At 42.2% G+C, this 72,089-nt stretch overlaps 1 protein-coding gene across 1 annotated transcript; it reads right to left on the bottom strand.

Moving 5' to 3' along the window:
* Positions 1 to 24,036: 24,036 nt before the first annotated feature.
* On the bottom strand, positions 24,037 to 48,666 carry LOC147440743 (uncharacterized). The gene is made up of 3 exons (XM_086483581.1): positions 48,216 to 48,666; positions 45,969 to 46,125; positions 24,037 to 24,500 (listed from the first exon to the last, which is right to left on the bottom strand). Exons 1-3 carry the CDS (start codon positions 48,451 to 48,453, stop codon positions 24,332 to 24,334), a joined length of 564 nt encoding a protein of 187 aa, XP_086339707.1. The 5' UTR covers positions 48,454 to 48,666; the 3' UTR covers positions 24,037 to 24,331.
* Between the last annotated feature and the right edge of the window lie 23,423 nt (positions 48,667 to 72,089).

A 72,089-nucleotide genomic window follows, 5' to 3' on the forward strand; every position in this document is an offset into this window, starting at 1 on the left:
GATCACATCGGTTAGTGCTCTGTCCAAAAGAAGAATCTGAAAATGCATTCCAAATTTTAGTAAAGGTGTTTGAAGATGTTGCATCATCCAATCAAGAAGGCAAGAAGCACAAGGATCTATTGGTCAAGGAAATGGGATGCACAAATTTTACATCCTTCCTTAAAAATCATCTAACCACCTACATCATACACAATTTTATTGCCAAGTGGAAATCTCAACATTTCAAAGACTACATTCTAGAGACGTGGTAGTCTTTGTTATAGACTTTGCTAAGAATTAATCTTTCAAGGAGCAAAATGGAATCCAATCAATGCATTGGTACTTTTCACAAGTCACAATCTTGGTGCACATCACCCATGTTCGAAACAAGGCAGATAGGGTGTTGAATTATAAGTTTTTAACATCTCTCATGACAAAGAGCATGACACATTGTTTGTGCAGCATTGCATGCACTTGCATAGTGTGTGGCTACAAGAGCAAGGATTCAACTCCTTGAAGAAGCAATGGGTCTGGTCAAATAGATGAGCTGCTCAATTCAAGGCACCCATGCCATTTTTCTTCATGTCAAGGTATTCTAGCTTCTCTGATCTCTTGAACATGATATCAAGTTTCTTGTTTTCTCCTAGACTTTGAGACGTGTCATTGATCTAGGTACTACTCTTTGACTAGCATTGAGGTGCTATGGAGTTTCTTTGCATTGAGCAATGACAAAGGAGAGCATGATGGGGTCAATGCAATTGTCAAAAAGGCTCTAACACATGAAAAATTAAAACCTGATGCATGGCACATGAAGTGTGCCAAGGATGTGGCTAGTTTCTTGAAACATAAATTTCATGGATGAAAACACCCGGTCATAGGTGACTCAAATTTTTTGGGACGTCGAAGCGGCCGATGTGACGAGGGAGAGGAAATGGAATTGCAAGTGAGTGGAAGGGTCGCGCTCTTTGCATTGTGTGAATGGACACTCTAGGAATGATAAGTGTGCACTTTTCTACAAAGCTCTCTCATGTTTTTGTCGGTTTTGTATGTCACAAGCTGGAGGTGATGCCTTAACAACACACGTATCAAAAATTGGTAGTATATCTCCATCAAACCCCTGGACAACGGTGATGAAGAAAGTGACCAGCCAAGTGATGATGAAGGATCAGATTTGCCTATGTATTGTCGACATCATGATGCCATTAGTGATGCTCTCCGTGTAGGTGACAATTTTTCCATGAATACAAACAAAGACAGAGCATATTTCTACCTCTTGAGGTGCTCAAAGGAGAACTACAAAACAATACAAGCTCTAAGACATTCTTGGGACAACTGCATTTTTCTAAATTCCTATTTGGTTTAGGGCTACTACTATGTTCTAGTTGATGGTACTGAGGATGTTTATTACATACCTCTTGACGAGCCAAAAGTATTGTTGGCATCACACTTGGTTCGATCCATCAAGATACCTTTGTAACCCTTGCATAGAGAGCCACATAAGTTCAGATTATCCCCAGAGTTTTACAAAAATGTGTACAATAGCATGCCAACGGTGTTGTAGGTCTTTGTATCTTTGAGCCTAATTAAAAGTTTTTTTGCTGCAATTATTGTTTGTTGTAATTGAGTTCTCCCAAAACACCTAATCACAAATGTAGCCTCTTGATTCACTTTTCTCTTTCTACAGTCCATGTGTGGTGTGTTTCTCTCTCTCCCACAGCCACTTCTCACATGATATCAGAGTGCTGACAAAACAAAATGTCTATCTCCCATTTACTATATCAACACGTGTACTTCAAAGTAATCTTAAACTTACTACAGTTCAAGTTTCAAGCATCTAACTGCTTGTTTAGGTACTTAAAGGGGGTATCCAAGTAGTTTCAAAGTACCACAATGGTAGGTTTTTACTGCATGCTCTACAATGTAGAAGTGTGCATATTAGGTACTTAAAGTACCATGCATGAAACATATCTGTAAATTAGTTACTTTAAGTACCATTGTTGTTAGTCTCCCAACATTCTTCACATGTATCTGTCTGCAAATAGGGTACCCTAAACTACCATTGTGGGTGTTTTGAAAGTCCCCTTTTAAAATACCTGGTTGCACAACAAGTACACCAAGTACCTTGGTAGGTACCTGTATTGTTACTTTCTAGTGCTAGAATGCTAAAACACAACATGATTCTAATGAAAAGAGGCCTCTAATGACTACAGGGTGAAAGCATATTAAGGTGTCGTGCTTTTTGTGCTAGTTAACATATGCCAACAAGCACATCTTGTAAGCACAACACATGGATAGGACAGTCATGTTTTTTCAAGTGTGTGGGCCACCATCATGAACTATACAAAGTGTAATACTTGGACTTCAAAAAAATGAATTGTAATATTTTTAAAATCTCTAACAGTTAAGCTTAGTCGTTACGTTTTCAATGAGATAGTGGTGTAGTCATAAAGCCTGGAGGGAAGCACAGCGCAGAAGCTAAGGTCAGAGAGAGGGAGGAAAGTGATTGCGAGCTGCAAGCAAGTCTGCAGTCACCACTAGAGCCAGCCACCTCCGACAGCAATCTTGATAGTACTTCACCGAGAAGGAAGTCAAGGGGCAAAGGTTCTGTTGCTTCTCCTCCGCCCTGCAAAAGATTGAATGCTTCTAATTCCCAAGGATCACCAATTTCAAAGTAAATGCATGCAGGGAAGGGGAAGCACGACTCAGGTACTCTCCCTCCCTCCCTCTCTCTCTCTCTCTCTCTCTCTCTCTCTCTCTCTCTCTCTCTCTCTCTCTCTCTCTCTCTCTCTCTCTCTTCAATGAGGGGGCCACATTTGGAAGTTGTAAATCAAGCAAAGCATGACACATTTCTCCAGCATACCCCAACTACTAATCTGTTAGTGAATCCTCTCACCCATGAGAAAATTGTGTTGCTAAGCATATGCTATATGCTTGTAGTTGCAGTAGTCCCTGGCTACAATCTAGTTGTGGATTCTCTCATACTGATCAGGTGCTTTTGCATTGCCTTAGGCATTCAAGGTGCATGCTTAGATGATTGCATCTAAGGAGAGCCCGTGCAATTGCCTATGTAGAAATTACTTGACAGCCCTATTCTAGTGGGGTTTTGTAACGTTTTAATCTTATAATCCTGTGTGGTGTGCTGGCCAATGGAAAGCTCCCAAGCTGAGCATCCCATTGTAGGAAAAGTTTTGTGTAACAGCAGAAGAGTTTAATGTTGTCCATGGCCTCTCCATGGATGGTGACGACCCCAAATTGGTGAAGTGGGATTGGAGTGGTTCAGTGTATTCTGAGAGGCGAAGGATTGCAACAAATATCACTTCAAATGCAGTAGCATTCGTAGCGACATGTACGACCAAGTACTTTAGCTACACTACAGGGTGTACCAAAAGCCCCCCACCAACATGGAAATTAATTTGGCTTTTGCGAAGGGTTTTGTATAACAATTCAGTCCAGTGGCAATTGCAAGTGGCTCAATCATGCAGTTCAATTAGGTTGAGTTTTCTGTCCAGCATTTGTAGGACCTTCGAGAAAAAGAATACTACGATTCCCATGTTGAAAAGTGGAGGGTGCGTAATACCCACCCCTCTAGTCAAAAAATAGATGAGGGCTCCGCAGAAACAAAGGACGATTTCACTGGCCAAGTAGCTCTGAACGTTGTTTCTGCTGCCAGGGCAACACCCCTCTCTATTAACATATCTCACAAAGTGACAGCAGGCCTGTCATATTTCGGGCTCTCTAATTTGCAGCACATCATGAGTGCAAATGACCATTTTAGAAATTGACTACAAGATGATAAACAACAGCTCAAGAATGCGGGTCAGAAGCTTGAAGCTGCGAGGTTTCTGAAAGCAAGCCATGATATGGTCAGCCCTGTAGTACTTGCTATGAGACATAAGCTTCATGATGCTGAGAATCAATTGCGAGGTTTAGGCCTCACTAACAGTGTGGATGCAAGGAGAGAAATAGAGCTCAAGGTAAAGATCAAGACACTGAAGGAGACACTGGATGGTTTGGGGTTTCCTCACAGTGAGGACACCCCCACTGCTGTTGATATTGGCATAACCTGTCTTCATGTAAATGCTGGTTTGTAGATTAATGTGGAGGTGCAGGAAGCGAAAGTGCACGCCTGTGATAGTCAATTGCAGATGCTCATGCAGATAATTAGGATGATACAAGGCTCCTTCATCCCCACTGCCCTATGCAAGATAGCTATGGACACTTTTACAGAGTGTATAGGAGGGGTACGCGATGGGACAACAAGCAACGTGTGTACTGGCTGTGGTCTGCCACTAGAAGTACATGGAATCAGTGCAATGGTCAAAATTCCATGTGAGCATACCTATCACCTCATCTTCTTTGTTGTTGCATGCTCCCTAGGGACCGAATGTAGAGCTTCCACCTGCCAGTAGAGGATACCAGTTGAATGGTGTGGCAAGGTCACAGGGCAAGGACCTCCAATCACACAGAGTTCTGGTAAGATAATGTTAAGGAATAGTTATCCAGCCTTGATTCCTACACTAGCCATGTGTATGCTAGTTAGCATAGAAGGTATTATAGTTAGCTTAGTGGGTATGGTGTCTAGCATGTTGTGTATGGTAGTTGTCAAACCTAGTTCGCCTAGTTAGCATAGAAGGTATGCTAGTTAGCTTAGTGGGTATGGTGTCTAGCATATTGTGTATGGTAGTTGTCAAACCTAGTTATGCTAGTTAGCATACTATGAGATATAGCTAGCATACATTGTCATGGTGATAAGCATACTATGTATGCTAGTTATCACAGGTAGTTATCCTAGCTAACACATTGTGAATACTAGTTGGGATTTTTTGTATTCTAGTTAGCATACTGTGTATGCTAGTTAGCATACTATGTATGCTAATAAGCATACCTTCTATGCTAGTTAACAAACTATGCATGCTAACTAGCATAGAGAGTTTCTCAGTTAGACACAAAGTATGCTAATCAGCATGTTAAATAAGCTAATTAGTGCACATTGTGCTAACTAGCAAACAAGGTATGCTAATTAGCATATTTAATATGTTAATTAGCATGCTTTTTATGCTAATTAGAACATTGTATGATAGCTAGCATGCAAGTATGCTAATTAGGAAAAAGGTATGCTTCCTTAGCCATGTGTGCTAACTAGCTAACAAGGTATGCTAATTAGCATACTTTTTATGCTAATTAGAACATTGTGTATGATGGATAGCATGCAAGTATGATAACTATAAAAAAAGGTATGATAATTAGCATACTCAGTATGCTAACTAGCATACCTTGAATGCTGCTAGCATTTGGTGCATGCTAACAAGCATTCAAAGTTTAGTTAGCATACCTTCTTTGCTAGCTAGCATAATGTGTATGCTTGTTAGCATACCTCTATGCTATTAGCATACATTTTGAGCTAGCTAGCATAATCTGTATGCTAGTTAGCATACCTATTTATCGTAATGTGTATTTTAGTTAGCATGCACAATATGCTAACCAGAAAAAATGGTATGCTAATTAGCAGAGATGTTATGTTTATTAGCATAACTTATCCTCTAGTTAGCATACCATCTATGCTAGCATACATTGTATGCTAATTAGCATACAACTATGTATGCTAATGAGCATACCATTTATGCTAATTAACATAGCATGTATGCTAATTAGCACACCATCAATAATAAGCATACCATTAACATACACACAATTTTGCCTATTAACATTTTATGTATGCTAATTAGCATACATTCTCTTTTAGTTAGCATTCCCACTATATTCACACTTCCTTGTTAGCATATTTTTTATGCTAGTTAGCATATTGATCATGGTGGTTAGCACACTTTGTATACTAGTTAGCATAGTTAGCATAGATAATATGAATGTCTACAAGATATAGATGCCTACCATGCATGGAATTCTACTTGTCACACTATGCATACAAGCAATCATAATGGTATCTATGAAAATTAACGGGTGAATGGAATACACAGGTATCAATGATGCAGGATGCGAACCTGACAAGACACCTGTAAATCACAGGAAAGAAGAGAAACTCTGTAATGATGAATCTGATGAGCTGGATAGACAGCATGACAAGGAAGATGTAATGCCACAGCATGCGACAGCGCATGAGGCTACTGTAGATGGTAAAGAAACAGATAATGATGATGAAGATTTTATCACGATTACTCATCTCAAACCCAAGCCCCCTATAAATGATCAAACAAGCGTCTCAGAGGAAACAGTTAGGAGTGTGTAAGAGGAAGGTAGGAGTGCTCAAGAGGAAGGTTTTGAGACTGACAGTGGGCTGGCTGCGCAAGACGCCGGTGATGACAGCCCCCTACATGGTTTTGTAAACAAAGTGAAATTAAAGAGAAAAGGTGGCCTGGAACAGATTCTAGAAGAACCTAGGGACGAGAAATGTGTTGCCCCTCCGAGCACCCTGGATGACATAAATGAACGCAGCAGAGGTGAAAAGAAATCCATTCACTCACGTGCTTGCAAGAAATTATGATGAATCTGTTCTCTATTGTGTCCAAGCTATGTAGTGTTAGCAAGCTCCACACCCTGTGGCATGTATCTCTCTAGATATTTATAATGGAAAAACTCTTTTCAATATTATTTTAATGTGAAACAGTTCAATAGTTTTTGCTTGTCCTTTATGATTTCTTTATTCGATACCATTTATGTGTCACAGGGCAAGAGAAATTGCAGCTAGTTGCCCTGCATGATTTGAATTATGCCATTGCATGCAAAACCATACAAAAGCGGCATATTCCCAAGGCTAGACAGCTACAAAAAGAAAAAGCCGAGATTGAGAAGCACCTGGCTAGCTATCTTAAATGCTTAACGAAAATTAATGAGTACTTCAATTATGTTCATCCCTCGGGGGAAGTTATTTTTGCTGAGTGGTATGCACTGCTAGACCCAATATATGTGCCAAAACCATTGCCAGATGAGGGGCACGCTTTGGTTCTTGATTTAAATGGACTGCTTGTTCAAGTTGTAGAGCCAATGCACGATGATATTCCCCCTAAACATGCAGGGGAAATGATAAAGTACATTGTACAAGATAGGAGGTTGGTATTTTGTCCCAAAGACAACCACAAATTTTTGGATTGGTGCCTCCATTTTTTCCATGTGTATATATGGAGCACCAGCATGGTACCTAAAATGAATGCAATATTAGAAACATTATTCAAAGAGCAGCGGGATAAGTTGAGAGATGTTTTTACATAGAGTCATTGTAATGGCCAGCCTTGGCAGATCAATAATAAGCCTGTATTCTTGAAGGATTTGAGATTGTTTTGGAAGAACTGCAACTTTGGGCCCCAAAACAGTCTAATTATTGATGATAGTATGTACAAAGTGTGCCTGAACCCTGAAGGAAGTTGTCTTGTTACTCCTAAGATAGAGGACCAGACCAAATAACAGCGGCAAAACTTTCTGATAGATACTTTGAACGGCTGGCTGTTCCTATGGCTGCAATCAGAGGATCGTGCAGCATATACAACTGAAAATGCGTTTGATACTACCCCAGATTTTTTTTCACATCAAGTGATCAGGAAGCTAGAATTAGAAATGCACCGGCGCAACCTGGCCTAGAGTAATGAATCCATGCGTAGGAGACAAAGGGAGGCTGATGAAGAAGCTGAAACACATAAGAGAGAGAGGCTACATAGGGAAAAATTAGAGAAGCAACAGCAAGAAGAAGAAGAAAGAGAGTTGCAAGAACCAAAAGCTCAGCAAGAAGAAGAAAGAGAGCAAGACCCAAAAGCTAAGCAAACAAAGAAGCAAACGGACACTGGGCAAAAGCAAGCGTACAAGCACGCTAAACCACGACCTTATCTAGAGTAGGAGGCTCTTTTGCAGTTTTGTAACATTATGGGGGAAATTTGTAAATTGCCTTTCCAATGTTTGTAACTATTCAGATCTTGTACTTTTCTTGTTTTGAAGATAATACTATGTGTACTATTTCCATCTTGTAAACATTGAATTTTTATACATTCTCGTTGGACATCAGCAAAGATATGCTAATTAGCATAATGTTCATGCTAGTTAGCAGACTGTTTATGCTAACACAACCAAAACAATATGCTAATTAGCATACCATGTATACTAATTAGCATACCATGTATGCTAATTAGCATACCATGTATGCTAATTAGCATACTCACAGTAGCTAATTAGAATACATTCTAATTAGCATACTGAGCATTTTTTTTTGTGCTAACTTCCACTCACAGCATACCATAGTATGCTAATTAGCATATACAGTATACAAGAAGCTGCCATGTTCTCTCCTTAAAACCAGCAATGGTATGCTAATGAGCATACTGTCTATGCCAACTAGCATAAAGAATATGCTAATTAGCATGCATGGTATACTAATTAGCATTTCTTCGATTAGCATAATGTGGATTTTTTTTTTTGCTAACTTCCACTCACAGCATAGTATGCTAATTAGCATACACAGTATATAGAAAGCTGCCATTCCTTCTTGAAACCAACATACAATATGCTAATACATGATATGCTTATTGGCAAACACAGTATACAAAGAGCTGTTATCTCTTCTCCTTGAAACCATCGAGCCTATGCTAATTAGCATACTGTTTATGCCAGTTATGTATGCTAATTAGCATACACAGGATGCAGAAACATGTCATCTCTTCTCCTTAAAACCATCAAAGATATGCTTATTAGCATACTGTTTATGCCAACTGGCAAAAATATTATGCTTATTAGCATACATAGTATGCTAATTAGCATACTGTGCATTTTTGTTTGTGCTAACTTTCACTCACAGCATATTATGCTAATTAGACCACATAGTATACAGAAAGTTGTCATCTCTTCTCCTTAAAACCAGCAAAGGTATGCCAATTAGCACACTGTTTATGCCAACTTGCATAAACAGTATGCTAAGTAGAATACACAGAGAACTGAAAGCTGCCATCTCTTCTCCTTGAAACCAACAAAGGTTTAACATACACAATATACAGAAAGTTGCCATCTCTTCTTCCTTAAACTAGACAAGGTATGCCAACTGGCATAAACTGTATGCTAATTAGCATATTGTTTATTCCAGTTGGCATAAACAGTATGCTAATTAGCATTCCACTCACAACATAGTATACTAATCATCATACATAGTATACAGAAAGCTTCCATCTCTTCTCCTTGAAAGCCAGAAAAGTTATGCTAATTAGCATACTGTTTATGCTAACTAGCATATATAAGTTTATGCTAATCAGCATAAACAGTATGCTAATTAGCATTAGCATACATAGTATACAAGAAGTTGCCATCTCTTTTCCTTGAAAACCAGTAAAAGGTATGCTAATTAGAACATTTTGTATGCTAACTAGCATTAACAGTATGCTAATTAGCATACCCACAGAACACAATTACAACACAATGAGACAAGTTGTACAGATAATCTCTCTTAAACTGAGACCCTCTATGATAGACACCAAAGCCATGTATACACAAAGCACACAAGAGACAGAAGATACCTAAGTCTTTTATAAAACTGCATTATCTCCGAGCAAGAAGTATATTGAAGATGGTGTGATTACAACTTAAAAGTTGAAGGGCATGCTATTATAGATTGCTTCATAGCTTTTTGGGTTGATTGTGTACACCTGTCGTCTCCTTTGGATGTGCTCCATGGGTATTTTGATACATCATACTAGATGTGAAAGTACGTTGACAATGGGCTGCTAGTGGTCTAGCTTGAAGGTGTATGCATCCAATTGCTCGTAATATAGACCTTGCACAACATATGAGCCTCTATCAATTGCATTGCCCCACTCATTGAGGCACCCCTTCTCCACCTTCTCCTTTGCTGCAACACACTTCACCAGGTAGAAATCCACATCCTCGACGTTGGTCAAAGCATCTGGATTTACAGCAAATGTGTCGCCAGCACATAGAGCGCTACTCGACACATCATGATGACCTTCATATGTGAAGTCATCGTATGTGGCTACTTCATCTTCCAAATCTGACACAGCCTCATCAGGTAGTGGCAATAGAGTATGATAATCCTAAGGCTGCACGTGAGCTTTATTGATGTAGTGATTCCATCTTCTGTGCATGCATGCATCACAGAAGCATGCCAAGGCTCTTGTTGCAAGGGTAGTTGGATCCCCAGGGTTGTGGCCACAAAAAGCATGCAGAGAGCGATTTTTTGCCACAGTAGCATAATTCCAATTCACCTCCCTGCTTACTTCCCCCTCCCAGAACACACGGGCACATTCCCTTTCTTTTGAAGGATAGTGTGAAGGTGCTCCCTGCGAACGACAGGTTGGCTTGGCAATAATAAACCACATCAATTGCACACTGCAAAATAGCTCCATTAGGTTTTAGTTGTTCATGGGTCAAGGTTCTTTTCACAACTGCTCCTACACCATCATGATCTCCCTTTTTGTGCCCTCATCCAAAGAAGAACCAGGTCATCCCCATCTATGTGAGTCCACCATATCTTGCACAAAGTAAAAAGGCCTGGCTCCCTTGAACTGTGAGGTTGCACCATCAGACCACACCCAATGTCGCTTAAGAGTGACACCCTCTTGTTGTAACCAATTACGGTGTAGCATGAAGTAGTGTTGCACGAACAACGTGTCATGCACCTTGTCATTTGATATGAAGAAGTGGATGGTTTTGACTACCTCCCTTGCCCTGCGGTAGGATGTTATGTGTACAAAAATGGTTACTTGACTAGAGTGCCAATGCATTGACTGAATCTCATTTTGTTCCTTGAAGGCATAATTCTCTGCAAATCAACAACTGACATGACGACATCGTCCAAAAACCGAAGAAGGCAATCCTTGAATTGTTGTCCTTGCCATCGAGCCACATAGTTATGAGTGATAAAGAGCTCCAACTTGGTCTTCAAGAGTTCAAGAAACTCCCAGCACTGCATTTCTTTATGCAAAAGATCTTTTCTTTTGTTACTATTTCCATGCTTGTCTTGAGCTTGTACATATGCAAATACTTTCACATTAATACTATTACCTAGATTTGATGTCTCCAAGCAGCATAATTCCAACATATTCACTCGACATGTCAAACACTCTCCCATCAGGCATTCCCTTCTATGGAAAATTGCATCTACGGGCTTTTGACAGAGAATAGACTCCCACATATGTGTGACACCTTTGAACGTGTGATGTGAAGCCAAGAAACCCTTGCTAATGTTCTCACCTTGGGCACAGATACTGCATATACAGTCACAACCTTCTTTATGCACCCAAAAGCACGAGAGCACATGTGGTTTAGTGTGTCCTTCAAAAAAGACATTTGCACATAGTATTTGCAATAGCATGTGTATCTATCCTTCAGCCGCCTACAAAAGAATGGCTTCAACATCTCAAACATTCTCATGCCAATCTTGCAATCTAGATGTTTTTCCTTGAATCTACAAAAGAACTCAACCTGCAACATCCAAATGATGATCAGTATTCAGATTGCTAACTAGGACATCTAGCAATTTCATGAAAACAAATCATAGTGACAATCAACATCCTAATGTGCATGCAACAGCGTATGTTAACTAGCATAAAGAGTGTTAGCTAGCATATATCTTGTGTTTACCAAGGTAAATTGGTATGCTAGGTAGAGCACAAGGCATGCTAACTAGCACAGACCATATGCTAACTAGCATACTCATTAGGGCACCCATCATGTTGTTGAGCATACTAGGTGTTAACTAGCAGAAATTATGTTAATTAGCATACATCTTGTGCTGACTAGCTAGCTCTGTCTGCTAGGTAGAACACAAGGCATGCTAACTAGCATACCCAGCCCAGTTGCTAGTTCTAACTAGCATAACCCTTGTCTTAAATAGCATACCCATCATGCTAGTGAGCATACTAGTTGTTAACTAGCATACCCAACCCAGTTGCTAGTTCTAACTAGCATAACCCTTTTCTTAAATAGCATACCCATCATGCTAGTGAGCATACTAGTTGTTAACTAGCATAAGTGGTGTTAACTTGCATACTTTTTGTGTTGACCAACTAACTGTGTATGCTAGGTAGAGCACAAGGCATTCTAACTAGCATACTCCATATGCTCACTAGCATACCCAGCCCAGCTGCTAGTTCTAACTAGCATAACCCTTGTCTTAAATAGCATACCCATCATGCTAGTGAGCATACTAGTTGTTAACTAGCATAAGTGGTGTTAACTTGCATACTTTTTGTGTTGACCAACTAACTATGTATGCTATTTAGAACTCAAGGCCTGGTAACTAGCATACTCCATATGCTATCTAGAAAACTCCATGTGCTAGCTAGCATATTCACTTTCTGTTAGATAGCGTACTTATCAAGCAATTGAGAATACTAGGTATGTTAACCAGCATACCACGTATGTTAATTAGCATACATATTGTGTTAACCAACTAGCTCTGTATGCTATTTAGGACCCAAGGCATGCTAACTAGCATACTCCATATGCTAACTAGCACAGTCCATATGGTAACTAGCAGAATCCATATGCTAACTAGCACATTCTATATGCTAACTATTATACTCACTATGCTAACTAGTATACGCATTAGGACACCCATCATGCTATTGAGCATAGTAGGTGCTAACTAGCATAAATGATGTTAATTAGCATACATGTTGTGCTGACTACCTAACTTTATATGCTAGGTAGAACTCAAGGCATGCTAACTAGCATACTCCTTATGCCAACCAGCATACTCCATATGCTTACTAGCATACCCAGCCCAACTGCTAGTTCTAACTAGCATAACCCTTGTCTTAAATAGCATACCCATCATGCTAGTGAGCATACTAGGTGTTAACTAGCATAAGTGGTGTTAACTTGCATACCTTTTGTGTTGACCAACTAACTATGTATGCTATTTAGAATTGAAGGTCTGCTAACTAGCATACTCCGTATGCTACCTAGAAAACTCCATATGCTAACTAGCATAATCACTTTCTATTAGATAACGTACTTATCATGCAATTGAGCATACTATGTATGTAACTAGCATACCAGGTATGTTAATTAGCATACAAATTGTGTTAAACAACTAGCTTTGTATGCTATTCAGCACCCAAGACATGCTAACTAGCATACTAGCATAGTCAATATGCTAACCAACACAGCCCATATGCTAACTAGCAAAAGTCTACACATGAGTATGCTATTGATCAGCATATACAAGTTACTAAGCACTAGAGATGCAATGCATAAAATGCATAAGTTATGGTCCAAGTATTTGATTGATCACATGAGGCTCATCTAGGAGGTGCACTGGGTGTTCTATGTACCTTTTCCTGCCCATCCTCTTTTGACAAACATCCTTCTTGTTAGTGAAACACGAGTCTCCACTTTCCAAAATGTGTAGACCAATTCCTTAATTTCATCTGTGATAGGGCTATGACAGTGTTGCTTTGACATGCAACCAATAAAAACAATCGACCATCAACATCGGGCTTCGCATGTCGTGATCTTGCCTTGTGCAAGGTACGACGATTGACATTTAGGACCCTGGCAATTTTTGCAATAGGCATATTTTCCTTTGAATTCAACATTATCTGCAATGCTACATTCTTCAAAAACAACTCCTCATTCGAACCTGGCTGCTTGACGCTAGCCAGTGTGCTGCGGACATTGGAGGCAATTGCGGTACATCAGCCTCCTCCTCAAAAGACTCATCATGGATCACCTGAACATGCGGATGTTGAGCAACAAGATTCCAGATTTCCCACTTTGCTTCTGTACTAAAACCTTCAGTCCTACTCTTGAAATCTCTCACAATCTTGGAGGATATTTTCTTTTTCTCCTCATTGTTGAGGGCATGATGTTGTCGCTCAAATTTCATTGTTTCTGCTCCCGTTGTTTCCTCTTTCTTACTCTCTAATATTCCCTGATTACAGAAGGCTCTTGGGAGTTGTAATTCATTTCCTGTAGTAGATCTCTTCTGCTTTTTCGTGAGAATTGTAGACGTGCATAATATGTTACTTACTTAAAATCACTTGAATGTACAGTTGTCAACACTTGATGTTGTAATACACACATACTATGAACAAATGCCCTCACAAAACTATAGATGTGGCCAAAAAAACCAATGACTTCATTTGGAGTGGGTGGGCTATACATAAAATTTTCTTACCATCAGATTACAGTATGGCTCCATTTCCAGCATTGGAGCTAGTGACAATAATATTGGCTGCTGGTTCTCCATTTCTGTAGGTCTGTGTCAGAACAAGAGAAAGAGCTCAGCTTTGACAACTAATCTCTCAATCAGGATTCGCGACGCAAGGAATGAGAGAAAGAGAGAGAGAGAGAGAGAGAGAGAGAGAGAGAGAGAGAGAGAGAGAGAGAGAGAGAGAGAGAGAGAGAGAGAGAGAGCAAGACTCAGCAAACCGCCTTCTAGTCTGAGAGAGAGAGAGAGAGAGAGAGAGAGCAAGACTCAGCAAACCGCCTTCTAGTCTGAGAGAGAGAGAGAGAGAGAGAGAGAGAGAGAGAGAGAGAGAGAGAGAGACTCCCCACATCGTCTTCAGTAATTGAAAACAGAAGCACATGAGGAGGGAAAATAATTTTTTTATGGAACATTTGAAATTCAAAGGACTTGCCCATCCGTTTACAGTATATGCTAACAAGCACGAGTAACTAGCACTGTCAGGGACAACATATTGAGTGACACATTAACATGCTTCTACCCTACACAACATGGTCTTAGAAGCCTTAACTTACGTCTCCAGTACCATCCACAACCACAACCAAACACACACTACCCACAACATAAATTGAGTTCAAAGCACAAAAACTAGAGTCCAAAGCATGTTAAATTGACATAATGGAATAACTATAAATTCAACTTTCTGTTGCCGATAAGTTACATGTTAATCACTCAGTACAGAGGTATTCAAAATGTTGTCCAAATAACCATCCCTCATGGGAAGTAGGCATATACATGGGTTAGTAGATAGCGTTAAGCTGTAATGACAAAACTAGTAGTACAAGGGTTAGCTACAAAGATTGGCTTCCTAAAATTACATGAGCTTTTTAAGGATGAAATACTAGGGCTAAAAGACCATTGGCATCAAATGTGGCCCCATCAAGTATCCTTCATAACTGATCATCTTTCCACCTCATTTGAGTGCAGCTTTAACATAGTTGTCCTCCGATGTAGGCTTCACATTGAAGGTGAAAGCTTTGGCTGACTGATCCGTAGCATCACGCCACTTGGCAAGAACCTCTTGCAAATCCCTAGATAATAATTCACTACTCCAATCCTCTAGGCCAAGTACTATGATGTAGAAACCAGACGAGTTATAATGGCATTTATAAAGATTGTTGTCGATCAATAGCACATTTCTCGTACCATATTGCGAAACCATCTAAAACCATTATTCCCTATATAGATGCCAAACTCAACACATCATTAAACATAAAATCCCATGGTTACAATCATTTTTTTCAGCAAGGGAATATTTATTTATACATTATTATTGTCTATGCTCTATTATCCTATCTTCTTTATCTCAACATGGGCGGCTTTCTTTCAAGGCACGATTAGCTATCCATGCTAAGGTCAAAGTGAGTACTTGAAAGTTTTGTTCAAGGTGCACCACCTATCCAAGCTACAATCCATTGAGAATATCACTTTAGATTAAAAAATGGTGTCCGCCACTACTCTACATTGCATTTCTTTAAGGCAGATGGAATACAAGTAAGTTCGGCATCTAAACTAGAACCTCTTACTTTGAGGCATATGGTAATCATACAAGGTCTAGTTTATGCATTGTCACATCACAAGAAGGGTGGTTTCAAAGTGCATTTCTTGAGGATAGGCTCCTTTTATATTGAGAGATGCAACGTCCACCACTTGTCCAAAATACAATAAAGTGATTTCTTAAAGTAATTTAAAGTGAGTACCTATGGCAATGTTCAAGTAATATTCTATTTTAAGATAGCACGTTTATTTTAAAGGACAATTACTTGTCCTATGGTTGAAAATGTGTGCATTGATAAAATTTTGACTTGGTCAAAGGAGACCTACAAGAAATAGGTGTGAATTTTGCTATTTTGTACCAACATTGAGAAGGTAAATGTCAAAGAATTCTAGCTTTTCCCTTTGTCTCATCTTAATCCTAATTGTTTCAAAGTCTTCAAGCTCAATCAAACTCTTTCACATGAAGGATGTAGTGAAATAGTTCTTGAAACAAACATTCAATTAAACCTAAGAAGAAAATGAACTTTCTTTTAAGGTATCATCAACACATAGAGTCCACTAAAGAAAAACCAGCCCTCGTAGAATAGGGTGCACTCTTCTAGTAATACATTGAAGTCTCTTTTGAATATGATGCACTCCAGTAACACATTGGAGGTCCCTTAATGTAAAGTACACTCATTCAATTATTCATCACATTGATAGATTCTTGTTTGAAAGATAACTTGTATATTATTCCAAATTAATTACAAGGGTGAAAGGATGAAAAGGTGGTTAGATTTTGGGGAAAAATTGATGGATCACTTTGGTACTTTCATATTGTGTGAGGGTCAAGTCTATGTCGATTAAGGGGGTACCAAGATTTGAAACATCGCTTCAAGATTTTATCATTTTTTTGAAATGCAAGCATGTGAAAGGTAATTTGCTCAGTGCTGGCACGCGCCAAGGTCGCTTAGCATGGATTGCTCCTGCTTGCAACTCTTTCAGAGCTCACTCTCTGTTGTGTTGTGCCACTAGTGCCACAAGACTACTGACAACCATTTCTTCCTCGAGGTAGTGAGAGCTGTGTGTGTGTGTGTGTGTGTGTGTGTGTGTGTGTGTGTGTGTGTGTGTGTGTGTGTGTGTGTGTGTGTGTGTGTGTGTTGAGGGCATTGCATTCATTGTTGGATGAGATTTGATGGTTTTTTTATTAAGACACTAGAAATGAAGACGTCACCGCATAAGTGCATCTTACCAAAAAAATCACCAGTTGAGGTGTCATCCACCAGCTTGCATTCTAGCAATAGAAAACGGTCCAAGAGTGGTGCAAGTTTGTCGTCAAAGGACACCTTTCTTGCCTCTGATAAGAGCAATGGTAATCACCTATTTCCTTCTCATGAATGGATGAATATGTTAAATTAGTACTTTTTTGTAGAAAAATTAGATGTTAAAGGTTTGCCACTGTTTTTCCCATGTCCACATTTCATTAGTATTATTACATTGAATGCATAGTTTTACATGGCTGTGGAAGTTTTTGACTAATCCCCTTCCCTTTGAATTTTTGTGCTCAACATAGCATCTCGCAAGGCTCGATACCCCAAGCAGACTAGATTTTGCTTTACCCGACATGATCTACACAAGGAGTACGGTCTAAGTTTGGAAGGCAAGTTGTACCAACATTTGTCTCATGAGGATGTGACAGATGAGGATTGGCCGGCAGTATTCACAAAGAAAAGGGAGAAGGGTTCCAGGTCTTCTTGCATATGGTGCGGCCTGAATATGTAGAAGAATGTAGGTTATTGTTCACAAAGTATATCAAGCCATACCAACAAACAAAGAAATCACGCACAAGTTTTCAACCTTGTTTGTCTGTTAATCTTCAAATCGTGGCGAAAGTGGAGCAGATGTTGGCTGAAAGAAAGAGTACAAGCAGATGTTGGCTGAAAGAAAGAGTACAATGGAGAGTGTGAAAAGCACACTAAACGCATCCCAAGTGCAACTACAAGAGAAAAGTCAAAGCATGTGGAAGATAGAGGGAACATCTTCAGTTGCAGCAGTGCTGCAGTATCAATTGACTGAGATTCAAACACTGAAAGACAGCATGGAGGGAGGAGCATGTGGTGCATCTGATTCTGAGATGATGGTAATTGATGCAAAGATCATTTCTCTCTCAAGTGCATTGATAGCTCTAGGGGTTGATGCAAGAAACTCAAAGACTAGAGACGACATTGATCGTATAGAGATATGCATCAAGATCGATACATTATGTATTAAAAGTAAACCTTGCATTTCGGTTTTTAAGTGCAAACATGTGAACTTTCTAAGTGGTTCATAGAGTCTTGGGATATTACCTAACAAGTACAACTCTCAAGATTCAACACTTGACTCTGATTATGTTTTACATGGTACTTTCCACAAGTTCCAATGGAGTCTTTCTGGTACTTAAAAAGGCACAAATAGATAGGACTACACAAACTCCGCCATTTAACAAGGATTAAATATCTCATGGTACTTTATATAAGTACCAATGGAGCCATATGGGTGCTTCACAAAGTCTAAGGGATGGTAGAAACAAGGTAGAACTCTCAGATTCCACCATGTGATTGTGATTGTATACACCATGGTACTTTTTGTAGTTACCAATGAGGCATTTTTGGTGCTTCATAGAGCTTATAAATGGTAGCAAATAGGTACTCCAAATCAAAGAGTACATATGGTAGAGCTTATATGGTAGTTCAAATTCAAGGTACAACCAAGAGTACCCACGTAGGCACTTTGTACATATTGTTGTATTACTTGGTAGAGTTTATAGTACCTATCATAGGTATATCGACAAAATATATGCCTTTATCTTTCAAAGTACTTTTCATAGGTCGATACTTTGAAAGTACATATGCCTTGTTTCCAAAGTACCATGCATGTGTTTGTACCATGGGAAAGTACATACGCCTTTGTTGCAAAGTGCCTTTCATATGTGCTTGGTAAGTTCTTGTGATTGGTATTCTTAGCTTGTCCTTGGTAGTCTCATAGGTACTGTATCCTTGGTACTTTTTGACATGGACTAATATTTGCTTGTCAAGTGTGGTGCAGAAAGAAGTAATTGAGATGGCAGCATCAAAATCTACATGTGCTGCTCTAGTCACATTTTGTGAGAGCTTGTTGGATCAAGTGAAGAGAGGTGACTCTGAATGTTAATGCAACTCCGAACGCCCACACCATAGACACACACATGCAATTTAATGATCAATCAACTCCACGTGGCAGGAAAGGCTCATCCTTGGCAAGTGACAAAACTGTGGCTTGCGAGGAAGGCTTGCATGTGGCAATTGACAATTCCCCACTTGCTAAGGTGGAGCCCTCTCAACAGGCAGTAGGTGAACCAGAACCAAAGTAAACCAAGAACCAATGGAAGATGTTGATGTTAAGATGATAGATTTTGCAGCACAAGAGGGGGTGGAAGTGGTGCAACGCATGGTTCATGGTGATGCAGATCCAAATTCCCCTGTCTTCCTTAGTGATATGGTGAAGAAGTCAAGGAAGGGAAAGAAACATGTTGATGGTAAGTTGTTTTGGCTATAGGACTTGGCTCCCTACAGGCATTGAATGATTTTTATTGATGGGTCTCTTTATGGTGCAGCTGGAGAGTCCAAAAAGATGCGAGCATCAGAGATGAACCGCTCAAAGCTTTAATCTAACAAGGCTGAGGAAGAGAATGTTGGTGAGACCTCTTCTACTCATGGCTTGTTCAAGAAAAACATCTCAGCACGTAAAGGAAGTTTTTAGGGTCAACCTCATTGATAGTTTTATCTATATAGCTCATGTTCATGCTAATCAACGTGTAAGTTGCTTGGGTTTTGGTTTTAGGCGGAGATGGAAAATCGATGAGCGAGGAAGCTTTGAAGTCACCGCCTCCTGCGAAGAAGTCCCCCCAAAAAAATACTCCCCTCCAACATCCCAGTATTATTTCCCACCCCCCAAAGCTTGTGTTTGCAAGAAACTGTGACATTGAAGACCTCTTCACTCTCTTGTAATGACAGAATCTTTGATTCTTGCTTTTTGAATAGAAATGAGAATTTTTTGTTGGCCTCCATTTCTCTGTCTCTCAATTTATTGCAACTGTCACTCTCTTGTTTTGGTTAAAAAGTGCTTAGTCTATTCTTTTTCAATGTAAAACTCATGTCTTTTATAGAGATACCAAAATAAAAGGGGACTCTCAAATTGCCTGTTGAAGAAATAATAATTATGAGACATGCACCCCCCTGTATTGCAAAAACCATCACATCGCTACCATTTGATATCCCCACTAGCATTAGTGATTGATCTTAACGGTGTCCTCTGTACTTCATGGATTGAAGATCCTGATATCCCGGATGCTCAGCCACCTCATCTTGAAACTATTCGATTCAACCTCATCAACAAAAAGGATGAGAGGTTTGTTGACTGAGGCTTTGAAGTATTTTTGTTGTATGTATGATTTTTGCATGCCCACAGAGCGAGAATTGTTGTTCTTCAGGTACCTCTATGTTCCCAAGGATGCAAAACATTTCTTAGCTTGGGCTGTGGGCTGGATAAATATTTACATCTGGAGTTCAGCAATGCTAAACAAAGTGGACGAAATAATCAAGGCAGCTTTTGGGGGGCTTTGTGACTACTTCAGCGGATGGGCTGGGTGTGTGATGTAGCCAAATTCAAAATGGTAGGTGGAAAATTAGTATTTTTCAAGAATCTACAAAATTTTGTAAAATTGATTGAAACCATGGGATTTTATGTTTAATGATGTGTTGAGTTTGGCATCTATATTAATTGGAATGAGACCTTCAAAAAGTGAATTTTAGACAAATTTATAGTATTTTCTACATGATATCTAGAAGTTGTCCAACGTGGGGATTATGATTTTTTTCTTAGGTTTGATTGAGATTTTTTGTCAAGAAGTATTTCACTATGTCCTTCGTGAGTTTGAAACAATTAGAATCAAGATTAGAGAAAGGGAGTATTTCAAAAAGTGAATTTTAGACAAACTTATAGTATTTTCTACATGATATCTAGAAGTTGTCCAACGTGGGGATTATGATTTTTTTCTTAGGTTTGATTGAGATTTTTTGTCAAGAAGTATTTCACTATGTCCTTGATTGAACTTAAAGACTTTGAAACAATTAGAATCAAGATTAGAGAAAGGGAGAAGGTAAAATTCTTGGAACTTGGTATGAAATAGGAAAATTCACTCTTATTTCTTGTGGGGTCTCCTTGGACCAAGTGGAAATTTTATCAATGTACACATTTTGAACCTACATGGAAAGTGACCAGCCTTTAAACTAAACCTTATGTTGAAAGAGAGAATTCCTTGAACATAGCCATAGGGTCTCACTTTAAATTAAGTTAAGTAATCACTTTAGTGTACCTTGGGCAAGCTAGATATATAGTAACAAGAGAAATGTAAAAGCAAAGAGGCTATGAAGTCTCGTTCAAAGCATGCATTGACATGCATGTATAAAAGTATGAAATCCAACAAATATGGAAGTCATGTTAGCATGATGTGCACCAAAGACATGTGATGTGTTTAAAACGAGGCCATGAACAATCCCAAAGATGGTTTGGATGGTCCACAATAAGTGTGGAGACTAATGTTGAGGAGATGGCTAAGGCGGAAACTCCTCCTCTCAAGCGTTATTGGAACAACTAGTTCAACCCACACCCTATATTGACTTACCAAAGGGGTCCTCTTCGTAACATAAGGGATGTTGACTTCCACTTAGCACACTTATAGACCACCAAAAAGGGAAAAATGGAATGAACATTGCATACCTCATTTTGAACACTAATTTTTACATTGATTAAATATTGGACTTTGATTTCTTTTCCTTGGTTGGTGTCATGATGATTATGTACGCTTAGGTATTGAAAACCACCACTCATGTGCATTATGATTCTTTCAGGGTCCAAAGGAAATGGAAATACATTATAAGGTGAAGGGGCCTATGGAAGTAGAATTTCACTACTATCTAGAGGGGAGCAAGCAGATGGGTAGTCCGACAATCCTTAAGTGGTCAGGGTTTCCTTATTTGAGTTGATACAGTATGCTTATAATTTTTATTGTGCCAAAATGATTTTACTTTTGGATTAAAATTACCTCTCTCTCTCTCTCTCTCTCTCTCTCTCTCTCTCTCTCTCTCAACTCAAACATACAATCAAACGTTGGGTATCCTTCAATCATTCATTAAAGCTAGACACCTAGCTAGTTCTCAACAAACATAGAGAATTTCCTCTAGCATGTAGATTCTTGTGGAAAGTGTAAAGTCATAATTTAGTTTTGCGTATACGTGGAAGCATCACTTTTTTATAGACCCCTTGGGATAGGATCACTTATCCAATATGTGTATAAAAACACAAGTCCTAGGGAAAATATTAGTCCATTAATACACCCATGAATCCAAGGTTCAAGTCCAAATGGAACACAGAAAGAACCACCATTTCATATTCCATGACAAGTGTAACATTTATACCACAACGACCATTTGAGGAGTTTTCTAAACTATTTTTTGCAACTGCAATGCATCCAAGTATGAATGTAGCGAGCAAAGGGTATCTATAAGAGATTCATGGTCATTCCCCTTAGCATCAATAGGAAGATAGTTTTTGAACTTTACAAGATACCACCTCAATATTTCATCTTGCCCCTTTGCATTAGATACAGAATACAATTCTTGATCTCCACTTCAAATCAATCTCCCTTACTTGGCTTTGTGGCTTATGGTCTAGCATAGTTGAGCAAACAAGACTTACATAGTAGAAAAATTTATTGAAATCCACTTTGCTTGATCTTTCCAAATCACATGAAAAAGATTATGTTACCTAGTAGCAAGCTTAGAATATATCCCTTCACACCGAGAACTCTTTCTGTTTATGTAAAAATTTAATTTATCATCTCTCAGCTTCCTTCTGAGTAGATATTTTTTCACAACTTACTAATGCTCAATTATTTTTGTTGGTACTATTTTCCTTCTATGTTTATCAAGAGCCTTCTTATGCTTTTCTTATGAACTTGCACAAATCATCCTTACTTGAGAGAAAGAGTTATGCAAGCTTGGCTCTCATGTATCATCGACAACACGTGTTCCATCCTTAGTGCATTAAATAGGTGGCAATGTCACATAACTTTGATACCAATGATTCCATGCAAGATAGAAAGAAGACAATAATTTATTATCTGAAGGAAATATTGAAAAAGTCTACCCCCTCCCACAAAACTTCTCTTTATTCAAGGGATAATTGTAAATAGAATCACGAGAATTACACCGCCAGACCTCAATACCGAATTGGCAACAAGTGAATTTTGATGATGATCCTCCGAGCACTAGTACTTCAAGTTCACATTTTCTTCCGTCTGCTTGCAATTTCCTTCCGAACAAGGAATCTATAATATCCACAAGCATATAGGACAAGAGAGCACTACACAAAGGCGTATCGAACAAAGTTGTTGTGATGAACCTTCTTGGCAACGAACATCTTCAATTTTGATATAATTTTTCATGGCAAAAACTTTCTTGCATTGGAAGAATAAACTGGAGAAAGGGCTTTTCAATGTTCTAAATCAAAGAGTAATGGCTAGAATTGAGAGAAAATCATAATGCAATCACCATAACTTGATCATATACTCAAGACACTTATGAAAGCAAACCAACATGAAAGAAAAATGATGTTCTTAACTCAAAAGTTAAAAGATGTGTTCTCTATCCATTTGAGACTCTTATTAAAGAGTTGGGTTACCTAGGTTCCAATTGATGTAGGATGCCACGTGTCATAGGAAAGAAAACCCCAAGAGAGTAATGAGTGTAATTACTGCCACATTTTATTCTACAAAAAGTAAATTTGTGCACTTGCAAAAAAAAAAAAAATTTGTGAGAGCAAATGACACTTCAAAACTGGCTATGAACCCTTCAAGAATGCGAGGAAATGAACAGAATCTTTTCTATTTTTAAAAAGCATGAAGCCAAAAGAATAATTGCTTTCTATCCGAGCTTTGTTGCATTGTGATGCCAACTCTAGCAATTTCATACTCTAGCAACTCTAGACATTAAAGCCCTGATGAGTGTGAGTGCTGTCTGACTCTCATGTTAGGACCTAGCTTGACAAGGTGGTGATCATCGGACATAGCTCGCTTAGTATCTAATGAGAGCTAAACTACGACCACATGTCTTGAACACATAATGAAGGACAAACTACATTATGCTCACTAAGTAAATATTATGTAGTGAAGTTCCACTGCACTCATTGGCCACATTCTCTGAGGATTTTTCTTACCTCAATTCCATCGCAATCGCACCATTGAAACAATATATGCAAATACCACGAGGCAATTGAATGGAGTTGGTGGCACCACTGAAACAATGTCTCACCAACTCTGCCAGAAAGTGTGCCAGGCTTATTTTGATCATTCATACAATCGTCAAAGTACATCTTGCGAGTATTAAGGGACTACCACTAGTATTTAGGGACGACTACTAAAGATCCATTCCTTAGAACAAGAGAATCAGTTGTTCTAAAGTATGGGTCTGAATGAATTTCTTAATCATAAACAACCTACCCATCCAAGCGTCGAACTTTTACACAGCTATCAAGGGCAGTCCATTCAAGTATAGTACAATGAATGAATAGAATGCACGCTATAGTACAACACAGGCTTCTTCAACTCTGCTTCTTCGTCTTGTAGCTTTTCTCGACCGAATCAAAAGCAAGTTTCGAATTGTGGAGAAATTGGTCCCACATAGCTCCACCTTCCTCTTTGTTGGAAGTAGGAATGTCATTGTGATTTGCGGGATAAAGCTGGTCCCATGATCCAGAAGATCTTTTGTCTCTGCAAAAAGTAGTTAGAAGCTCAATTTCAATCAAGAAACACCAAGGTTTCCAATATATTCAACAAGGTGAGAATTCACAATGGCCTACATGTAAAGAGGATCCCATAGTGGCCTACATATACATAAGAAGATGCCTAGTTAATGCCCCTCTTACAACAAAAGAAAAAAAAAAAGGTCTTCCGTCATTCGCTTGCCGTGTGGCACTAATCGACAAGTTTGATCCAACCGTCATCAATTGCTCTCAAGAGTTTCATGCTTTACTAAGGCCTTATGTAGGCCAAAGAGGAGATATGTAGTATGTGATTTGACACAGAGACACACATGCCCACTGATACTGATGCTCACACACAAGATGCAAAAGCTTCGAAGTTAATGTAGCCTGCTACAGTGTCACTTTCACAGGACACAGTTAGTACAGTTGGTCTAGGCTGGTTCACACTGGACGGACTCTCTGGCCTAGGGAGTGACACGTGGCAAGGTACCGACGGTGGTCTAGTGGACCTCGTGGCCAGGTCACCACATGGCTGACATTTATGAGCCGTTGGTGGCTCTTCATGGTGGTGCATATGAGTAGTAGCAGTTGGTGATCGTTATCATCTTCTTCACCTTTGGTTCACCATCGTCGTCGAGAGCAGTGAGTCTATACTTCAGAGCACGTCTTCACCATCCCTGCACATCTGAGCCTCGACACCCCCATTGTACCTGTGAGTCCTGGGCTGGAACTAAGTGTGCCACGCCATAGTTGTATCAGTCTTTGAGATAGTCGAGTCATATGTTCTGGTCTGCTGTTGTGTCTTTGTGAGCTCTGTTGATGTCTATTGTTTCCTTTCTGTTCAGTCTGTTTGAGTGAGATTGTCACGCACATTGCACTCAGTACAACCCACTGTAGAGAGCACGACACATTATCCACGCTAAAGGTGCTCTCATTTTGGCGATCACGGTGGGACCTCAACTGAAATCTCACTCTGTGAGGTGCAAATCTTGAAGCTAGTTGGGTCTATCCAGCTTCGCCTACCTTGCCTAGCTTTGCCGACCTTGCCTTGCATTGTTCTCCTCTCGCCTGGTCCAATTGGTCTAGTCCTCTCTCGCCTTGGTCCAACCTGCCCTCGTCTCTGGTCTAGACCTCCTCGACCCTGGTCTAGTCCTCCTCGTCCCTGGTCCAGCCTGGTCTAGTCACTTGCCTGGTCTAGACCCTGGTCTAGTCCTCCTCGTCCTTGGTTCAGCCTGGTCTAGTCACTTGCCTGGTCTAGTAGAGTCTAGACCAGTCTTCAGCCAGTTCAAGGTTTTCTTGCCCAAAGCTTGGTTGGTTTGGTGGTCGCTGCATGACCCATACAAGGCAGTCAGTCAAGCGTCAAAGCGCACTCCTGAGTCCTCTGAAGTACTACAATAGAAGACGACCCTTGGAACCTGTTAGAAGTCCATCAACCTCATCACCCATACCTCCACATACGGCATCACCCATTCCTCCCTCCGGTTCCACATCTTCCAGATCACCTTCTCCAGTGAAGCTCTCTCCTATTTTGCTACAGCACGCTACTGAGTAACAGGCTCAGCAAGGGGCCATGGAGCCATTGGCTAGCGTTTTGGCTAAGGTAAACATAAGTTCCCTACATTCAAAGGTCTCTCTTCAGAAGATGCTGACGACCATGCAAGGAGGTTTGTATCTCTTTGTAGGGGTCGTGGTCTTAACAGGGAAGATGCTTATTTGGTACTCTTTCCATCCACCTTGGATGGCTTAGCAGACAAATGGTACAACCAGTTTGCAGAGAACCATTTTGCAACTTGGGCAGCCTTAAGACAGCAGTTCTGTGCAGCTTTCAGGGCAGGTGACTACCAGGAGAAGGTGTTGGATGAGTTGGCCAACATGGTGCTCCAGCCAGAGGAGACTTTTGTAGAACTTATGACGAAAACCAAGTCTCTGGTTGCCAAGCTTCCCCAACAACCAAATGAATTTATGGTTAAGTGGGTAGAGAAGGCGCTTCCCAAAAGTTCTCAGCAAAAACTACGAGAGAATCTCCGACCCGACGCCACTCTCGAAGAGTTCATCGCAGCTGCTATGAGGATAGAGGGGGCTAGGAAGCTGTTCACCAACCCCCCTCACATAGAGACCCCCTCTGTGTTTTTGGAAAGTCCTTCTGATCCTTTAACTTCTTTACGCAGGGAACCGGAAGCCCTAAAGTTACAGCGAGCTCTTCAAGAGGAGAGGTCCTTCTCTCTTAGACAAGAGAAGCCTCCACATCACGAGGCATTGGAACAGATTAAGCGCGAGCTAGAAGAGCTCAAGTGTCGGCAAGAGACTAAGGCTACGGTTTGGTGTAGCTCATGCCGCTCTCCAGGGCACCCTCCACAGGAATGCCCCCTTCGGGTTTACTGCCACTTCTGTGAAAAATCTGGACATGAGGATAAGGATTGTTACTACCTCAAGGGATTGCGACAAATACAGCAAAATCTTGGTCCTTCTCTTCAGCAAGGGCCAACACCTGCATCCAACATGGTTTCTACCTGTGGCCATCCACACCATATGCCACCTTTGCTGACAGCCCCTCCTATGCAAGGTATGCAGAGCACTTTTCCCTCTCAGAGCTTTTATAATACCCATGCTCCCTCATCTCCTCAAAGCTTCTATGTGTCCACCTCCAACTCAATGCACCAGGAGCAAGGACCACCTCGCACTTCGACTCGCCCCTTGAATCGGCCCGTATTGTGCTACAGATGCGGGGAATATGGGCATTACCAAAGCAAATGCCCCCTGCCAGAAGGGTCTTCTCCCTGCCGTCATTGCCCCGAAACGAAGGATCACTACAGTAAGGATTGCCATAAAATTCGTGCATCCACGGCTTCAAACCCAAGTCAAAGCCAGAATGAGTTTGCCTTTCCCAAGCTCAATTTGATAGCAGTTAGCACTGTTTCTCAGCCGCCCCCTTCTACCCACATGGTTACCCCTCAAAATAAGCCGCCGCAGTTGGCAGAGGAGCCATTGGGCGTCCTCACCCGGGCCCAGAGAGCCGATCTCAGTCTTAGCATTCCATCAAGTTCAACTCCCCCACACATTCTCACACCAGTGAATGCCCTGTCTGCAGCAGCTGTTAACAAGCAATCCCCCAGTGCCATGAAAGAATCCAAATCTTTGCTCTCCGATATTGATGAAGCTTTCTTGGAAGCAGTTTCCGATCTGCAGAAGATTAAGATACCAAAGGAACAACAGGTAGAAAAAGAGAAGCTTATAGCAGAGACAGTCTTGAAGAACACTTTCCAACAAGTGTCCCTTTAAGACATGTTGCGGCTAGATGCAAATTTTAGAAGTGACACCCTTGCTGTTATTCAGTCACTTTATCCTGGAGCAGGTCCTAGTGGCGGGCACCTCCCACTGCGACCATCAAAGTCCTATATGATATCTAATCCCGCTGCTCCACTCACTGATTATAGAAGCCCTCGCCTGACAGTGTCTGTTTTAGGTCGGCAATTCTCAGGAGTGATAGTGGATGGTGAATCTCGCATCAACCTGATGCCCGAGTTCACTATGTTAGCTCTAGGTCTACAGCCTACTCGCCCTGCTCCCTTCACAGTTACATTGGCCGATCAACGAACAGTATACCTAGTGGGCATCGTGGACAATGTGCCTCTGCAGGTACAAAACTTTACTTTTAACTTGGATTTTGTGGTGGTTCGTCTTTGTAATAGACTTGGACACTCCAAGTCAAGAGTCAACCACGACAACACCAAATAACCACTTCAAAACAATTCACAGATCACAATAGAGTTGCACTGGCCCGGCGGAGTTCTGTGCCTAGAGATATTGGCCCCAAAGACTGGCGTCCCTTTCAGTATTTCTTTTTGTATTAATCAATCATCAAAGTACAAGAGAGCGGTTAGGGTTTCACTCTCAGACTCTGCGTCCAGATGCTCTGAGAAGTAAGGCTCTCACCACTAATTTAAAGATTACAAGGGATGCCCAAAAGCAGAGCCCCAAAAGCTTCAAATCAAAAGCAATTGCTCTCTCTCTCTCTCACAGAGAGTCAAAACTTGAAAGCAAAAGCATTCTCTCTCTTTCTCATATTGTAGAGAAAAAGCAAAATTTGCGTCGCTCATCATTTTTCTTTTTTTCTTTTTTCTTTTTTTTTTAATAGCCTCCGTGATTTCCGGAAATTAGGGTTTTTGGCAGAAATTAGGGTTTCTGTTGTCCGCCACGTCATCACTTCGTGACATACCCCCCTCTTGAAAGCATTGTAATCGACCGCGATTACGCCTGCAAAACCGACAAAAGCCATAAACCGTCTTAGCAGACACTGACTGTTAGTACCTACGTACTAGGAACACACATCTAGCACATGTACAAAATCGACAGTCACATCACACGACATCACAGGACATCACCAGACATCGCAGGACACCACATGACATTCAACATTCATTCGGATCTTAGACCATGATTTATCGGCAATGTAGCTAGCAATCACATCTAGGTCCAATCGGGACCTCATCGATGTCCGATTGACTAACCCCTATTGCAACCATGTCTATTCGAGATCAATCAGACCTAAAATGCTGCAGTCATTTCGGCTATCAGTTCCTGCACTCACAAGAAGTCAATCAGTATCATTATCAGGAATTCCATTTCATAAAGTCATCCAACAGAATACTATCACCTCTCAGTATCCCTGAAGCTCAAAGAGACATCAGTGACTTTAGTATCAAAATCAAGGCATCTGTTGACAAGGGAGCAGAGTGACTCCCCTCTTGTGCATCCCACTGCACCAGATCTCCGGCCAAGCTGAATTCTCGGTTCCGTTTGGAGTAGACTATGCTAAACCAAAACATCAAGGTAAAGTTTCACAATCCGAGGAGTATCTGCTAGGTCCTCCTCCTCCATCCACTTCGCATCAAATGCAGGAAAGTTCTTGAACTTAACCAAGAACCGCCTTCGGACTTTACCTTTCTTCGTATCGTTATGTGCCAAAATCTGTTCAGGAACAAGGATCTCCTCGTTTTCTTCCACTTCGGGTTGCTCATCAGGCTCCCCATCATCAGGCACATCACCCTTAACAGGTTTCAAGAGACTCACATGCAATGCATTGTGAATCCTCCAAGTATCTGGGAGTTTCAATCTGAAGGAGGAATCATTTATCTTGTCAGTGATCTGGAAAGATCCGTAGTATCGCATACTAAGCTTTGGAAAAAGACTCTCCTTTCCCTTTTTCTTTTGTAGGCATGCCTTCTCAAAACATAAGAGCACCCAATCAACCTCCTTCAATTTCAAGTCGCGACGATGGCAATCCGCTGCCTTTATCCATCGTTCTTGAGACTCCTACAAAGTCTCGCAAACCTTGGCAAAAGCCGTATCTAAATCTCGCGAATATTCATCCGCTTCAAATATCTAATCTTTCGTGCTCAGGAAGGATGGAACCTTCGCAACACTTTCAACAATCTCACATGGCGTCTTCCCCGTCGAAGAGTGTATCGTGTTATTGTAGGCAAATTCCACCAAAGGTAAGTTCTTTTCCCATTGAGTCTTCTAATCCCAGATACAAGACTTCAATAAATCTAAAACCACTGAATGGGCAATCTCAGATTGCCCGTCAGTCTGCAAGTGGAACGCTGACGAGAACTGCAACCGCGTGCCAATGTTCTCCCAAATTGCCTTCCAAAACAAACTCATAAATCCGGGGTCTCTGTCGGAGACAATCGTCTCAGACGTGCCATGTAATCGGAAAATCATCGTAATCATTCTGTGTAATCGGGAGATCAAAAATGAAATCCATTTCAATACTTTCCTAGGGGCGGGTGGGTATGGGTAAAAGGGTGTAACAATCTCTGTGTCTTATGCCTGTCAAACTTGACCTTCTGACATATTGCGCACAACTCTTCCACGTCCTTTTTTTGAGTCACGGCCAAAAGAAGTATCTCTCTACCCCTTTCATGGTGGTAGCAATGCCGCAGTGACCCGTAAAAGGTGGCCACTGGCATTCAGTCATAACCTTTTTCTCTCAACGGCTGTGTAACGCACAACATAGTCTTTTTCATCAAGTAGCCTTCCCGAAGGGAGTATCCAGCTACTGTCTCCCCATCCCGTATCCGTGTGAAAATATCTGCAAAATTTGTATCTGTGGCATACTAATCGACCATATCCTCGAAGCTCCTATGATGTATCGCGGAAACAGCCAGGATCAACGGTTTCTGAGACAAAGCATCTGCCACCACATTCTTCTATCTCTGCACATGGACAATCTGGAAGTGGAACTGTGACAAGATGTTCGCCCACCGCATCTACTTTTCCGAAAGCTACTTCTGTGACAAGAAGTAGCGCAAAATCTGATGGTCTGTAAAGACAGTAAAATCCGCTCTGAGTAGGTAATGCTTCCACTGAGTAAGAGCATGGATAACCGCCAAAAGCTATTTCTCATACATCTGTGCTGTCATCTCCGGCCTAGAGAACAAACGGCTCTCGTAAGCTATGACATGGCCTTCTTGCATCAAGACCGTACCCAGTCTACGACCACAAGCATCACAATATACTTCAAATGACTTCTGCAAGTCCGGCAAAGTCAAAATAGGTCCCGTAGTCAATTTCTCTTTCAATGTCCGAAAGGCAGTCACCTCTGTGGGTCCCCACGAAAAAGGTACTCCTTTCTGTGTCAAGGTATGCAAAGGGGAAGCAACCTCTGCAAACTTTCGTATGAACCGCTTGTAGTACAAACACAGTCCCAAGAAGCTTCTAACTTCATGGACATTCCTCAAATCGGGCCAATCACGGATAGTCTCTATCTTGGCCGAGTCCATTTGCACTCCTGCTGCTGCTGACACAATGTGTCCCAAAAAGTGTATCTCTGGTAGGAAAAATTCACTTTTCTTTGCATTAATCACTATAGTGTGATCTCGTAATGCCTGAAAGACATGAAGCAGATGATCTCTGTGTTCTGCCTCATTCTTGGAGAAAACAATGATGTCATCAAAGAAAGTGCCAACAAATAGCCTGTATTCTCGAAAAATCCTGTCCATCATCCGGTTAAATGTCGCAGGAGCATTGGTTAAGCCAAAAGGCATCACCAAAAACTCATTTAAATAACCCAAAAGTCGTCCGAAAAGCTGTCTTGTAGACATCTCCTGGCGCTATCCTGATCTGATGATATCCACTCTTCAAGTCAATCCTGCTAAAGCACGAGGATCCCTGTAACCTGTCGAGTATATCATCGATCCTAGGAGTCGGAAATCTGTTCTTGATGGTGATTTCGTTGAGAGTGCTATAATCGATGCACGTTCTCTAAGATCCGTCTTTCTTCAAAACCAACAACACTGGAGAGCAATACGGTGAAGTACTAGGCTGGACAAGATCCTTTTCCAAGAGGTCTTTCACTTGGTTCATAATCTTTTCATTCTGTACTCGACTCACACGGTAAGGTGGCCGATTCGGTGGCGTGCTTCTAGGTATCAGATCAATGGTTTGATCTTCAGGCCCTCTGAAAAGCAATCGGTATGAGTGTGGAGAAAAATCTTGGCGTTCTTTTGATCAGGTCAAAACATATTCAACCTTTATCCATCGTTCAGTTCTCTCCCAAAAGAATGAGTAAGAAACTGAAGTTGATCAAGTACAATCTCTAAGCCCTTCATTTATCAAAGTCGCTTTCTCGGCACGGTAGTCAACCACGGCGTAGTTCTTGTGGTACCAAGAAATCCTTAGTAGAACGTCACTCGCGTGCCCTGAACACCCTTGTCATTGCAAACGAAGTTTTCCAATGCTCGGTGTAATGGCAACATCCCATCCGGGTGCCAGTCGAACTACCTCCGCCTGTGGCGTCAGTCTGTCGGCGGGCGTAATTCCAAATCGAGCCGGCAATTCCAAGTGAAAAGAAGTTGGCCTTGGCTCCTTCAAAAGAGCTTCCTGATCCTTCACTTTGCCCCAAAAGAAGCAAAGTTTGTACTTTCATTCATTAGATTCGGTGCAGGTCCCACGCCATGTGGTACCAGTTCTGCTTTTCTATCTGCCTTTTCTGCCACACTTCTCAGCTGCTCTCGAACTCTCAAGCCTGTCGTCGTCTTTATCATTCTGTTCTTTCTGTGCCTTTTTAGGGCACTTCGCGGAGATATGTCCATGTTCCCCGCATCCAAAGCACTTTCCCTCTCTGATGAAGCGAGCTCTCTCCTCAGGAGTAAGCTTGGGTCGTGCATCCTTTTTCTCTCGGTTGCTCTTTTTTCTTTCTACTTTCATTCCCAGAAGTCTGTTCCGCTCGTTGTGTCATGGCTTTAGCTGTGGGGTAGGTCAAACTGCCAGAGTCAATGGCAAAGCCTCGCTTCGCATGACTCATCAACTCCTAAATAGAAGCTGACTTCTATTCCAAGCAGTGATCTCGGATCTCTGTAGGTAAACCCAAGGTAAACCGTTCAATATGTTCTCTGAACAAGATCTTCTTGAATGAAGAGGCGGGTAGAAAAGAGCTCCAGAATCTTCAATGATTGTATCTTTCTTGGTCATCCGAAGATGGTTCTTGCGTCAACCAAGAAGAAATAAAAAGCTTTTCAAATTTCAGCCATTTAACTCGCGCACTCTTGTTTAAAAGAAGCGTGGACCACCAAGTACGAGCATTCCCCTTAAGGTAAGAGGTAGCTCTCTGAATCTTGGAGTGCTCTGAATAGCGTCCTCCCGCGAAAGCAATGTCAAACTGCTGTATAAAAGACAAAGCCTTCGAAGCATCTGAGTATCCTGAAAAGTATCAAACTTGATCGAGTGGCCACCTTCCTTAAACTCTCGGACTTTCTTGCTTTCATCTTCAAGAAAGTCATATTGATTGGCTTTGTAAAAATTCTTCTTGTTCGCATAAAAGTTTCCATGATCAGAATCTGAGATGTCTGTAGACAAGTCCTCAGTAGAACTATCAGTCTCTGGGCGAGATGTAGCCTTCTTCTTGCCCTTTCCGAAGCTTTGTTTCTTGCTTCTCTTTTTACCTTTTCTGTCTTCTTCGCTCGAATCTGAAGAGCTAGAAGAACTGTCAGAAGAAGAAGACGAAGAAGAACTGGGTACCCTTCAAATCGAACACGCTTCTTCTGTTTCTTTGCCTTGTCAAAAGTCGACTGACGACCCAAATAACCTGGAAAGTCAGTGCTTTTCTTCTACTTTTGGCCGTGCTTTTTGGCTTTCTTTTGCGCGTCAAAAAGCTGAGCAATCCGTGCATCAACCACATTCTCCAGTTCCTTCTCCGTATATTTTCTTGGAGGCAGAAGGTTTCTTGAGAGCGGGTTTCGGGAGTGGTGTTGTGGTTCTCTGCCACTCCATCTGTACCTCTTCCAAAGAGGTCTGGTTCATATATTTTGCCATCTTCGGGTCCTTGGCAAAATTGAGCATCATCTTTGTTGCATCGCCGATCAACTAGCGACGCTCCATCTCTCGCCGCTCCGCCTAAGTAGGCCAAGACGGGCCATACTCTCTGCCGGAATCTACATTGTGATCCTTGCCCGCATCTCCAGATGCAGAGGGAGTCGATTGATCATTGCCTGAAGCCATAGGTGCCGCGGAGAAAAAATTCGGGGATCGGATTCCCCGTGGAAGAGAAATCGGCCGTGCTCTGATACCACTATAACAGACTTGGACACTCCAAGTCAAGAATCAACCGCAACAGCACCAAATAACCACTTCAAAACAATTCACGAATCACAATAGATTTGCATTGACCCGGCGGAGTTCCGTGCCTAGAGATATTGGCCCTAAAGACTGGCGCCCCTTTCGGTATTTCTTTTTATATTAATCAATCATCAAAGTACAAGAGAGCGGTTAGGGTTTCACTCTCAGACTCTGCGTCCAGATGCTTTGAAAAGTGAGGCCCTCACCACTAATTTAAAGATTACAAGGGATGCCCAAAAGCAGAGCCCCAAAAGTTTCAAATCAAAAGCAATTGCTCTCTCTCTCTCTCACAGAGAGTAAAAACTTGAAAGCAAAAGCATTCTCTCTCTCTTTCTCATATTGTAGAGAAAAAGCAAAATTTGCGTCGCTCATCATTTTCCTTTTTTTTTTTTTTTGCCTCCGCGATTTTCGAAAATTAGGGTTTCTGGCAGAAATTAGGATTTGCAAGAATTTTAGGATTTCTGGCAAAAATTAGGGTTTTTGCTATCCGCCACGTCATCACTTTGTGACAGTCTTCCCCAGGTTGAGGGCGGATTTTCCTTGCTTATTGGAAGACCATGGCTGTGACACACTAAAGCACTCCACGATTGGGGAAACGATGCAATGTGGATACATACTTCTGGCTCCCCGATGCAACTGATTCTCTTAGAAGGAGGTATGGATCCAGTGGTGCAGCAAGTTTCTTTGTCAATGGAAACCAACCCTGAACATGAACAACCTACTCCACCTGACGGGTCGGATGAGGATCTGTTGGAATGGTTGGATGCTACCAAGTCTATGCCTTGTTATGGAGTCTCTATTCACTGTTTGCCTGAAGGTAAACCCTTTTCAAATGTTTCCATAGTTACGAAACTTAATGAGCCACCTGAGCCTTTGAAGAAGCAGAGAAGCAGGAAGAAATCTCCTCTACAGGAGTTCAGTCCCCCTCAAACATCAACCCCTTTGGTGTCTCTTTCTTCTTCGACCAGAAGAAAGCTCTCCTCTGTGTCTAGCAAACTCCTTTCTCAGAGCCCGTCCTGTAAGATGATTTCCAAGATCTTGATAGCTGTCTTGCTCATGATAGCGGTCTGCTCCTTACTTGTACCTATCTACCCTTACCCCCTCGACCTTACCCACAATCAGAATGCCCACATCCTTCGGGTTCACAGTTGTGGCAAAGAGATCATCAAGAGCGCCTAACATTGTTGTTCCCATCATCTACATGAGAGTCACCAAAACAATAGAGAGCGGGCACTAATGTTCTCCCCTGCTGCTGTAGGCTCCTGGCAGCAGGCCCTCCATTGGTGCTGGCTCCTACAGAATCCTCCCTTGGTGCCGGTTCCTGCATTCTGTTGTTCAGCAGATGAAATTGTCGCTTTCCACAGGGACAAGCATGATGATCGCTTGTCTATCCCCCTCGCCACCTACCCACTCGCTCTCGCCCCCTCACCTACCCACTTGCCCTAGTCCCTCCCCCTCGCCCCTAGTCCCTCCACCTCACCCCCTACCCCTCGCCCTACCCTCCCCCTCGACGCCCGCACTACCCCTAGCCATAGTCCTACTCCCTTGCCTCCTACCCCCTTTCCCCCTCGCCTCGCCCTAGTCCCTCCCCCTCACCCCCTCGCCCTCGCCCTCGCCCTCGCCCTCGCCCTAGTTCCTTTCCCCTCTCCCCCTCGCCCTAGTCTCTTCCCCTCACCCCCTCGCCCCTACCCTCCCTTGCCCAACCCCTCAACTTCCCCTCACCCCTACCCTCCCCCTCGCCCCTACCCACCCTCTCCCTTCCCCTCGCCCCTACCCACCCCCTCTCCCCTACCCACCGCCTCGCCCCTACCCTCCCCCTCACTCCCTCTCGCCCCTACCCACCCCCTCTCGCCCCTACCTACCCTCTCCCTTCCCCTCGCCCCTACCCACCCCCTCTCGCCCCTACCCTCCCCCTCGCCCCTACCCACCCTCTCCCTTCCCCTCGCCCTTACCCTCCCCCTACTCGCCCCTACCCACCCCCTCTCTACCCTCGCCCCTATCTAGCCCCCCAACCACCCCTTTCCCCCTCGCCCCTACCTAGTCTCTCCTCCCCCTCCCTCACCCCTACCTAGCTACCTAGTGAGCATATCACTTTGCTGTCGTGGAGCCTCATCTTGTTCTAGTTGGGATTCTTGGACTATGCAATCATATTGGGTTCTTGCCTATTCAAAGGCTTAAGGCGTTGCAAGCAGGACAATGTTTTACTCCACTTTTGAGGCATGTAAGGTCATGGTTGGGCCTAGCACCTGCTTCAAGAAATGTACGGATGCAACACCTAGTGGTTTTCTTTCACAATTTTTTCAGTATTCCTCTCACCGAGAGGGTGAGCGGTCTTGTGGCGGGCAACCTGTAGCCTGCTGTAACCGGCCCGTAGGGCGGTAGGCGTTGGCTTTCACCCGAAATTCTTTACTTTAGACACACACACACAGAGCACTTTGCAAAGAGAACCTGCGACGAGAATTAACACTTAATCACACACACGGCTCGAAAGCTAGAATGCTCCGAGTAGACGCCGACAACCTGTAGGCCCCAAAATTGGCGCCCCTTTCGGTATTTCTTTATTCTTTAGGAGGGTAAATTACAAGGTAAGGTCCTGAGAATCCTTCACGTGTATCCACCTAGATACCATTTGATTTGACCAAATTTCGGCAACATAACAGCCCCAAAACTTGCGCGAAACCAATTCCCCTGCTGGAACTCGCTTGCACTGTCGTATACCCTCTGATTCCTGTCCAAAAACAGTAAATTCAGCACGCTGTATTTACTGGTTTTTGCCCTGTTTTCAGCCCCAAACAGTCCCCTAACTGTCCTCTGCCAGTGGGGCACGATTCCCAATGGTCCTGGCGTCCGTATCGCTGAAAAACAGTGAATTTACAGCACATACACAGCGCTGATTTTGCACCTGTACGGTGAGGTTATGACCCTCACCAGTGCCTGCTTTGGAGCAGCAGCTAGCTACCCCTGTTCCTGCTCAAGGAGGCTCTTGCCTCAGCACAAAAGCATGAACCCACACAACTGTACATCAGTCAAATGAGGAGCCCTCTTGTGGGGCATCACATAACTGCACGTAGGGGAGAGAGAGAGCAGTGTGTAGTGTGCAGGGCATCACTCCTAGTACCACACTGTACATGAGAGGGAAAGGAAGCACTCCATAGCTCTTAACCTGTGACAAAAGCTGAAATGAGGCCTCTCCCACCATAAAAATCAGCGCCCATTTTTCTGCAAGAGGAAAGTTCACGAAAATGTGACACTTGGCGCATTTTCAAGCATTTTCCCGTTTCGGGTTCGCCGCTTAAAAATATCCCAACCGACGAGTCAGTTGACTTCACGGCAGAGTTATCAAGAGTTCCCCTAGTCATACCGGAGATAATGACGCGAACACATTTCACGGCCCAAAATAGCAGTTCCCTAAATTTTAGGAGATGCTTCCGTTGGGCTCCCACTGGTCTTCTGACCATCTATCCTCATTGGGACCGCATCCAAAAGTGCAATGTGGCCCAATTGTCGGATACTTTTTGTTGGTAGTCCCACCTTGACTTTACGCCTTAATTGAGTTCACTTCCTAATATCCACCAACTTGCTAAGTGCGACGGGGGGACCTATATGATCTTGCTCTGAGCCTAGACATCCTCTTACCATACGAATTCCAGTGCCGACCACTTCCCGTCTGCGGGTGAATCTACCGTTCACATTGGCCATACAATGTCCGACCGTTTGCTACTTCAAAAAGAGGGTCTTAAACAAATAAAATAAACCCCATTGGAAAGAAACCAACAACCAAGGTTAGCAGTTGCCACATCTCTGTGACATGGTTAATAACTGCCACGTCCTCATGACATACCCCTCTCTTGAAATCGCAAACGTCCTCGATTGCATACCATAAATACACGCCACTGATGATCTTGTGCTATTAACACTCTTTTATCATCGCATGTATCCGCAAGAAAGGTCGTAACATACATAGATACAAATGACTTAATGAGGCCTTCATACTTTTGCCATTTCCATCTATGGCACTGAATTCATATGTACATTTGATGTACTAGCTTTATCATTACCCCTCCTTTGCACACGTTGGGTTGGGACATAAGTAGGCTGTAACCCAAAGGCTTCAAGGTAAAGCTGCAATACATTTGGTGACTCTAACAGTTCATGCTCTTCCATCCACTTTGCATCCATAGGCGGATAGTTCTTGAACTTCACCAAATAACGTCTTGCAACTTGTCCTTTAACTTTTCTGTCCTTATGTGCCAAAACTTGCTCAGGTACCAGGATCTCATCAAGTTCCTCAACTTCTGGCTGATCCTCAACTGGCATATCTTCTGGCACATCACCCACGAAGGGTCTTAGAAGACTCACGTGAAATGCATTATGAATCTTCCACGCATCAGGCAATTTCAGCCTGTAAGCCACATCGCTGATCTTGTCAAGCACTTGAAAAGGCCCATAGTATCGCATGCTGATCTTAGGAAACAGCCGTTCCTTGCCCTTCATCTTCTTTAACCTTGCCTTTTCGAACCTTAAGAGAACCCAATCACCAGGTGATAGTAACAATTCACGACGGTGACGATCAGCAGCCTTTTTTTGTTTTGCTTGAGTCTTCTCCAAGGCAACTTTAATCTTCTTATACATCTCATCCATGTTCTCAACATATCGATCTGCCTCGAAGATCTTGTCCTTTGTGTGCAAAATGGGAGAAACCTTTTTGACGCCTTCAACAATTTCAAAAGGTGCTTTGCCAGTAGATGAATGCAACGTATTATTGTACGCATACTCAAGCATAGGCAAATACTGTTCCCACTTGCCCTTATTATCTGACACATAGCATTTCAACAGATCTAAGACAGTAGAATTGGCCTCTTCTGACTGTCCATCAGTTTGTGGATGAAACGAAGACGAGAACTTGAGCGTAATACCCATGTTCTCAAACAATCCTCTCCTGAACAAACTGGTCATGCGAGGATCACGATCACTGATAATCGATTGTGGCATACCATGGTACTTAAACACATTGTACATGAACAAGCGTGCCATCTGATCAGATTTTATCTTCTTCCTGACAGGGATAAAATGGGCTTGCTTGCTGAACCTGCAGATAATGGTCCATATACCATCATTCCCTGTTGGCGTCCTTGGAAGATCAAAGATAAAGTCCATAGCAATGCTTTCCCATGGCTTATCCGGAATCGGCAGTGTTTGTAACAACCCTGGTGCCTTTTGCCTGTCAAACTTGACCTTTTGGCAAACTATGCATGCTCGCACAAAGGCATCCACATCTCTCCTCAAGGTAGGCCAATAGAAGAACGTCTCTACCGCTTTAACTGTTGCATCAATGCCACGATGCCCTGCATACGGTGGGACATGACTCTCTTCCATGACCTTATGTCACAGTGGCCTAGTGACACAAAGTCTGCCATGCATCATCATAAAACCATCTCTGAGGAGGTAGTGCTCATGATGTTGCCCCTCTTGTAACTGTTCAAAGATCCTAGCAAAATCTTCATCAACAGTATACTGTTCCTTCATGTCATCTAACTCATGATAATAAGGAATTGACACAGCTGAAATTTGTGGCTTTCTTGATAACGCATCAGCCACAACATTCTTCTTGCCTTCCACATGCATAATCTGGAAGTGGAACATGGAAAGAATGTTTGCCTATCTCATATGCTTTTCGGATAACTTTGACTGTGTCAAGAAGTATCGCAAGGTCTGATGATCTGTTTGGACAACAAAATCAGCACCTAAGAGGTAGTGCTTCCAGCTAGAAAGCGCATGAATCACGGCCAAGAGCTCTTTCTCATAGACTTGCATAGTCCTCTCTGGCCCTTGCAAAATTCGGCTTTCATAGGCTACTACCCGTCCATCTTGCATTAGCACTGCTCCGATGCTACTGCCACACGCGTCACACTGGACCACAAATGACTTCCTAAGATCTGGCAAAACAATAACTGGATCTGAAGTCAACTTTTCCTTTTAAGAGACTAAAAGCTGAAATCTCTTTTTGGGTCCATCTGAAAGTGACCTCTTTCTTTTGCAATGCGTGAAGAGGCGATGCTATCTCTGCAAAATTTCTGATAAACCTTCTATAGTAAGAACACAATCCTAAGAAGCTCCTGACATCGTGCACAGTCTTCAAGTCTGGCCATGTCTTGATAGCTTCGACCTTTGCGGGATCCATTCTAACACCATCCTTTGAGACTATGTGGCCCAGAAAGTGGATCTCTTCGAGGAAGAATTCACTTTTCTTAGGATTGACAAGTAACCTGTGACTGCGCAGCTCTTCGAACACAATGGTCAAGTGACGCCTATGCTCCTCTTCATTCTTCGAATACACAATCATGTCATCGAAGAATGTTCCAACAAACTGTTGATGCGAGCGGAAAATCCGGTCCATCATTCTGTTGAACGTGGCAAGAGCATTTGTTAGCCCAAACGGCATCACTAGAAACTCATAAAGACCAAATGTAGTTCTAAACGCAGTCTTGTGCACATCCTCTGGGCTTATACGAATCTGATGGTACCCACTCTTAAGGTCTTTCCTGCTGAAAATTGCAGCACCCTCTAAACGATCGAGAATATCATCAATGCGAGGAATAGGAAACCTATTCTTGATGGTATTCTTATTCAACGCACGGTAATCAATACACATGCGCCATGAGCCATCCTTCTTCTGCACTAGGAGCACTGGGGAGCAAAAAGGTGAAGAACTAGGCTGAATCAGCCCCTTCTCTAATAACTCCTCAACCTAGCCCATAATCTCTTTCTGCTACGCCGCACTAACCCTGTAGGGAGGTCTATTTGGTGGGCTACACCCTGGCACCAAATCTATCCGATGGTCCTCAGGTCTCTCTGGCGGCAATTGCGACGGTAATGAATCAGAAAAACAGTCACTAAACTTTTGCAAAAATGCTGACCTTTCTTTATCTAACACAGATAAATTTGACTGATCATTATCTGAGACATCACGTGCAAAAATCAGGTACACAGAAAGATGATTCTTTATTACAGAAGTGATAGCAGAAGGAGATACAATAGGGACTGACTCTCCTTTAAGCTTTACATCCAAGATGTGAGTTTTGCCCCTATGCTGTACAGTGATCTTTTTGTTGTAGGCATCCAAGACTCCATGCACTCGGAACATCCACGGGATCCCCAACAAGGCGTCACAACCTTCCAGCGGCATGATGTAAAACTCTTCAGTGTCCACATACGACTGAATATGCAGACGCAGTTTTCCAATGATGGGAGTAACACACTCTGAGTGGCCAGGACATGCCAACCCTGCCTCTGCGGTGTACCCCATCTCTTCAGCTCTGATGCCCAGCTTCATAGCTAACTCTGGTGAGATAAAGTTGGCTTTGGCACCTGGATCAAAGAAGATGAGTGCCGTCTGATCCCTAACTTTACCCCATGCCCTGCATAACTCACTGGCATCTGTGCTGGGCCTGTCACCCACCATGTCTGGCACTAAACCTGCCGTGGGTTTAGGCTTCTTGCCTTTCTGGTCTTCTTTATCCTCTGAGTCAGCTGGCCTTTTCCTTTGTGGACAATTTATAGAAATATGACCAGGCTGCTCGCATATAAAGCATTTGTTCTCAGCCATTAGGACCTTCTTTTCCCCGAGCGACTTGCGCACAAAAGGCTTCCTTTTCTGTTTCTTTGCCTGCGCTCTAAAAGTCCCAACTGAATCCTTGTCTTTGGTGGCCTGTTCTGACCCCTGTGACGCATCAGGAGCCGTTTTCACAAAGGGCTTCTTCGCTGAATTTTTATTTTGCTGCCCTCCTTTATCACTGCTCGGAAATCCACTGTCCTCTCCTTTCAACAGGACAAGACCAGTGTTCGCAACTTCCATAAGCTGAGTAAGGGTAGCCACTCTGTTCTTTGTACAGTAATCACGAAGCCCTTTAGGCAACCCACAACAATACTTCTCTATCTGCTCTGTCAGTGGCACAAATCTGTAGGAGGTCACTGAGAGTAACGCTTTACAAAACCTCCTATTGTACTCCAGCAAGCTCTTGCACGAAGCTGAAGTAAGCTGGTGCCAATCTGTCAGGACATCGGCTTCAAATTCATTTGATAGCCAAGCAGATGCAAACATTTGCTTGAAGTAAACCCAAGTGGCGGGTGCCTGTCCTTGCATTAACAATGTCGTCCACCATGTAAGCGCATTGTCCTTTAAGAAAGTGGCAGCTTTCTTGACCTTCGAGGCCTGTGTAAAATTCCCTCCCGCATAAGCTGTATCAAACTGCTGGAGGAAAGTGAGTGCCTTTGTCTTGTCCTCGAAACCACTGAAGGTACTGAACTTTACTGCTGCACCACCTTCTTTGTAAGCCTTCGGCTTCTCTAGTGCCCCCAAGTTGTCATACGGAATGGTTTGCAACATGGGCACTGTACTAGGCATGATCGGCACGTCTTGGCCATTCACATTTTGCGTCAGAGGTGCAATATCTGGCTGCTGTCCAGAAAAACCAGCCATGCCAAAATGACCCTGTGGCACCCCAAACTGGCCCTGGTTGCCGTGGAAATCTTGCTGCATGCCGATAGTACCATACATGGGGTTTGGCATGATGCCTTGCATACCCCCGAACACTGTTCCTGGCATGTACGGCTGACTTCCAGACGCATAACCAGCCATACTTTGGAACACTGATCCACCCCCGAAATACCCAGGATGTACCGTGGGTGGTGGAAAAACTGAGTGCATAGCCTGGTATCCAGCTCCCTGTCCATTCAAGACAGCATGCTGGCTCTGAAAGGTGGCGGGCTGAACTGGCATAACCTGTGGAATAGGCGTTCTAGCCACCTGTTCAAGCACGGGAGGAACCTGCTTTGGAGCCCCCGACTCCGCAACATGCGAGTGTTCCCTTTCCTCCTGCGCCTCATGAAGTACCTAGGCTTGAGCTTCAACAAGCTCCGTACGCGGCGTAGGTTGCCTATTTTGCTGTTGCACTGGTGGCGCTTGCAAGAATTCCATAAACCTCGGATTTTGCACCAGCTGCGAAAAGACATTCACCACGGCAACTAACTGAGTCTTAAACGCATCATCCTCAAGTTGCCCTGTCACAAAGCCCTGTACTACTGGAGGGACATTCACGTTGACGGGAGGTACAGACTGACATGGCCGTGAGCTCTCGCCAATCTCAAAAACCATAGGAATCTCCTGCCTGACCTTTGAAGAGGAACCCTCTTCCATAATTCCCTTCCCCTTGTCGGCCATAGTGTAATCCCCGCGTTCTTGCACTGTGTGTCTTTACCCTGAACAATCCAGGCTCACTCTTCGAGGAGAAAGTGATTGATGTCCCGGCAACGGAACCATGTAACCGGCCCGTAGGGCGGTAGGCGTTGGCTTTCACCCGAAATTCTTTACTTTAGACACACACACAGAGCACTTTGCAAAGAGAACCTGCGACGAGAATTAACACTTAATCACACACACGGCTCGAAAGCTAGAATGCTCCGAGTAGACGCCGGCAACCTGTAGGCCCCAAAATTGGCGCCCCTTTCGGTATTTCTTTATTCTTTAGGAGGGTAAATTACAAGGTAAGGTCCTGGGAATCCTTCACGTGTATCCACCTAGATACCATTTGATTTGGCCAAATTTCGGCAGCATAACAGCCCCAAAACTTGCGCGAAACCAATTCCCCTGCTGGAACTCGCTTGCACTGTCGTATACCCTCTGATTCCTGTCCAAAAACAGTAAATTCAGCACGCTGTATTTACTGGTTTTTGCCCTGTTTTCAGCCCCAAACAGTCCCCTAATTGTCCTCTGCCAGTGGGGCACGATTCCCAATGGTCCTGGCGTTCGAATGGCTGAAAAACAGTGAATTTACAGCGCATACACAACGCTGATTTTGCACCTGTACGGTGAGGTTATGACCCTTACCAGTGCCTGCTTTGGAGCAGCAGCTAGCTACCCCTGTTCCTGCTCAAGGAGGCTCTTGCCTCAGCACAAAAGCATGAACCACACAACTGTACATCAGTCAAATGAGGAGCCCTCTTGTGGGGCATCACATAACTGCACGTAGGGGAGAGAGAGAGCAGTGTGTAGTGTGCAGGGCATCACTCCTAGCACCACACTGTACATGAGAGGGAAAGGAAGCACTCCATAGCTCTTAACCTGTGACAAAAGCTGAAATGAGGCCTCTCCCACCATAAAAATCAGCGCCCATTTTTCTGCAAGAGGAAAGTTCACGAAAATGTGACACTTGGCGCATTTTCAAGCATTTTCCCGTTTCGGGTTCGCCGCTTAAAAATATCCCAACCGACGCGTCAGTTGACTTCGCGGCAGAGTTATAAAGTGTTCCCCTAGTCATACCGGAGGTAATGACGCGAACACATTTCACGGCCCAAAATAGCAGTTCCCTAAATTTTAGGAGATGCTTCCGTTGGGCTCCCACTGGTCTTCTGACCATCTATCCTCATTGGGACCGCATCCAAAAGTGCAATGTGGCCAACTGTCGGATACTTTTTGTTGGTAGTCCCACCTTGACTTTACGCCTTAATTGAGTTCACTTCCTAGTATCCACCAACTTGCTAAGTGCGACGGGGGGACCTATATGATCTTGCTCTGAGCCTAGACATCCTCTTACCATACGAATTCCAGTGCCGACCACTTCCCGTCTGCGGGTGAATCTACCGTTCACATTGGCCATACAATGTCCGACCGTTTGCTACTTCAAAAAGAGGGTCTTAAACAAATAAAATAAACCCCATTGGAAAGAAACTAACAACCAAGGTTAGCAGTTGCCACATCTCTGTGACATGGTTAATAACTGCCACGTCCTCGTGACACCTGCTACAGTGTCACTTTCACAGGACACAGTTAGTACAGTTGGTCTAGGCTGGTTCGCACTGGACGGACCCTCTGGCCTAGGGAGTGACACGTGGCAGGGTACCGACGGTGGTCTAGTGGACCTCGTGGCCAGGTCACCACATGGCTGACATTTATGAGCCGTTGGTGGCTCTTCATGGTGATACATATGAGTAGTAGCAATTGGTGATCGTTATCATCTTCTTCACCTTTGGTCCAGCATCGTCGTCGAGAGCAGTGAGTCTATACACAGAGCACGTCTTCACCATCCTTGCACATCTGAGCCTCAACACCCCCATTGTACGTGTGAGTCCTGGGCTGGAGCTGAGTGTGCTGCCACGCCAGAGTTGTATCAATCTTTGAGATAGTCGAGTCATATGTTCTGGTCTTATGTTTTGGTCTGCTGTTGTGTCTTTGTGAGCTCTGTTGATGTCTATTGTTTCCTTTCTGTTCAGTTTGTTTGAGTGAGATTGTCACGCACATTGCACTGAGGACCACCCACTGTAGAGAGCACGACACATTATCCGCGCTACAGTTAAATCTGACCTTAAGAGCTACTCAACGAGTATTAATGACAAGTGCCTCCATGATTGAGATACGATATCAAAGCCATGAGAGTTCATGACAAACAGCCCAACATCTAGATTCTGTAACATATCCTAAATGTCACAACAATGAGAGAAAAACACAAATCCGCTCTCATAGCTAAAAATTTTCGTAGGCAAATCCCGGGAATTGGCATTTTTTCGGGGTCTCTGTTCCATGTGGCTGTTGTAACTATGTCATCACAAGGAATGGCAATTTCTATTTCCACATTCCCATTTTGGGTTCCATGCGACTATTTCTTTCCACATTCCACATTCCCATTTTGGGTTCTATGTGACTATGAGAAGTTGAAACTCATTTTGTTAAGTGGTTTTTGGACCAATTTTGGTTTAAGGTTTCATGGTTGCTCAAGTGAGAATGGGTTTCTTGGCTATTAACATGACATGTAGCAAAACACCCAAGTTTTAATGGAATGGAAATGGACAATGTGTAGCATACCTTGTAACATTGAGGCCTGGTAAATTACAATGTTCGCCATTCTCATCAAATGCACAACCTTTGCCAAGACCATAGCCAAAGCCCATCCCCACACCAAAACCAGCACCAAATCCTAATCCAAACTGCATGCCAGGCACACCGAACCCGAACCCTGCACCTGTACAAACCAACAAAATGATAAGCATACATCTACATCATACTTATCTTCATACGCATATGTTTCACCATGCACATGTTTGCAAACGTTGTAGTACGTCATTTTGAAATCCATGTTTGCCTGGTTCCTTGCATGCGCTTACGTGTGGTATATACAGACAAAAGCATGATATAAAATTTCATATTCTAGCTCAGACACATCAATGGCAGCCTGGATTTTGGGCCCAGAGCTGCTACAGATATAATCTTTTGCTCCAAATCTGCAATTTTTGTTTCTTTCGATGTTTTAAGTCTGACTGTTTGAAGATAAATGGAAATTTCATGCATGTTGTCATGTTTCTCCATACCCTTTTTTATGTCATATGAAAACTGGTGTGATTTTTGAGGGGTCCTAATCATTACTTTTTCCATACTTTCATACCCATATGCGTATGCCATTTGATTGGTGCTAGAAAAAACTATGATCTACATTGCCACAAAATGCAAAGAGAACGTGATGGTATATAATCAAACAGAAGAAGACACTCCTTTTCTGCTCTTTAAGGACATTGGGCCTGATTCTTTTTTTCCTCCACAAGCCCCCCCAACACAAACAAGAGGGAATGCCAACCTGGCAATATTTTACCTAGTTTTTTGGATATTTTTGAAACTGGCCCCCACTTTCTCTGTAGTGTCTATACTACATGAAAATGTTACTAATCACTGTCAAAATCCACATGGAAGGCAAGACCACAAGTGGTATTTGTGCAGTATTAGAACTTCCTTGAGAGTGATACAAGGTGGGCACAAATGCCCTCGTACCAAGGCCACACTCCCCTTCAAACTCTTGTAAGAAACACTTCTTATTTCCCCAATAGTAGTAAAACCATGTGTGGTACTCATATCAAAACCAAGGTGAAGAGTCACAATTGCCTACATAACAAGAAGAGAAAGCACGTCTGTAATCCACTACTCAACGCTCTTCTTTATTAAAAATAGAAAATCAGATGTAACTCTCTCTCTCATAGTGGCCTACATATACAAAGGACAATGCTTAATTGATGCCACTCTGAAAAAAAATAGAAAGAAAGAAAGAAAAAATCCTTCATGAAGTTAATCATGTGGCACAAATCTACAAGCTGTATTGAACAGTCCATAATTGCTCCCAAGAGTTCTATGCTTTACTAAGGCCTAATGTAGGCCAAAAACAAAACAAAAAACAAATACAGTAACCATAAGTCTTTCAATGTATAATTGTTAGGAAAGACTGGATAAAGCTGTATAGTCCTTATATTTGCAACTCACGGAACTCGCTCTGAAAGAAGACCCAAAAAAGCCATCGGATATGATAAAAAGTTGAAAAGAAAATCATAAATTATCAGTAAAATCATACCTATGGAGAAGTTCTCATCGTGAAATTTGAAGTGTATATAAAGGCCCAAGTTTATCCTCAGAAAAACCTTAAGTGAAAAATAATGAAAGACCAACCACATCTCAAGTTCAAATGAATGTCATTGGCAGCAGGGTGTAAATCAAGAGAGTCATATCCATCAGCAAACTGCACATAAGACTATGCAACATGTGAGCGAATAAAATATCACTAAGATCAGACACCAGGCAATGCAATGGAAATGCACAAACTAGCACAACACACACTGGGCAATGGAATGCAAATGCACCATAGTCACATAATCATAAGGAAACTCCGTTTTTGAGCCTATCGGTTCGGAAACGGAGTTTCCAAAGACACCCATTCCTTATTTCCTTAGTACCGTTTCTTGTCGAATTTCTGGAGGTTACAGATAAAATATAACAATAAGTTCAGTCTTAAATGGCCTTGCCGGTCTCATTTCTGTTTCTCATTCCATGTAACTATGAGATTCAGAAATTTGTACAACACACACAAACAAATGTTGCCTTGTAAACTTTCAGACAAGGAAAAGAGACAAAGGAAAACATCCGCAATCCCAAAACCAAAACCCCAACACCAACATTATTTGCAAACACAAGTAAATAGGAATTGAATCAGCACAAATCTCACAATTTGAACCGATTAAGCCACAACATCCTGACCCTAATTCAAGGGGGGGATGAATTTAACAAGAGACTAACCTCCAATCAGACCAAATCCAATGCCGAATCCAAATCCCACACCCACCCCGAAGCCGGGTCCAAGCCTGCCCAAATCAGCAGAGAACATGCAAGGAAGCTTCCACAAGAGCCACAGAAGCTTAGAGAACAGAATCCATGCCCAAGAGCCCTCCAGTAAAACATGCTCTCTGTTGTGTTTATCAAGTTTCTCAATTGTTTCTGATAAAACATTCTTCTGATTCTCCGGCAAGGTCTCCATTAAATCTGTCAAAGATGCTCACAAAAACAATTGCCGATTGACCTTGTTGTTGGGCTATGGAAGCTTGACGAAAACTGGGCTGCTAATACCATGATATCGCGCCTCGTCACAGAAGGGGCCTTTTCTCTCCGTCCATGTCTGCTGTTGCGTGGACTAAAGCTTTGTGTGCGGATACGCACATGCAACACGCAGTGGTTGCCAATTTCCAGCAGTACTAAATGCATGTATGCTATCATTTATTTGGCACTTACCCACCTTTAATGCGTATGTGGTCTTGTCGTATTGAGGTCCGTTCACGCAGCACACTCGTCTCAAAAAACCCATTTGCAACTCTCATCAACAGTAATCTTAGTGTGAATCCCACCGGATGGGGCCTCGTCACTAATTGACACCTCCCTAGGGAGGTGGGATCAATGGCCACAATAGGCATCGCGAGGCAGGTGCAATCTGGGCCGTCCGATCGTCGTTTGAACTAGGTGTAAACTAAGAGTGAACTCGGGAGGTATGTGCACCACACCAAATTTGGTGTGAACTCAACGTGAACATGGTGTGAACTAGGGAGGGTATGCACACCATACCAAATTTGGTGTGAACTCAATGTGAACTCGGTGTGAATTAGGTGTAAACTTGTCCGCGACGCAACTTACCACACACACACCTTTCAACGAACGCATGACAGCCTAGTGGTTAGAGTCAATTCCGTGGGGGAGAGGGTAGCGGGTTCAAGCCCCGGATCCGAGAAAGTGGGAATCTTTTGCATTCCATAGGCAATCCAATGGCCACAATCAAACGGTGAATGTGAGCCATTGATCCCACCTCCCAAAAGGAGGTGTCAATTAGTAAAGAGGTCGGGTGGGATAGAACTCCAGCCGCAATTCGTCAACAAATGCTACACATGGTTCTCAACTCTGCTAAAATTGGCAAAGTTGGAAAATGTCCCGCCTCGCTAAACAAGTCGGTGTTTAATGTCGGCTCCTATTAACGCATGCGACAAGCTAGATGATGAGTGGTGGGGGTTCTACCCCCGGGCCTGTGCGGATCTGCCCATAATTGGCGTTATATGTGGTTGTTGTCTCGCTCACATCCAAGGAGAAATGAAGGTGAAATTATCTGCAAACTATTGACATTATTTTGGAATTCTAGCACCACATGCGCAATAAATTGTAAGCCAAGTTACTCGTGAATAGACCCTTGCATTTAGTCCGGCACTTTGTACCCGCGGTAGTCTTGCACATCCTTATCACTAATTCATATTCGTTTGGTTAAGGGTTAGTAGATGAGCATACTTTGATGAGATGTGGTGGTCTTGAATAACCGTGGCAAGCAAAAAATGCAGCAGCTCTGCTCTAGGTCATAAAAGCTCTCTCTCTCTCTCTCTCTCTCTCTCTCTCTCTCTCTCTCTCTCTCTCTCTCTCTCAAGCAGTGAAAATGAGCCTAGACTTGCCCTAATTTGCCTATATGTGCCCAACTTACCTGGAGTTACGTTTCTTGCCCTGATTTCCCATAGTATATCACCTGCGGCATAGATGGCTCATCATTTAAATGCTCGATCACTGGATCTTGCATTAGGCTGCTACAATTGCTACTACTCTCCCCTTCCCATTCTGAGTCGTTTCGGACAAAGATTTGTGCAAGGTGCATGGAAGCAAAAAACGTGTCTTTGCAAGGCCATGTGATGTGGCCCTATTATGCCAATGGAAGAGGTGCACGGGGTAACAATACGATGTGAAAGATGTGATGTTTGAATTGACTTTTGAGTGGCTTTTGCTGGTGAGGCTCCATCTAAACTTTGTGGTCTGAGCAAAAGCATTTGAGCATGGCTCTCTCTGTCCTTGATTGTTGTGTTGATGATTACCGTTGGCTTAATATCTATTCTTGATGTGTGCTTGGGTACCACTTGTACTTTGGTGGGGGAGAGGGTTGAGTTGGTTGTCTCTCTGGGTGCTTTGGTCTCCATTGCCATATGGTCTTGATCGGTGGGGGTTACTTCATCTAGCTTTTCTAGCTCAATCACTCTCTTTGACAGCTCATGACCTATCCACTCTATGTTTTTGGCTACTCGTAGTGTGGGAATCAAAACTTCCATGGGCATTGTGGCGTGAAGTCCGAACACCATATTGAAAGGTGTTGTTCCAATTTCTGTTTTGTAAACAACTCGGTATGCCAAAGAGCTGAATGTAGCTTTTGGTCCTAGTCTGCTCTTGACTCACCCATTATTGTGAGCATTGTGCATAATATCTTATTTGTGCTCTCCACTTGTCCGTTAGGTCGAGAGTGAGATGGTGCTGATTTGCGATGAATTACCATGAACTCATCCAACAAGAATTCAAGCTTGTGAGAAGTGAGGCCTACACCAACAAACTCTTGGCTTGTGATGCAAATCCAACCAAGAGACAAGCTTCAATGCATGCTCATCTCCTCTACCATGTAATGTTTAATGGCCTAGAAACTTGTGTGTAGCGGAAATTAGCATGAACGTAGTTGGCATTTCATTAGAATAGATTCCTAATGAGAATTACAAGAGTGCTTGGGTGGAGAGAGCAACAAAAAGCGTAACACCTAGTTAGATAGCATCAACAATACTTTCAAAAGAGAGAGAAATTAAGCTATTGACAACAGTTGAGGACCGGATTTGCATGGAGCCAGTCCCCCCTCCAAAAGGCTTTGTATTATGGTTTCTCCCATCAAGAGAGACATTGTACAATACAATTCTTTGTGTTCCTTCAAGACTAGCTAGTGCAATGAAAATGAAAGCTTCATGCACTAAGCAAAACACTTAGCAAACACAACTTAAATTATCCCCGGTCTCAGACCCAAGACCTCACACACCTTCGAAGATGGTGAGAGCTAGCAGGGTCTGAGAGTAGATTGAGATGAAGAAGGAGTATCTTACGAGAAAGATGTACATCTCCTCACATAATCACTCATATTAGCATAGCTTAGCTTAGTAATTAGCATGGTAGAGGAGATGAGCATGCATTCAAGCTTGGCTCTTGGTTGGATTTGCATCCACATGCCAAGAGTGTGTTGATGTAGGTTTCTATCTCACAAGCTTGGAGTAGGTGATGAGCTCTCCATTAAAGCTTGGGAAGAGATAGTCTTCTCTTTCTTCACACATGAGATTGTGTGAGTGTGTGTGTGATAATGCCTTGCAAAAATCAGCCCCCTCTCTCTCTTGGGCGAGCCCTCTTGCTAATTGCTCTTGCTATCTCCCCATTGGACCTCCCCAAGTCAAGCCAATGATTATTAAGCAGCATAAGTGATAGCCTTCTTACATGTGTCCCCCTTTCCCCTTTTGTGAGAGCTTTAGGTAATTTAATAATTAAACTAAACTCTCATTGGACCCCTTTGCCTCCTGGCCAATAGGAATCAAGCAAGCCATTGGGCTGTTGAATGCTCATTGGACCCCTTGGGAGATTGTCCAATAGTCATCTAGGAGACTTAATTCTCATTGGTTCTTTTATTAAGTGTTTTTAAATTAATTAAACTAGATTTACTCTAGCCTAATTCTCATTGGTCCACCTCCAAGGCCATCCAATAGGAATTGGGTACACCTTGTGGGCATCTGGCCTAGGGAGCTGACACGTGTCCCTCATTCCCTTTGTGTAAAGGGAGTGTGTGTGTGTGTGTGTGTGTGTGTGTGTGTGTGTGTGTGTGTGTGTGTGTGTGTGTGTGTGTGGCTTTCTCTCTCATCACCTAGAAGAAAGGCTCGCCCCCTCCCAAGTAGGGATTTGAAAAGACTTTTTGGTCACACACAAAGCATCCAATTTCCCCTAGGGTTGACCTTTGGACACAACCTTTGAATTTTGGAACCTTAGCATTTTGGAAGTCTTAATGGACTGAACCTTAGGGTATTTTTAGCCCATTGTTGCACATGGCTCTTTTGCATATGGCCCCCCCCTTTGGATCCCTATTTTCCCTCCTTTGGATCCCTACTGTGGCCGGTCTGCTAGCTTAACCAATATTCTAGCTTTTTCTCCCCTGGCACTTCCCCATATTAAATGATCAGTTTAACATGAGAAAATCATTTAGGAGAATTAGATATTGATTATTATGACATACCATGCTAATTACTAAGCTATGCTAAGCTATTATGAGTGATTATGTGAGAAGAAATACTTCTTTCTCGTAAGACTACTTCTTTTTCTTCTAAGATCTACTCTCATACCCCGCTAGCTCTCACCATATTCAAAGGTGTGTGAGGTCTTGGGTCTGAGACCAACAAGGAATTGATGTTGTTTTTTAGAAGTGTTAGCTTAGTGCTTGAAGCTTCCATCTTCATTGCACTAGCAAGTTATTGAAGGAACACAAAGAATTGTATCGTAAAATGTCTCCCTTGATGGGGAAACCTATAATACATAGCCTATTGGAGGGGGGACCGGCTCCATGTGAATCCAATCCTCAACTATTGTCAAGTGTTAATATCTCTCTCTCTCTCTCTTTTGAAGTATTGTTCATGCCTAATTCTACTAGTTGTTATGCTTTTGTTGCTCTCTCTTCAACCAAGCACTCTTGCTATGCTCATTAGGAGTGTCTCTTGATGAAATTCTCACTATGTCTATGTAATTTCTGCTACACATAAGTAATTACCCATTAAATGTTACATTGGTATCAGAGCACAAGGTTTCTCTTTTCTTGCTCAAGAAGGGAGGTACTCAAACTCACTATAAATGGTTGGTATTATTAATTGCATGAGGGTAAGTAGAATAAAGATTTATTATCCTTGAGGTGCACCTGCTTCATGCAATTAACAGGGTATCACCGTCGAGAGCTATGGTCTTAATAATGGAGTCCCAAGGGGCTTGCCTACGGCTTAACCATTATTGAGCTATTAGAAGCTTGATAGGAATATGTGCCGACTGGGCTATGATAAACCCTCTCTTCTATTCCGAGCCGCAGGTACAGGAGCTTGAGTGCTTATCTTTGAAAGTAAAGAGGAGTAGAAACTAGGGCTTGAAGTGCCAAAGTACAAGTAAAAATTTACACCTAAAACTTAGTCAGAATGGCTGACAATAGTAAAGAGAGTGAAATTAATGTTGATGGCTTTGATTTTGCTAATGATCAAGCTACTAATGATGCTCCTATGCTTGTGAACTATCATGTTACTAGGCTTCAACAATCCATGGGCAACCCATCCCTCCAAGGAGAAGTGCAACAGCAATTACGCATCCATGGGATTCTCCAATCTCCTCACTTAGAAGAGGAAGTGCCTATGAAAGCTCCTAGTGAGATTTCTAAAAGAGGGCTCTCTACGGTGAGAGAAGAGGAGGAACCATATGAAGGGCTCAAAAGCTTACAAGTTGATGGGACAACTCCCTCACGAAGGAGAGCCCAAATCTCAACGGTAGATCCCCCCCGAAAGAACGAGAAAGAAGTGAATCTCCCGCCACCTCAGAGGACATGGCACCATGAAGACAACGGGCAGAACGCTCTCCAACACCCCCTAAACGGACCATCACATAGTCCTTCTCACCATATTTCAAAGAAGGAAGAAAGGAAGTATGAGAAGAAAAAGGCGAGAAAGAGGTCACCCTCTTCTCCATCTTCATCATCCTCCTCCTCTTCTGAAGGAATTGATGGTGCAGATCCCAAAGAACTCAAAAGGAGAGGCCATAGGAAATCCTATGCCGCGTGGAAGAGGTCATCCAAGCTCAAACAGTTCAAGGAGAGATGAAAGAGTATCTCTTTTCTTACCTACGATGGCACCTTTGGTGCTACGGACAAAGTCTTGGCCTTTATTCAACAATTTGATGTGGCATTCGGAGATGAGGGCTTCACGGAGTCCTCTAAGATACGTCATGTAGCCATGCATCTCCAAAAGTTCGCCATGCAACGGTGGTCTAGCCTACAAGCAAACGGTGAAGCTCCATGAACATGGAAAGCTTTAAGAGCTTCCATTATGAAGCAGTTTTTGGCTAGCGATGCCAAAGACAAAGTGCTCACCGAATGGCGAAGGTTGAAGCTCTCTCCCTACGAATCTATTCACAAATACTTAGACAAGTTTTGTGATTTACATCTCAAAGACACTGTCTACAAAAAGATAGATTTTGGAGAGCAAAAACAACAATTTTGTGCGGGTTTATCTGAAGATATGGCGGAGTATGTCAACTCCCAAAGGCCTCGTACTATTTCAGCAGTCATACACCATACTATGGTGGCTTCACGAATCAACTTCCAACAAAGGGCTAAGAAAAATCTTAAGCCCATGGAAAGCAAAGACCGTAATGAGCCTAAGGGGAAGGACCATGTCCCAAAATCTCCCAAGGGCAACTTCAACAACAACAAAGCTAAGGAGAAGGGAGTTTGCAAAGGCAAAAATAGACTCTCTCCTGAAGAGCTAGAGCATTATCGCAAGGATAACCAATGTTTCAAATGTGGGGAGCAAGGGCATGGTTATCGTGCTTGCCCACAAAAGAACACGTGCAATGAACCTCCTAGAGCTTCCATCGTTGAAGTGCAAGAAGAAGATGCTCATCCAAAAGGATCTCCTCTATGCCATGCTTGGGGAAAGGTAAGAGAACATGATGCTTTCATTCTCTTCGACAATGGCTCTACTCACAATTTCATATCCATGAAGTTCTCCACTAAGCTAGGCATCTAAGCCTTTGAGATGGGAGATACCCTACCAGCCAATGGTGCTTTCAAGGGAGAAGAAGTCCCAGTTACTCCCTTAATTGGGAAATTGAGGCTTCATGTTCAAAGCTATGTGGACAAAGAGGATTTCTTCATCTCTTCCCTTAAGCATGAGGACATAATCCTAGGGGCACCATGGTTTGATCGCATGGCGGCCAACATTAAGTTCCCTGAAAGGCAAATTTACTTAAAGTACAAGGACAAAGACATGTACATATATGCTAACAAAGTCAAGTAACACTATGCCTCTTGTACATAAGCAAGCTTTTGATAAGTCAATAAAGAGCTCTATTTCCGTGTACATGATATTTGTAAAAGACTCTCAAAATGAACCTAATGTTTTGTCAAATAAAGATAAAGGGAATAAAAAAGAATTAGGGTTATCTAATTTCCTTAATGAATTCCAAGATGTTTCTATTGACGACATCCCTAATGAATTGCCTCCAAAATGATGGGATGATGCCCATGCAATTGAGCTTCTTCCAGGAAGCTCACCACCTAATAAACCTCCTTATCGAGTTTCTCAAGCTCAATAAGAGGAAATTATGCGGCACGTGCATGAGTTGGTTGAGAAAGGAATGGTTAGGCGTAGTTCATCTCCATTTTGTTCACCAGTTTTATTAGTGAAAAAGAAAGATGGCACATATTGTATGTGTGTCGACTATAGAGCACTAAATAGGATCACTATCAAAAATAGGTTTCCCATTTTGCGGGTAGAAGCCCTTTTGATAAGCTACAAGGATCGACCTACTTCAGTAGGATTGACCTAAAAAGTGGCTATCACCAAATAAGGCGAGTGGATCAAGACATTGTAAAGACCACATTTCGCACTATGTTTGGTCTCTACAAATTCATTATCATGCCTTTTGGCTTGATCAATGCACCAACTACATTCAACTGCATGATGGAGAAGCTCTTTAGTCCTCACCGCAGTTACACTGGAGTGTTCTTTGATGATATAATCATCTACTCCAATTCCTTGGGCGAACACAAACAGCACGGCCTCCAGGTAATTTTTCAAGTTCTGCGAGAGAATAAGCTTTACATAAATCAAAAGAAAAGTGAATTTTTCTTACAAGAGATTCAGTATTTAGGTCATATTATCTCTAAAGATGGCATCCAAACGGATCCATCAAAGTTAGAAGTTATAAAAGCATGGCCTAATCCAAACAATCTGCATGAATTAAGAAGCTTTAAGGTATGTGTGCATACGATAGACGCTTCAAAGAAAAATTATCACTCATAGCAGGACCATTGCATGACCTAAAAAAAAAGAACGTTAAGTATGCATGGTCTACCAAGGAGAACAGTGCTTTTGCAAAGCTTAAAGAGAAGCTTATCTCTCAACCTGTGCTTACACTACCGGATCTCTCAAAGCCATTTGAGGTCCAATGCGATGCTTGTGGTGATTGCCTTGGAGCTGTGCTGCTCCAAGAAGGGCACGCCATAGCATATGAAAGTCGACAGCTCGACCCAGTTGAGCAAGCTCTAGGCATATATGAAAAAGGAGCTGTTAGCAGTTCTACGTGCTCTAGACACGTGGAAGCACTATTTATTGTGGACTCCTTTCATTCTGTGAACGGATCACCAAAGCCTTAAGTACTTCATGATGCAGACCAAGCTCTCCGAAAAACAAATGAGGTGGGAAAATTTCCTTTCACAATTTCATTTTCATATTGCTCACATTGCTGGCAAGCATAATCAAGTAGCCGATGCACTCTCAAGACGACCAAGAGTGAACACAGTATCAATAGCAACTCACAATGATCTATGTGATATGATAGATGAGTATGCTAATGATCCCAATTAAAAAAATGTGACGTCAGCCCTTGCACTAGGAAGAAAGAGGAATCATTTACCCTACAAGATGGTTATCTCCTCTATGGTAATAGGCTATGCGTTACTAACTCACTACATGAGAAAGTAATGTATGAATCTCATGCTCCTCCATATGCGGGGCATAGAGGGATTCAAGCTATCCTAAGAGGGATAGAAATGTACTTCTATTGGCCTACCATGAAAGGGAACATACAAGAATATGTTTCAAAATGTGTGGTTTGCCAAAAGATGAAGTTTGATAGAGGGAAGCAACCTGGTTTGCTTCAACCTTTGCCAGTCCCTAATTCACCCTGGGAGAGCATATCCATGGATTTTATCTTTGGATTGCCTAATTCTATCCATGGGAATATGGACAATAGTAGACATGTTTAGCAAACAAGCACATTTCATACCTGTCAAAATACTATTAAGGCCCATCAAATGGCAACCCTCTTTATATCACAAATCTTTAAGTACCACGGTTTTCCAATGTCAATAGTGTCTGATAGAGATCCTAGAATGACTAACAATTTCAAGAAGGGTCTCTTTGAGAATTTAGGTACAAGGCTAAATTTCTCTACGGCCTATCACCCGCAAACGGATGGCCAAAGTGAGATAGCTAACCTAACAATTATTGATCTATTAAAAGCTTATGTCACTGAAATAGATCAAAGGTCCCAACGGGAGAAGTACTTACCTTTAGTGGAGTATGCTTACAATAACACAGTACATACATCCACCGAAAGAGCACCTTTTGAGGTAATTGAGGGAAGATAAAAAAGTCCCCTGCTACTTAAGGTACATGGGAAGATCTTTGCTACAGATGAATATAGCTGCGACTGACAAGAATCTTTCCAAAAGATTAAAGATGCTATATTTATCTCACAACAAAAGAAAAAGGCTGTTGCTGACAAGCACAAAAGAGCCCTGACCGTTACAGAAAATGATTGGGTCTTGCTTAAATTTCCCAAGGCTCGATTAAGGCACATGATGGACAAGAGTCCTACGGGACACCAAAAGTACTATGCTAAACAACAAAAAGGTACTATGGCCCCTTACAGATTCTTAAGCCAATCAATGAGACGGCTTATCATCTCAAGTTGCCCAACCATTGGCTCATACACAATGCTTTCCATGTGATTCTGTTAAAGCCTTACCAAGGCGAGCCACCCCAAGGAGCAACCATAGAAGAGCCACCAGAGATTGAAGACCAAGAATAGGTACTGCAACCCGAGTCCATTCTCCGACACGAAGACAAGGTATTGAGAGGCGGTAAGATTATCTGACGGTATCTTATTAAGTTTAAGAATTATCCTTTTGAAGATGCTAGATGGATGCAAGGCATACAATTAAAGGATAACCTAAACCTTGTCAATGCTTACAATGATTCCCTAGAGTAAGCAAATGTGAATATGTTTTGAATGATTAATATTTTTCTCTTATAAGGCTCTCTTTTTCTTTATGGTGCACAAATGTTAAGAAGTATGCATGCTTAGGATCATGTTTGTGGTGACGACACATCTCTCAAACACCAAGTAGAGCTTGTCCCTCTACTATGGAAGATTGATATACACTAATGAGCAGACATGTTTGCGGCAGCTCAGTCTCTCAAGAACCAAATGGATTACTATCCATTTTGGAACAATGTCGTAGGGTAAGAGGATCCCACTAGCAGACGGACTAATGATTAGGCTTTATCTTCTCTACCTCATAGTCAAGGAAGACTATGATATCAAGAGAGAGGTAATGTCATAAAAACCAAATATCTACTTTTCCCAAATGATTTTCTTTATATTAAACTAATCATTTAATATAGGAAAATACCAGGGGGAGCAAAGGTTGGATATTGGAAAGGCTGCCATACTGGTCTCAACAAGGGATCCACAAGACGGGAATTGGGGATCCAGATGGGGATGGTCTGCTAAAGAGCACAGTACATCAATGGAGTTCCATAGGGCAAAGTTTCAATTTTGTAACTCTAAAGGTCATAGGCCATTGGAACTTGGCTTAGTGACTAAAAGTGCTAACTCTAGAAGTCAACAAAAGACAATCAGTAAGAAGACAAAGGAGAGGGCGAGCTGGGAAGAGGACAGACTAGGAATCACACACACACACACACACACACACACACACACACACACACACACACACACACACACACACACACACACACACACACACACACACACACACACACACACACACCACTTTCCACAAAGCAAATAGGACACATGATAGGCATGCAGGAAAACCCCCAAGTCTTGCATGAATCCTATTGGATGGACATAGAGGTGGACCAGTGAGGGCTCAGCTAGTGTAAACTAAATTTTTTATTTTATAAATGCTTAAAAAAACAAATAAATAGTCTCCCTAAAAGACTGTTGGACAGTCAAAAGGTCCAATGAGAATTAAGCAGCTCCTAAATTTGCCTAATTCCTATTAACCAGAAGACTAAAAGGTCCAATAGGAATTCAGATAATTAAATTTATTATTTGAGCATTTACAAAAAGGGGAAAAAGGTGCACACTTGTGACAAGGCTTTTGACTGGGCCTCTCAAAGGCTATTGGCCAAAATACTAACGGGCAATAGGAATCCAACAAGAGTAAAACTCTTGCTCAAATGCTATTGGCCAGGCTTTTCAAGGGCCAATATCAAGCCAGCATGAGTAAGTGGCAATAGAGGTGGACCAAGATGAGAGAGGGGGCTGATTTGGAAAGACATTATTCCACACACACACACACACACTCACTCACAAGCTCATGTGTGAAGTGAAGAAAGTCTATCTCCTTCTCAAGCTTTAATGGAAATCTCTTCATCTACTCCAAGCTTGTGAGAAGTGAGGCCTACACCAACAAATTCTTGGCTTGTAATACAAATCCAACCAAGAGACAAGCTCCAATGCATGCTCAGAAGATTCCATCTTCATTGAACTAGCAAGTTATTGAAGGAACACAAAGAATTGTATTGTAAAATGTCTCCCTTGATGGGGGGAAACCTATAATACAGAGCCTATTGGAGGGGGGACCGGCTTCATGTGCATCCGGTCCTCAACTGTTGTCAAGTGTTAATCTCTCTCTCTCTCTTTTGAAGTATTGTTCATGCCTAATTCTAACTAGTTGTTATGCTTTTGTTGCTCTCTCTCTACAACCAAGCACTCTTTCTATGCTCATTAGGGGTCTCTCTTAATGAAATACTCACTATGTCTATGTAATTTCCGCTACACATAAGTAATCACCCATTAGATGTTACAATTTTTATGTGTTGCTTTGTCTTCAACCCATTTGGTTTGACAATCTGTGGCCACAATGATATATTGAGCATGTGTATGGTATGCGGGAGGTGAAATATGTCCGACAAAGTCAATGCCCCACTTGACAATCTGTGGCCACAATGATATATTGAGCATGTGTATGGTATGTGGGAAATGCAATAGGTCCAACAAAGTCAATGCCCCACTTGGCAAAAGCCCTTCCCCCCATCATAGGTCATAATGGCATTTTGTCTCAACGCATAGGTGCTTTTGTGTATTGAAACTCGTCACAACTCTTCACAAATGCTTCTGAATCTATTTTTTTGCATCCATTGCTTTCACCGTTTCTGCATGCATGTTCAGCATGAGCTTGCACAAGAATTGTAATATATTCATCTTCCATGGTGCACATTCGCAATTATTGTCCTTTTCTCTCTTGTAGAGTTGATCCTCAATCAACACGTTATTTTCTGAATGTATTTCATTCTCGATTTTCTCAACCCCTCTTGTAAGACACCTTTGGTTAGGTAATCCACAATGTAAGAACTCCACTTAGGTGCAACCACCATTCTGAATAGTGTTGCATGCTCTACCAATGCTTGAGTTGCACAAATGTCACATGGACTAATATAGTCATGAACACTTTGCTGTATTCTCGACCAATATAATCTTTGAAGCGAATTTCTGTAGTTTGCTCATGAGCGTGAATCAAGAACATATTCCTTTCTATGGACTCTATACATGGTCCGTTAGTTCCTTGCTTGTATAGCCTTCCACATATTAGTGCAAGTGTTCTTGTATGCTCTATGATTTATGGATGTCTTTCAACATGTAGTGAACCAATGGTTGAAAGGTTAAGGAGGATAACATAATGAGCCATTCATGGGTGAAATAGGACAGAGTTATGCTTCAATTCATCATGAGAGACTCTTAAATAGGCATAAGCTAGAGCTTCTTGCTTGTATTATAGATGAGGTGTAAGAGGAATCAAGAATTAACTCAAAAGAGGATAAACAAGTGTATAACCCATATGCATCTCTTAAGGGGTTGTTTTAATCTCCTTTTTGGCCTCATATGTAGTTGGAAAGATGTTAGAAAGGTCCATCGGTCATATAGAAAATCATTTGGAATGTGTACATGGTCATGGAGAGTTAGGGAAAGGCTCCATAATATATGATAAGCTAGGCTTACCCCAACATACGCTCTCCTAAGCCTAAATTATTCATATGCCTCTAAGAATATCTTTGATACATCTACAAGGTTCACATGATTAATCATGGTGGTTCTTAGTTAGGTTCATCGCTAAGGTTCACTAGAATAAATCATGCAAACTCACAAATAGAGACCCTAGGGTTTGATTACATGTCAAAGAGCATCTGTGTAGATAATGAGAGAGTTCTTGGGGTTGTTTTCATCTTCATAATCATGTTCTTCAATTAAGTTTACCTTTTCTTTGCCTTGATCTTTGTACTTGTTCTCCATAGTCCTTTTGTTGCCATCATTTTGTCCTTGATTATTGTGTCTATAGAAGTAGCGGAATGGTGGATGTCATGTCCTTTCACAATGTTAGCACTCTTTGAATTTGAATCAATCCTTGGATTGGTGGTTAGTCCTAATGCAAGTGTGCATTTCTTTCTTGAAGAGGTCACAATATATGCTCCATTTGAAGTTGATTTGTTGTTGTCTTTGTTGATTTTCTTTTCTTCTTCCTATAGAGAATTGATGATGCTTTGAGTGATAATATTGATTCCTTTTCCTTGAGCACAGTTACAATTTGGTCATACTCCTCATGAAGGGCCTTCAAGAGCACAACTACTTGGTCTTCTTCCTCAAATGGTGACTATATGTACACCAATTGTGTGAAAATGCTTTTAAGCCTATTAATGAGACTAGAGATGTAATGCTCCATTTGAAGTTGATTTGTTGTTGTCTTTGTTGATTTTCTTTTCTTCTTCCTATAGAGAATTGATGATGCTTTGAGTGATAATATTGATTCCTTTTCCTTGAGCACAATTACAATTTGGTCATACTCCTCATGAAGGGCCTTCAAGAGCACAACTACTTGGTCTTCTTCCTCAAATGGCGACTGTATGTACACCAATTGTGTGCAAATTCTTTTAAGCCTATTAATGAGACTAGAGATGAAATGGAAATGGCATATGGACTTTGAGAGTAGCGGAATTAGGAAAATTAGAGAAAGCATTTTTGTGAGATTACTTTGTGAGCATAGAGGGTGAACTTAATTGATGGTAGCAACATAAACATAGTACTTAGCTAGCTTGGCGTGAACAATACTTTCGAAAGAGAGAGAGAGTTAAGAGAACATGACAACAATTGAGAACCGGATTTATGTGGAGCCGGTCCCCCCTCCAATAGGCATTTGTATTATAGATTCTCCCATCAAGAGGGACTTGGTACAATACAATCTTTGTGTTCCTTGTGGCCTAGGTGATGCAATGAAGATGGAAAGCTTCATGCATCATGAGTATAAAATAAACTTTGCAAAAAGCATTAACTATCCGAAGCCTCAGTACCAAGGCCTCAAACACCTTCAAAGGTGGAGAGAGCTAGTAGGGAATGAGGGTAGGGAAGAGGAAGAAGAAACATTCCATAGGAGAAAGAAATAGTTCCTCACTTATCATCACTCTTCTTGATAGCATACATAATAGCATATAATGAAGATGGAGAAGATGGCAAGCTTAAGCATTTAAGCATGGCTCTTGGTTGGATTTGCACTCCATAGCTAAGAGTGTTGGTGTAGGCTCTCAACTTCTCTACTAGCTTGGAGAAGGAGATGGATTTCTTGCACTTTGCACTTCACACAATGAGAGTGTGTGTGGGAGAGTATACCCCCCAAGCAGCCCCCCTTCTTGCTTTGGTCGACCCCCCCTTGTAGCTCATGCTTGAAGCTCACTGGACCCCTCCAGGCCAACCAATCATATGCAAGAGGCATATAAAGCAACAAGGGTGCGTCCCCCTTTTCCCTTTGACAGAGAGGACTTGATAAATGCTAAAACAATTAATTAAATTAACTAATTTATCATTGGATCCCTTGGGAGGCCAACCAATAGGCTTTAGGCGCACCATGAGGGCAACATGGGTAGGTGCTTGACATGTGTCCTTGCTGCCTCTTGAAGCTTGGGCTCACCTTGTGTGTGTGTGTGTGTGTGTGTTCTCGCTCATCCTCCTATCTTTAGGGCTTGCCCCCTCATGAGTAGGAAGTATGTTAGACTTTTGGAACACAAGAACCTTAGTCAGCAAGCACGACAAGACACCTCAAGCTTGGGTAGTGTTCCCACAAGCACTTCAAGCTCCCTAGTCGGCAAGCACGACAAGCAGCTCAAGCATCCTAGTCAGCAAGCACGACAAGCACCTTAGTCATCAAGCACGACAAAACATAATTCTAAGCATGCATACTACTTAAATTTTTGCACAATAAAAAGAGAATTAGTCTTATAAGACAAAAACATTGGTCATTTAAAAGAAATTTGTACATTTGCTTACTCTAATGTAGCATTATAAGCATTGACAAGGTTCATACTATCCTTAAGTTGTATTCCTTGCATCCATCTAACATCTTCAAAAGGATAGTTTTTGAATTTAATAAGATATCGTTGGATAATATTACCATGTCGTAGTACCTTGTCTTCATACCAAAGGATAGCTTTGGGTTGTAGCACCTCTTCTTGGTCTTTGATTTTGAGAGGGTATTCAATAAATGGTTCACTTGGTGGATCTCCTTTGTAGGGCTTAAGTAGGCTCACATGAAAAGCATTGTGTATGAGCCGATGGTTGGGAAACTTGAGTTGATAAGCCATCTCATTGATTGGCTTCAATATTTGAAAAGACCATAGTATCTTTTTGCTAATTTAGCATAATACTTTTGATGGCCCGTAGGATTCTTGCCCCTCGTTTGCCTCAATTGAGTCTTGGGAAACTTAAGTAAGACCCAATCATTTTATTTGAATGTTAAGGCCCTTCTGTGCTTGTCAGCAGCAGCTTTTTGCCTTTTTTGACAGATGGATATAGCCTCCTTAATCTTTTGAAAAGATTCTTGTAGGTCACGGCTATACTCACTGATAGCGAAGATCTTCCCCTATACTTTAAGTAGCAAGGGACTTTTAGGTCTTCCCTCAATGATTTCAAAAGGTGGTTTTCTTGTAGAAGTATGTATAGCGTTATTGTACGCATACTCTACAAGAGGTGATTACTTTTCCCATTGTGAGCGTTGATATACTTCGGTAACATAAGTCTTTAATACATCGAGTATCGTAAGATTGGCTATCTCACTTTGACCATCCGTTTGTGGGTGATAGGCCAAAAACAAATTCAATCTTGTTCCTAGATTTTCAAAGAGACTTTTCCAAAAATTACTGGTCATTCTAGGATCTCTATCTAACACGATGGATGTGGGTAATCCATGGTGTTTGGAAATCTGAGATATGAAGAGAGTTTCCATTTGGTGTGCCTTAATAGTCTTTTTGACAGGAATAAAGTGTGCTTTCTTGCTAAACCTGTCAACTATTGTCCATATATCCCGTATTCCCATGGATAGACTTGGGCAATCCAAAGATGAAATCCATGGATATACTCTCCCATGGTGAATTTGGGATAGGTAGTGGCTAGAGTAATCCAGGTTGCTTTCCTCTACATATTTGGTCTTTTGGCATACTACGCATTTTGAAACATACTGTTGTATGTCCAGTTTCATGGTAGGCCAATAGAAATACGTCTCTACTCCTCAAAGAGTAGGTTGAATATCTCTATGCCCCGCATAGGGAGGAGCATGGGATTCATACATAACTTTCTCATGAAGGTAATGGGTAACACATAGCCTATTTCCGTGGAGAAGATAACCATCCTGCAAGGTGAATGGTTCCTCTTTCTTCCCCAAAGCAAGGGCTCACATTATGTCTCTAAAATTAGGGTAGTAGTAGCATACTCATCTATCATAGAGGATAGATCATTATGAGTTGATATAGACACCGCATTAACTTTTGGTCGTCGTGAAAGTGCATCAGCCACTTGATTGTGCTTACCAGCAATATGGAAATTAAATTGCGAAAGAGAATTTGCTCACCTCATTTTTTTGTCGGAAAGCTTGGTTTGCATCATGAAATACTTGACACTTTGGTGGTCAGTTTGTAGGATAAATGGAGTCCCCAATAGGTAGTGCTTCCACGTGTCTAGGGCATTTAGAACAACTAAAAGCTCTTTTTCATAAATGCCCAAGATTTTTTCATCCGTATTGAGCCTTTGGCTTTCAAACTGCTCCAAGGCAATCACCACAAGCATCACATTGGACCTCAAATGGCTTTGAGAGACCCGGAAGTATGAGGACTGGTTGGGAGGTAAGTTTCTCCTTGAGATTATCAAAATCATTTTTCTCCTTAGCAGTCCATGAATACTTAATGTTCTTCTTTGTTAAGTCATAGAATGGTCCTGCTTTTTGAGAAAAATTTGCTATGAAGCGTCTATAGTATGCACACATACTAATAAAGCTTCTTAGCTCATGTAGATTCCTTGGATTAGGCAATGTTTATATTACCTCTAACTTTGATGGATTCATACGGATACCATCTCGAGAGATATTATGACCTAAGTAATAGATCTCTTGTGTTCCTCCAATGACTTGGATTAGATAATGATATCATCAAAGAACACTACAATGAATTTGCGGTAGGGTTAAAAAAATTTCTCCATTAATCGATTGAACGTGGCTGGTGCATTAGTCAAGCCAAAAGGCATGACTAGATATTTATAAAGACCAAACATTGTATGAAACATGGTCTTTAAAATATCTTCATCCACTATCCTTATTTGATGATTGCCACTTTTAAGGTCAATCCTAATGAAGTAGATAGAGCCTTGTAGCTTATCAAACAAATCTTCTACCCGAGGCACGGGATTTTTTTTTTTGGGTTTTTTGGTGATATGGTTTAGTGCTCGATAGTCCACACAGATACGGTATCAATTCGATGGTCATTATCCCCTCGTTTTTGGAGGTAAGTCCATAGGGATATCATCGATGAACACATCTTGGAATCCTTTTAGAAAATTGTACAATGCTAACTCTTCTTGAATCCTACCATTTACATTTGATGAAACATTAGGACCTTTTAAGGACTCTTTGACAAAAATCATGTACCCAAAAACTAAGCTCTTCATCGATTTATCAAAAGCGGGAGGATTTACAAGTGGTATAGTACGACCAGACTCACTAGCATCTATATACATGTTCTTTTCCCTGTAGCTGAAGTAGATTCTCCTTTCAAGGAACTTCATGTTGGCAGTCATGAAGTTGAACCATGGTGACCCTAGGATAGCATCCTCATGTTGGAGAGGAGAGATGAAAAAGTCTTCTTTATCGACATAGCTTTGGACATGAAGCCTCAACTTCCCAATCAAGGGAGTAACGGAGGCTTGCTGTCCCTTGAAAGGCTTTGTATGGGTTGAAGCAAGCTCCTCGTCCTCCTTGGTATGAGAAAGCTGACACTCATTTGATCAAACAAGGCTTTTGTAACAGTCCAACAAAAAGCACATTATATGTCAAGCGTGAGGGCGATGTACTTCTCATTGTTGTTCTTTATGTGGATGATTTGCTGATCACTAGTCCCAATGAGGCACATATTGCTGAATTTAAGGCTGATTTGTATGGTACTTTTGAGATGAAAGATTTGTGGCTGTTACATCATTACTTGTTGGGCATACAGTTTAAGCAGTGTGATGGTGGTATTGCCTTGTGTCAGAAAAGTTACATAGAGACATTGCTATGTAAGTTTGAACTTGAGGATTGCAAACCTATTGCCACTCCCATGGAAACACGTTTGAAATTGAGTCTTCACGATGTTGATGATCCTGCAGATGTCACTCTTTACCAAAATATTGTTGGATGTCTCATTTATGTATGAAACACGAGGCTGAATATTCAGTTTTCAGTCTCACAGGTCATCAGATTTATGCATAGCCCATGGTTTAAGCATTGGCAGGTAGTCAAGAGGATTGTCCGCTACTTGAGTGGCACTTTACATCTTGGCTTGTTTTATCCCAAGGGGGGGGTCATTGCCGCTAACACTATCTACACTGACAGTCAGAGTGCATTGGTAGTTGCAAGGAACCCAGTTTTTCATGCTCGCACAAAGCACATTGAGGTGCATTACCACTATGTTAGGGAGAGGCTCTGAGCAGGAGAGATTAGCTTGGCTTATGTGCCAACACAGGACAACCTTGCATATCTTTTCACAAAGGCATTGTCTTGTGAGAAGTTCAAATCTTTCTGCAAAGCTTTGGGCTCACTCCCCTTTGTGGACTGGTCATGTCCTTAGGGCATAGCACCTCCTTTTACTCATGTGCCAGCTCTCATTCACCGCATCACTCCAGGGGGGATTTGTTACCATATACATGTGGTAGTGATGTGTGTGAACACACTTAGGACCACCAGGGCATTTTTTTCCCTCTTTAGGAGATTTTTTCCCCCGTGCATTGTATATACGGCCATTCACTCTAGGGCTATCCATCTTTCCATTGCACACTAAGTAATGCACTCTCTGTTGTGTGCCTTGAGTTTCCTTCGTCTTCTCCAAGCTGTGTGTGTTTTCTTGCAACCCTAAGTCCAACATAGCCATGCCCGATCTCCGCACACCTCGGTCTAGAGGTGCATGGAGATCAGGACCACATGGTAATAATCTCGTCTTTATTCGTCAATGTCTATATATTTGGGTGTGTGTGCTATTGAAGTCCGATTGCGTTATTTTACTTCGTTTGTCAAAGTCCGTTTGCATTTTTGTAAAAAACACATCATTTTTGAAGACTTTTGCGTTTTCAAAGTCTGTTTGCGGTTTTTTTACTGTTTGTTGCTGTTTAAGGCATAGACATTCAGAATAGACAAACACAGGAATCAGAATGGAACTGGACCTGGAACAGAACACAGAAACTGACAACAGACTAAATCCGCCATAACTTCTGCTTTCACATTCCCAAGAAGACACTGATCGACAGTTACATAGTTCGAGAATACTAATGGGCAACGCCCTTTCCCAAGAACACCCCTTGGAATCCCAAAAGTACAAAAGTTAACATTCCCAATTCCACTAAGATTAAACATCCAAAATTTCCTAGGCTTAACACCTGGCACAGCCTAGTGGCTAGAGCCATAGGCTGACCTGGACCCACAATCCCTTGATCGAACAATCTGCTCCCCAGCATCCCCTTCTGCATCTGCCTTTTCTGCTGCAACATCCGAATCCACCTGCTTTTCCACCTCTGCTTCCACCTGCTTTTCCACTTCCGATTCCACTTCTCTTGCTGCAATCTGATTTGGTCCCAAAACATCATTGCTCAGCTTCGTTTTCCACTTACTCAAACCCCCTGCATTCACTTCAATCTCCTTACTTTTATCCTTCAACTCCTCCATCTCTGCCACTAATTTCTCATTCTCCACCTTCAATGCCTCATTCTCCCTCCTAATGCTCTCCTTTCCAGCTAGCTGAAACCAATTCTTGAAGCTGTCTGTCGACACTTCCATATGCTCCTTCCAAAGCCTAGTTGCCTTATTCCACATCTCTTGTGTATATTTCAGCACTTCCTGCCTCAGGATATCCGCATCCAAATCAACAACCAAGATACCTGTCATTCCTTGGTTCTGCAATGCCGCCTTCTCCATCTCCAGCAATGGAGTTAATCTATTAATCAGGAAAACATTCTCAGTGGTCAAATCAGCCACCTTATCCCCTAGTTCTTTAAATTTCTCATCCACTGTACTCTTCAGTCGGTCTACCCACCTAGTAAAATCCTCAGCTACACTCAGAACTTCAGCATTTCTTGCCATAGCCTCAGTTGTAATCCTCTTAACCTCCTCCTGCAATCTTTCCTTATCCGACCTCTCCTGAAACAACTGCATTCTAACTTTCTGCATTTCCCATTCTGGAATAGCACTACACTTATGTTCCAACTTCCATCACCCTAAGCGCCGCATCTTGATTCTGTAGGAACTCATTCAATTGAGTCAAACTGTTAGCTGCCTCTTCCACAGAAAAAATCCTCCTGTTCTCATAACTGTCACTACTGCCTGCTTTAACTTTCAAACTTTTTAGAGCAGTCTTCTCCGCAGTTCCACCCATTCCTTTCATAAACAGCGTTACCTTCTTGCCTTTGGACTCCGACTTCTTTGATTCTGATTCCATTGTGAAACTGTTCAGCTTTGATTCTGACTCCTCCAAACCCTTCCAAGAAACTTTGAAAGGTGATTTACCTTTTTCAACTGCTGGAGAGCCCAACAACAACTTCCTTCTCTTACTTCCACATACTATTCCCTCTTCTTTTACCACATCTGCCACCCACTGGTGTCTTCAAACCTGTTGCTACTGTCGAAACCTTCAGAACATGCTCAAAAATTGCAGCCAAATAAGGTGCTACTCTGCCCACTGCTGGTGTCCGACGCCGGTCTCTCTTTCCAGTAAGCTGCATCTGATCATACAAAACTGATGCCCAATCAACTTTAATGCCTCTCTCAGCCTGAAACAATGGTGCAAAAGCCTCCTTAGACATGTAGGTAGTCTTCTGCAGAATGCACACCTTTTCCAAATACCAAAACAAATTTGAGGCTCTAATTCCACCTGCATTCTTCACCATTTAGTATGCCTTCATCCCAACCGGATTTCCAAATTCCCCCTTCATCTGGGAGTCAGTCAGCTTCCTCGTCTTAGCAGGCACAGGTAAACAGGGAACTTTGAAGACTTTGGAGACCAACTTTGGTGTCAAGCGAACATCCGCTGTAATCATTCCATCACTCTCCATCACTCTCCTTAATCATATTCCATTGATGCTCAGTGAACTCATTCTCTGCCCATGTATCCCAAGGTAGACATGCAAACTCATCAAGGCCTATGCGCTTGAGCCATACTTAGGTTTCTACCTCATTTGGGTCAAACGCTGCCACCGCCATCTCCACACTGCCCTGATCACTCAGAGACTCAGCCTCATCACTCTCCACCTCGATGTGCTCTTCCTGTTGCCGCACCTTGAACAACTCCTCCATCGCCATCTTCATCGACTTGGTGTTCGGCATCGCTTCTGATGCATTATCATGCATACTCGCCATCAGCTTTCCCTTAATATTCTCAAAAAATATTTTGCCCTTCTTCCCCGACTTAACAGTCTCACTGAACTGCGACGTTCACACACTTGGATGTGATCCCCAACTCCTCTCACCACCTTACTCTTATGATGATGATTTTCTCCTCAATTTGGGCACGCCATGCAGGATTCACCCTAAAAATATTCGTCCTTAAGTGAGTCACATCAGCACTAAGCGAGTGTTTTGCCTTAAATTGAGTACGCCCACTTATGAGTACCTCTGTACCCTTTTGCCCAATTCCATTCCTCCGACTTTCCTCTTTCCGGACTTCAAATCCGACAGTCCGAATTCCGACTTCCAGTCCACAATCCGAATTCCGAATTCCAGATCCATTTACAGGTTTTGAATTGCTAGAACAAATTGCCAATTCTGCCTCTGAATATTCCATTGCAACCCACAAAACACCAACTGCTAACAATTTACTGCCAATATCCTCAGCCTTATTGACCATCCACTTGGGATCCTCAGGCACCTTTCCATTAAATTTCTTCAATCTGAATCCATTCACAGGTTTCAAAATCTTTGTTCCGAAGACGTCTTTCAACAAAAATGTTCCTTGGCCCTGTTCTGATTCAATCTGATAAGGTCCCAAATATCTCAGCTTCAACTTACCCGGATGTGGTCCCAATTTAGAATTATATAACATCACCCAATCCCCCTTGTGAAAACTTTTGAATTTCACCTGCCTAGACATCCATGCTTGTTTCCTCTTCTACTCAACTTCCACCAAATAGGCACTCTGAATTCTATCCTCTTCAAATTTAAGCAGCTCCTTATGTCTATGAGAAATTGATTCCTCCGGACTTAACTTATACTGAATTGACAACCTCAAGCTTGGAATTACATATTCCATTGGCACCACAGCTTCAATCCCAAATACCAATTTGAAAGGTGTCATTCCAGTCGCCACCTTAAAAGCTGTCCGAAAAGCTCATAGTGCTAAATCCAGTTTGTCATCCCAATCTGATTTGTTTACCGACACAATCTTCTTCAAAATTCTCACCAGCACTTTATTAGAGCTTTCTGCCTGCCCATTTGCTTGCGGATGATATGGAGTAGATTTCTTATGCAAAATCATATGTCTGGATGTCAACTCCTGAATCACAGAATTCGAAAAGTGTGTTCCCTGATCCGACACCAACTCTATAGGACTTCCAAATCTTGTCATAATGTTTTTATATAAAAACCGTGCCACACTTGCTGCTTTATTATCTCTCAAAGCCACTGCTTCCACCCATTTGGTAGCATAATCTCTTGCAACAAGAATATATCTGGAACCCGTCCTCTTTGCCCGTGGTTTTATTGGGCCTACAAAATCCATTCCCCACTTCTAAAATGGTTCTAATGGCAAGATTGGATGATCCTGCATCCTATCCCCTTGTGTAAGCTGCCCCATCTTCTGACATTGAACACATTCCTTGGCAAAATTATGTGCATCCTTCAATAACAAAGGCCACCAAAGTCCAGCTTGTAAAATTTTTCGACCTGTAATTTCCCTTGAGAAATGTCCTCCAGATGATCCCCAATGTGCCTCCTGCAACACTGCTTCATGCTCTTCATCCGGAACACATCGTCGTATAATCTAATATGCTCCTCTTCTATATAATGCTCCAACTATAATAAAACATGGTCTGCTCCTCAATACAAACTTCTTTCTCTGATCCGGAGACATTCTCGAAGGTAAAACTCCATCTGTCAGAAACTGAACCATCTGATCATACCAATTATCAAAAAACTGTCCTTCCACACGGAACAAATCCGCATCAGGCAATTTATCCGATAATCCTGGTAATTCCTCC

This window comes from Adiantum capillus-veneris, chromosome 15 (genome assembly GCF_014529385.1).
Source record: "Adiantum capillus-veneris isolate H3 chromosome 15, ASM1452938v2, whole genome shotgun sequence".
Lineage (NCBI taxonomy): Eukaryota > Viridiplantae > Streptophyta > Polypodiopsida > Polypodiales > Pteridaceae > Adiantum > Adiantum capillus-veneris.

Excerpts from the sequence above, each read along its gene's own strand:
- LOC147440743 (XM_086483581.1), bottom strand. The coding sequence starts at position 48,453 with ATGGAGACCTTGCCGGAGAATCAGAAGAATGTTTTATCAGAAACAATT. Across the intron at positions 46,126-48,215 it reads TGGATTTGGTCTGATTGGAG|GTGCAGGGTTCGGGTTCGGT; the intron begins GTTAGTCTCTTG and ends TGGTTTGTACAG. Across the intron at positions 24,501-45,968 it reads CCAGGCCTCAATGTTACAAG|AGACAAAAGATCTTCTGGAT; the intron begins GTATGCTACACA and ends TACTTTTTGCAG.